The 59,608-nt window shown below is 32.2% G+C and overlaps 2 protein-coding genes across 2 annotated transcripts; one reads left to right on the forward strand and one right to left on the reverse strand.

Annotated features, from left to right (window-relative positions):
* Positions 1–21,859: 21,859 nt before the first annotated feature.
* Positions 21,860–50,205, forward strand: LOC148274129 (uncharacterized). Its single transcript, XM_088237584.1, is given in 9 exon segments — positions 21,860–21,865; positions 23,235–23,498; positions 34,786–34,918; positions 35,988–36,575; positions 37,099–37,389; positions 37,392–39,564; positions 39,982–40,123; positions 43,009–43,165; positions 44,209–50,205. Coding segments are annotated over 9 exon segments (4,113 nt in total). The 3' UTR covers positions 44,568–50,205.
* Positions 45,020–53,453, reverse strand: LOC148274130 (tetraspanin-6-like; the record flags this gene model as incomplete). The annotated part of the gene is made up of 4 exons (XM_088237585.1): positions 45,020–45,435; positions 50,153–50,211; positions 51,821–52,039; positions 53,280–53,453. Coding segments are annotated over 4 exons (462 nt in total), but the record flags the coding sequence as incomplete, so codon positions are not given.
* Between the last annotated feature and the right edge of the window lie 6,155 nt (positions 53,454–59,608).

Genomic DNA, 59,608 nt, shown 5'->3' on the forward strand with positions numbered 1-59,608 from the left:
TGTCTTGCAGCTACTAAGCGCATAGACGATTGGAATTCTAGACCCCATTTACAAAATTTAGGTATTTCAAAGTTGATATATGAAAGCTAGATAACCAATCATCGTGCAGCTACAAAGCGCACGGACGAGTGGAATTCCAGCAAAGTTAAAACAATATTAATAAATTTATAAAAAATAGAGCAGAGTAGTAAATTGGTCAAGTGTTCATGCCAAGAAGTAAGCAATAAAAAACTAAATAAATCAAACACTGTTTCGACTCCATTGTTAACAAAGGGAGATAGATGTCCGAAGAGAAGCTTTTGTAGACAGTAGGTAGATACCGTCGCCATGTGGCCCACTGGCTGCTAGATAATTTCTGGAAACGCACGTGTGTAGTACTATTATGCCTTTTGTTCCAACGACTTGGTGTCCATTTTGGTTCGTATTATTTCGTTTTATGAGACGCAACATTCCTGTTCAATTCACTGTTTTCAAGAATATTACACAAACGCGTGTATGAACGGTTTGATTTTCATAGCTAGTATTGTAAATTTTATTTCCACCGTTGATCTCGCAACAAGTATCTTTAAGCTGTGTTACATAGTTTTTAGTTCAGTTGCATGGTTTTTGGTTGACACATTGAGATATTACAGAAAATTCATAAATTTACACTCATCAAACTATTTTTTCAACTTTAGAATATCACTTTAAATCATGATTCTGACACGAACTCATTTTATTCAGTTTTATGGCTTAACACATTTTTACATAACACCAACCTTTTAGTTTACTAGTGGAGTGCCTGAGGCACCACTTTATACATATAAATTATGACTTATTTTGATTGAATAAACCTGTGATTATGTAAATGTTTATCATTTGATCTAATCAAATAATAACACCACTAATAAATGACTCCGTCCTGCTGTACTTACTTTGTACGTCTATTGAGGTAAGAATCCGTGACATCTGATGTTAGACAATTGAAATTTAGAATTGAGCGTTCGATAGATTTGGGTATTGAATATTGACTAGGGGTCGTCTGTTCTATCTCCTTTAGACAACCCTGGTTAAACCCGTAACTAAGCGACCTACGAGTATTGTACTAATTATTGTTGTGTGCCCACGACACACTCATTAGTGTACATCCACAACAACATTACCGAAATATAGTTGTTACTACGTTATATTATAAATTAAACAAAATTTTAATTATTAATTAATATTAAACTTTATGTATTGTGTCATTAAAAACTTCGAATAATATTTTAAAACATTTCACTTTTTTGTACTTGATAAATTCAGTCATTATTTAACTATCATCAAATCGAAATTCAATCAACTATCGCAAAGCGGAAAGCTATAGTTAGTGAAATCTTAATAATTCATTCACGTTTATAAGATAAAATCCTAATTTCAGTGCAATAAATTATTGTTTTTCAAACATAGTCGTACAAATTTCATTTCCCAAAAAGATCTGATTGTCTTTTAATTTGTTTAAAATCGCATTTAGTACTCTAAACGGGTTTCATTTTTAATCAATTGTTTTATGGATTTTAAATTTGATTTTCTGCAGCTCAACATATTATAAAAAATCTCTGAGTTTTATTTTATTTGCCTCCCCGAAAACCGTTAGAAAGACCGAGATCGTCTTTTCGGTTTCGCTTATGTTGAAAAACATTTTTTAGTCAAAAATCTAGTTGCTTTACTATTAAAAGTTTCAATTTCACGACCCGCGATTTCAATTTAATTGATCTCTACTCCTTTGATTGTCCCTTTCACTGGGTAAATTTGGTTGCAAATTAGACTAGAGACAGCATATTTATAATACCAATGTTTACTTCGTCATAAAGTATTGCAAACTTCCGCCAGTGATATTTAGAGAAATACTGTAGAATAAGTCCAGTACTAATAATCTCTGTCTGACATCTATCACTATGCACTCTGCACCCACCTGACTCAACATTCGCTTTAACTTTCGCTGTTTCGCTCTACGGTGACCGCAAACCCTTTCTCCTTCCCCTTTTCTGTCCCCCTTGCGACCCTCTGCCTCCCACCCTCGCCTACGTCTCCAACCCCTACAGAATTAACAATCAATTAATGTCTGCCGTTTCGCAGTGTACAGAACGGCGACGCGGCGCGGCGCGGCGCTACGCGACACTACACCTGTCGCTTCCGACTACCCAATTGGAATTTGCTCATATATAATATACCTTCTATTTCAACGTACGTACGTTAATCGTAGTATATATTGCATGTGTCGTGTACTCTATGTACAAACATATCATATAAATACATATGTACTTTTGTTTGTATTTGTACAAAGCGCGCACTTTACGCAAAACATTAATTATTCACCATACGAGAGAAAAGCTTATTGATTAAGTTTAGTGCTAATTATGTTAAACTCCATATTAATTTACGAAACTAGTCAGGTTCAATTTTAAACAGCTTTCGTTACCCTTTTTTTATTTATTATTTATTTATTAACGGACTTACTCCGTTCAAAAAATGGCAAACACAAATCTTTTATAGTTTTTTTTTCATTATGCATTCTCAACTAATGTTTGTTCGTTCGTTACTCTTTTACCTGACAGAAAAAAATACTTATTTCCCAGCATTTATATTTATTAAAATAATTTAATCAAACTTGTTTTCCTATATGAAATTAACCTTTTAATATCTACTTATCGGAATTGAATCTGAGTTCTTCGATTTGTGCATGCGTATGTGACAACAAAGTTTTTTTTTATTGTTTTTTTTGCAAATTAGCACACCCACATGAAAAAAAAACAAAAGAACGTCACATTTTTCAATGAATAATCCCTCATGTAGCACAATTTAGCTGATTTAGCTAAATTGTGCTTTTTTAAATACAGAAAATCATTTTTTCTCTCGTGGTGTCTCTCTGAGTTATTATGCCTCATGTTTTTTGCACTTCTTACCTGCGTTTCACGCAGCATTATATCTGAAAACCCGTAAAAAGTTTAGTTCTTTTTATTAATATTTGATAGCCCAATACCATAACTGCGGTATAATTTTCAATTAAATAACAATCAAGTATACCTGCTGTGAATATTGATTAATTTACTTTTCAAATAGTGCAATGAATACTTGTCTAAAACAGGTAACCACACACTCTGGAATTTCGTAATTTCATTTACTGGACCATTCATGCGAGATCGTATGATAACAATGATGAATAATCGGTAATAAAAACACCGGGGGACCATCACCTGGAAATATTAAAATTAAAATTGTGAACTTGCTTTTTGTACTGAACCCTTTATGTATCGAATATTATGGTATTTTAGATGCAGATAAAACAGAAGTAATCAATTGAAATAATCAAGAAGTAATCAAGATGAATCTCACCCACATGATAAAGGCTTCAGCTCTTTTACTTCACAAAAGTCAACAGATGAAAGAGTTGAGGAAATATGGATGTTCAAACATAGGAAGAATGTTACACAGTGTGTAAAGTGGCCACTTAAACCAGCCAATGACAGATCATAAGCCCTGTAAATACCTAGACTTCCATATTCCCTTCTCAATTTTTTTTTTCTATCTCTGTTGCAACAAATTTAAATTATATATCTTGGTATACAGAGAGAAATTAAATATACAAATGCTGTTTTAAACTGTGGGTTATATGCTGTTTTGAAATTTAATAATTTTCTCTCTGAATATTAAAAGGAGTTCTGCGTTGCTTTGGACATGTAGAGCGAATGGACAGCGAAAGTACGGCTAAAAGGATTTACGATGCGAATGTTAAAAGATGTAGAAAACGAGGAAGACTGAGAAAGACATGACACGACCAAATCCAACAAGTATTTGAAGATCAAGACGTCAAAATTTGGGATGATCGGCGTGCGTGCATGATAAAATAAATTAATGCAGATAAAGCGAGGTCTGTATTCAAGGACAGATAGATATCGCGTTCTATTCTCTCGGCCTACCCTTACGAGGAAACGGCATTATGGTTTGTTTTGTTTTTGTATGTGTATTCTCACATGCAAAAAGTGTCCTCGGCACAGGTTACCTCAGTGAGAATGCGTTATTTTTAATGTTTATATCTTAAATAATGCAAAAATTAATAAATATAGTTACTCAGAATATCCATCGGAAGATTATGGAGGGAGATACGTGAAATATCATGGCCGGTGTAATTTGTAGTAATAATATGGGGGATCACGTGACACTGTTTAGTATATTCAACCCCCTAGGCCCATTTTATTATATTTACCATTGACAAATATTTGAAGAAGCGTTTTATTTTAATACGACTGATAATATATCATTTTTTTGCGTTGTCAATATCACATGTTTTGTTATGAGTATGAGATACTTTGCGTTTTATTTTTGATGGCATGTAAGTAAATGTTTTAATAGACGTGTAGTTAGAATATAAAATGAATTATCTTTAACTAAGAGCCAGTTGCGACAAAAAAGTTTCAAATTAAATAATTGTTGTGTTTTCGTCCAAATTTACGAAATAGGTATATCTTACTTTTTTACGTATAAATTACTACTCATATCAAGAGTTTACCAAACAATATTTGATTTGTTGTACTGTCTTGTTGGTTTCCAGGTGGCTTTTAAATCTGCTGAGGGATTTTTAATTTACGTTTTTTACGAATGGATCATTAAACCTTTTCACTATAGTTTGTCAATAATCATGAACTAAAGAGATTTACTTTATATACAAAGTACTAACTTTGTAGTTATTCATTATAATTAAAATTGAAATAAAGACTCTGCGTTTTAAACCATTTATTTTTTATTTAATTACCAACCGGTTACGGAGCAACGCATACACGGTTGGTATTCAAATATAAAACAAACGGTTGAAAACAAAGTGTATTTATTCTAATATATTACAACAGAAAATAGGAAAATTTTATGGAAGGAAATATAGAAGTCTGGGCATTTGCAGGGCCTACGACTTGTCATTGGGTGGTTTAAGTGACCAATTTACACACTGTGTAACATTCACAATTATGCCTATGTTTGAACATCTATATTCCTTCAATTCTTCCATTTGTTGATTTTTGTGAAGTAAAAGAGCTAAAACTTTTATTGATGCGGGTGAGATTCTGACCGCAATGCCTGAAAATATTTTTTATTTGTTTGCCTCTCCTTGGACCAGCTGGTTTTCTCTACAATATTTTGAGTATTTATTTTAAATTTAAGATTTACTTTCATTTAAATATATGCATTTATATGTTAAATATATACATTTGTACGCTTTTTAAAATATATATATATATTTATTTACACATACTTCTCTACAATAAAAATATTTAGTAGCATTTTGTTTATTATAGCAATTATCCGCCATTCGTTTTAGTCAAGAATTGGCAGTCTGACCCAAATAGGAAGTTGCGTAACTTTTCCTTGCGGAAGGAAATGGGATGTTTTGATTTATGCGGCTGATTGGATAACCAGCCCTCTTTGCGAGGGAAACGACAAGGGTTGAAGGTTCGAGACTCGGGACTAACCATGGGCAGAACAGAAACACCCTTCGGGATCAAACTTGAAACACCCATCATCGGTTAATCCTGGAAAACTCCCGAGATGCGATTAAGTTCACTGGATTAAACCGTATTGCTTAACTGTTAATCCAAACTATTAATAAGTTTTGGTGCATCTACTTTATTTTACATCCTAACTCTAAGTGCAAGTTTGAATAAAATTTATCTTGAATCAATCAAATAAATATACAGAATTTACAATACGTGTATGTTAGAATAAATATGATTATTACGTCGGACAATTCATGTAATGCCATTTTCTTGATAAATCGCAAAGGAGCATTTTTTTTTTAATAATGTTTAAGCATTAAGATGTCAACGTCGTTAATGCTCATGCAACTTGATTCCTTGAGGAGTCAACCAAGATGTCTGAAAGGGAAAAAGCAGAAATTGTCACAAAAATTAATTCAATCAGAAAGCTAATGAATAAATTTACGTCAAGTCAAATTACAACTATACCGTATTTTATTTTATTTTTTTATTTTTTTTATTTAATTTTACTATACGCCCAAGGGGCATTTACAAAAAATATACAGGTAAGTACAAACATAGTAAGTAAAAATTTAAAAGATAAACAACGCTTTTTTTGTATACATGTAGAAACAATAAGAAGCATACTGCTATGTAAAATAAAAAGTGAAACTTTACAAAGTAAAAAAGAAAAAATAAATAAATGGATATAAGAAAAGTAATTAAATTAAAAATCAAATTGTAAATAACTTGTAAAGAAGGCATCTTTACAAGTAGAGCATACTTAGAGTACATGAATATTACCTACGATCGATTTAATCATTGTTCTCCCAATATAACATTTTTTATTTATGGAGAAACATATTGATGCTTCTACTTGTTTAGCAATCCAAGCAGAAATAAAATTAATTCAATTTATCCAAAACAAGGCGATTTGAATAATTTGACCGACATAGAAGAATAAAATTGACAATATGTTAGGTTAACTTTATTTACTAGGTGTAAAGAAAATAATTTTGTTTATGGACTTACGTTTTTACAAATTAAAAAGCGGACCACTCATAAATGACACGTTAAGGGGTATGCAAGAAGGACTTTCACAAGCACAAACGAGCAGTCGAGTCAATTTCAGACTTCCTAAGGTGAAACTGACTGAAACTCAAAACAATCTGTTTTTTTAAATTAATTTTTTTTTTAATTAATTTTTAAATTGGCCCTCCGCCCTTATGGGCGGAGGGCCAATTTCACCACAAAAAGAAAGAATGTTTAAAATCGTTTAAGGTTAAATAATTGTGGCGCTTTCAAAAAAATGATTAAACTGAGGTGCTTTATTTTATTTTTTCACTCAGGCAAGTTTGTTCACTTCGGCAAAAACGCAACAATTATTCAATTTTAAACTTTGTTTACCTTAAAAAAAATTTTGGCAACTGGCCCTTAAAAGTATTAAACGAGTTTCCTGAAAGTATCAGGGAAGCTAGAAACGTCACTACAAATAGAAATATTGCATATATTGGATTAAAAATAGATATGCATAGACTCAATGTAATATGTAATACTATTTTTTACTTTTTTCGACCAAATAACAATGCAATACAAATACAAATTCCGGCAGCAAATTACTTAAAATGTTTCATCATTCATCAAGTTATATTTGTTATTATTTCCCTCTTTATGTACGTTTTAATTATATTTTCGCGTGCCGCATCATTGTTAATACTGAATATTCCTAAAAATACTGCAAGATGCTCATATTTATTAGAGTTAAGAGATACTAAATGATTGATGACCTCAGAGTTATATCCCCCACTAAACACATAACAATATTTCTATAATTACGCCTACATTTTTCATCTCTTCAATCTCTATTAACACTCAGGACCATGCACTTTGCGCCTTGTCATTTATGGACGATTAATTTTCCACCCTCGAGAGAAAGGGTTGTTACATGGAATACATTGTACAGTATTGCGTGATCTTCTTAATTCCAGTTCGTATTCTTGCTTATCCGGTGTATTAAGAGGAAACCCTTACCACTAACTATAAAGTTTATAATCGCATATATTATAGGCTTCTCTCGGGCTTTGCAAAAGTAGATATGTAATTTGGTTACGGACATGGACACCTAATCAAATTCTTGATTTCGATAAGGCTATTTACTATCAAAATTACGTTTGTATTAAATTATCTTTTTGTTAGTTAGTTAGATTCAGTCGGGGGTCACTGTAGATAAGGTAAAAAGGTACTTCGTATGCGTGGGTTTAAAAATCAGTATTGCCAAACCACATGTTCTGCCTGACTTGAATCAATAAAAAAACGGACGCAGCAAGCTCCGGTGACAACTATCATCAAGCGAAAGTGATACGTTTGGCTGGGCTATATACTGCAGATACCTCCTGATGCCTAGTTTACTAAGCATCAGATTCTCGACGCGCAACATCCTGAACGTCCGCTGCTGACTGTTCGTCTGCAGTTGATGTCAGAACTACGGGACGAGTTGCACGGAGGCTCTTTGTGGACGCCATATGCTCCAACTAAGGAATGGACATGGAATTAATGAAATTAGTATACCTACATCTAATTATTGGAGCATAATTGGTTGTTCTCAACATACATTTTTTTCAATCAATTATTTTGGCAGTGACTGTGGGATTTTGTAATATATTATATTAAAAAACCTTCCAGTTTGTTCGTGAAAATTCTAAGTTTAAGTTCATTGTAGAGTAGAAAACGTTTTGGAAGACGCTTGACCGCAGCGCCAGAATCAAAATGGGAGATATTGCTATGGTCAGAATTTTATTTCCCCATTTTAAATGATTTTAGTAGAATTACTCGGTTGTTATTTTGGAAATACAAGCAGTTTTTATTTTTTGCGAGGATATGATTATTTAAAATAACACACTCGTATTTATTTATTTAATAGCGTATTCCCCTTTTTTAAATAAATCGTTGAGAAATAAAAAATTTACGATAATATCCTGTAAAGCGACGAAGTGGAAGTGTGAGAATCAGAGATATGTTATTTAACGAATGTTTTAACTTGAAATAAGTTAAAAAATCAAAATTTACTTTTTGAGTTTCTCACGCTTAATTTTCAAAATGCATCCATCAGCTTACTCAATCATCAAGAATGATACTCCATAAAAATAAGAAATGTAAAAAACTTCACGAGATCTTTCACAGATTCACACAAGATAACCTTTTGGAAGTTGAAACTAAACACGTTCGAATGATTTTCACTGAGTTTATTCTTAAATACAATAGGAAAATATCACGTACTATAAATACCGATATGAGTATATAAAATGGATTCAGAAAAATTAATTGTTTTTTTTTAATCAATATGGATATTGTGGCGAAATGTTTTCATATATAACTTTAAAAAAGCAATTATAAAAAAAATATTGCAGTAGAAAAACGCGACATGTTTGGCATCGTTAGTTGTGACGTCAAGATTCGTGACGATGTTCTATAAAAAAAATTGTGGTTTGGAACAAAGCTGAAAATGACCATAAATCGTGACGTATTAGGGGCGTGGCTAATGCAATGACCGTTTTTCCAAATTGAAAATTTAAAAATATTTTCATGCTACTAATAAGTAGCAAATTTTTTTTTTACGGGACAGTGTTTCATAGAACCTTACTTTAAAAATGTAAAAAAAGTGGTATTTCCTTATTACGTTTACATTCTTGATCTGCTTCTTTAAACTTATGTTAATGCAATTTCTCATATTTATTAAACACTAAATTATTAAAATAAGCTATTGTGATTTATGAGTGAGATAAATTATATATCATAAGCTAAAAATCGATGAGACTAGAATTTTATATTACTTAACACAAAATTAGATTTAACCCAATAAAATCGAGGAAAAAGCTGTCACGAGGTTTGATTATAATTATCATTTTATTATTGGGATATATTCCTCTCTTTCTGTTGAAATAAGTCACACAATATATCGATCGACGCAAGAAATTCCATTCAATCCATTTGTTTGTAGAATTTCCTTTGACTGCGTGGAGCTTTCAATTATAGAACTCCAGCAGGGCTGATCGTCATTCAATAATTAAATGTGCGGAAATTCAGATATCTTTTTAAAATGGGGTAAGAGAAATCTTCCCCATAAAGCTGAGTGCTGTATTATACATAATGATCATCCATGATGATCCATTATTTAAATAAAAAAAAGGTAATTAAAGTTATGGAATTATTAAATTTTGTGTATGGAACCCTGTTTGAAAATAAACAGGATAATGAGTTATCGCGTCAGATCTGAATTAACTTCGCAATATAAAAACTATTATACTTACGATTTCGGTTCCATTTTGATTTCATGGTAGTCTTTCCCACGTTCTATTACTCTCAGCGAAATCTCACACTCTTCCGTACACTCGCCATTTTTAATTTTGTTTGACGCGTCGCACAGTGTTTCGTTTCATACAAGCTAGAAACTAAAAATTCTGAATGTACTTTTAACTCACGTATGCGATTCATTTAATCCTAAAAAGAGGTTTTTTTTATTAAATATGTAATAATAATTCGTTTTATAAAAAATATGTCACATTTTGTTATTTAATAAACGAAATAATTTTTCTGGAAATTGATATCTGCATCCAATAATGTATTTAAGGGTCATAAATAATTGAAATTATTACTTTTATTCTATTGACTGATAAATCGGTCAACCTATAAAATAAATCATTGAAAATTATATTAGATACTTAGGCATAAAATAAAGATTTCACCCGAGAGAACTAATCTGCCTTCACTTGTTTTGTCAGAATAACCATTTTACAGCTGATTTTATTATGTTAAACATGAAAACTCAAAGGGTTTAAATAAACTTAAAAGTTTGACATTGTAAGGAACACAGAAGTGAGGCAACGGACACAGCAACCCTTGGTATCTACTGTCATCCAAGGCGTTTTGGCTGGCAAGGCCATGTACTACGTATGCCTTCCGAGAGCCTTAACCATGCTTGCCTATGTTACAAGGCATCAGGTTCTCGGCGTCCTGGTCGTCCACTGTTGACAATTTGTGGCCAGTTTGCGTCAGAGTTGCGGTACGTGGACTTAACTTGGGAGGATGTACGGGAGGTCGATCGCTTGGCCGGAGGCAGATTATGGAATCCATATGCTCCACATAGGGAGCGGATATGGTATGATGATGATAAAACTTAAAGATCTTTAAATAAAACATTTGTTATAAGTGATTTTCAAATAGATTTATTTTGAGAAATATAAAAAGAGCATGTAATGTAGATAAGCCAAAGGAATAAAACTCTTGTCAAGAAACTCTATTAATACTAATAGAGATCATTTCACTGGGTTTGGCGCCACAAATATAACAGGACATGGTTGACTTATTTTTAGCCAAAACGTTGCAAATTTTACCATCTACCATTGTTAAAAGCATTTTAAATTTTATGGACAATACTACACCTCCAATATTAACATTAAAATTTTCAAGTTTTTCAATTGCATCTTGAAGTTTTTCGATTTCAGACTTAGTAAGAATATCAGTTTCTTTGGCGAAAATAAATTTAATAGGACGACAATAAGAGGTTGAGGAAGGGCTTAAATTTTGCCAAATTACTATATTAGGGTCATCATTAAGCCTTAGTTGTATTGGAACGAATGACATAATAAATAAAAATTAATCTATTGCATGCTCTGTGTGAAATTTCTGCTTATAATTACTATGTCCCGAGCTTCCATCTCCACCGCACTTGCATATAAGAGTCAGTACAGAACTTGAAGGAACTCTTTCTTTTAAGACTTCTGATTCTACATTTAGCAATCGTTCCACCGTATGATTTAAAATCGCTTGTAGCTGGATTTCTGCACTAGTTTCCGTTATTTTGACAAATTCCTCGCTCAGGCAACATGCTTCTTTTGCTTTTCTTAAACTATAAAATGCCGGATATATGTTGTGGCCGGTTTTTCTGGCATTTTTACGCATAACTTTGTAGGAATGCGAAGATAATTTACAGTCAACGGATAAACTTAGCGCTTCCTCAATTGTCAATGCCCGCTGTTTGTTTACTTGTTGACGTTCCCTACGTATTTTTGCTACTTCATTGGGAGTAGCTTTCAAAATTTTCTTTAAGAGATCGGCAACTGTGCGTTTTTCTGATGCTCGAATAAATACCTGCGTGGCAAACGAAAGTTCTTCAGATGTCTTCGTACTCACTAAATTACGCACTTTTGTCCTTTTGCACTGATCACTGCATACCCCAAAATCCTTTGCGGGCCTTCCAGTAGACGTAGATGGTTCATTCATGTCTACTGAAGGACTTTGTCGAAAGTTTTCACATATCAAAATATTTTCACTACCGTCGAGCCACTCAAATTTTTTTTAACAAATCTATCTAGTTTACAGCCAGATTCGGTCCATTTTCTGCTTATATTTAAACAAATGAGCTTAATTTGATTTTTTGACAGTTTTTCACCACTTGCACCAAGTTCACCGACTTCAAATTTACTAACAATAATATTTAACACTTCTTGAAGCCTTTCTTTCTTCGTCAAACTCTTCCACATCACGTACAATTCTTGCCTGGAAATCTCGTATCTGGTACCTGTAAAATAACAAAATAAGATAGATGCAACTTCGTGCGGTAAAATATCGAAACTGTAATAAATTAACAATAAATTGGTCTATTGAAAAATAAAAATAATTTTTTGCTACTTTGATATACTCTCCGAGATAAATTCTCAAGAAGTTAGAAATTGATATTTTTTTAACTACTGAAAAATACATAAGTTAAATTATTGTTTTTTTAAATACCTAAATGAAATACATTAAAATATTAGAAAAAAAACTATACAACATACCTTCCTAAATAGCTTCCATTTTTTTAAAAATCGAAATAAAAAACTTTAAACTTGATAAACAACCTTTACACGTCAGACGCCAAAATGCAAATAAATGTAATTAGGCTTTCAAAAACCAATTATCCGACTTTCATATTCTGGTATGAATCACCCTAAGCATTAATCACACCAATTAGGCTTACAATCGTCACACTAACTATCTGGTAATGCCCCCATGACGTCATCGTTTAAGAATTCAAAAGTGACTTTTTATCTTGTAGCTTGTATGGGTCAAAACACTGTGCGTCGTCAGTTTCCGCTCGGCCCGTAATATTGCCAGGCATAAATTTACTTTACATGTTCAACAAAATTAGACAATGTACACAAAATAAATATGGCATGGCTTTGTTTAATACCATGACAATCCATAATACTGTTCTGAAAAATTTTAGTGTTTTTTGTTTTCCCCCATGACGTAGAAACATTATCAACCAACGGTAATTTACATATGGGTATACAATTATTGTTTTATATGCACAATAAAATATTTATATTTCTTTGTCATATTTCTGAATCTTCCGATGCATGAGATTTTTTTTATTTATTGAGAATATGTTTTATAATTTAATTTTCTATCTAATTAAATTGTGTGTACTAATTAGTGCGCCCACATATCTACGGAATACATAATACACGATAGTCGGTATTCCCATGTTGAAATTCTCGGTTGCTATAAACTGTATTAAACATTATCACGGTCGATTTATGCCTTTGTTCTGTAAAGTTATATACCACGAATTCAATGGTTCACATTTACATAATTCTATTCGTGTGTCTAAAATATACATTTTACTTCCTAAAATTTTATTGTTTGAAATTTCCGTGTCTTCCGTTTGAACGAACCCAAAATAATTTGCAAATAAATACACCTCTGCGTGGTGTTTGCATGTGTTGAAGGGAAAATTTTTAGTACACGCGTTTACGAAAATCGGCGACAGGTGTTATGGGCGGTACCCGAATCATCCAGGCATGGTAGGTAATATATTTTACAAAAGACAAGTGTATAACTGAATTTCATGACCCTCTTAGCGCACTCTGAATGAATTGTATACGCATTTTAAATACAGCCCAAACCCCCCACCCTTGTTAATCCATCCCAGTGGTAGCGCACTTAATAAATACACACAACCTCCGGTAAGCTGGCCCGATCGAAAAATAATTATGTTATTAAACGAAACCAAAAAAATACTGTCTTGTTCAATATTTTTATTTTATAAGCTTGTACATAAATAGCTACATTAATACCTACTGCATATTTTATAATTTATAGAGATGATTCATTCGAATGAAAATAATCGAATGCATTCAATTACTAAAATCATTCGAATGAATGTCCGAATGCAGTATTCGAAGGAATTAGTAATTGAATGAATGAATGGGCGATTGATTGAATGAATTTAGTGGAGTGATTATTTGAAAATATGAATGAGTTATCTTGGGGGAATGGGGTAATTCCCAAAGATTTTTTAAAATTTAAATTTAAAACATATTACACATAATTTTATATAATATTCCCAAGGAGTTTTGGTTAAAAACTCATTTAGGGACATGCAGATGACAACATTTATTTACAGACGTTTTTATATTTAAAACTATAACATTATTTACAAAAGCAAAATAAAATTTATGATACACTACAAATTAAAAGGGTATGAAAAAGTTTAAAAAAATTACAAAATAAACATAATACAAGGTATGGAAATAAATTCAAAATAATATATATAATACAATCTATGAAAGAAAAAAGAAAAATTTAAAAATATAAAAGGTTTTAAAATTACATGTATGTATATAAAAAGGGAAATGTTAAAAAATTATAAGAATGAAAAAGTTTTTTAAATTAACAAAATACATGTACCCAATATATGTTTAAAAAGTATCAAAAATCCTTACGGATTTCCAAATTTTGAAGAAGCTAACGTTTTGTATTCCAGAATTTTGTAGCCACCCCCCTCCACGGGGTTTTGAGTGACCATAAGCAAATGAATGAATCATTCGATAATTTTATTCATTGAATCACTAATCATTCGATTATTTTCATATCTAATTTTTACATTTCCATAGTTTTTTATGCGTTTACTCACTCATATTTATATTGGGAAATGCTGTTTAATTATTGATTTATTTTTTAACCACCACAGTCATAGTTATAAACAATACATACAGAATAACAACAGATAACCAGACCAATTTCGGCTTTCAAATAGGAACAAAAATATAAAAAAACCACACGTACTTTGCTATGCTTCCATTTTAATCCAAATATGATTATTTAGGCGCTCTGTGCTGTAATGCACCATCATAATTGAGTCTTCTGATGTGGATGTAAAAAATCATCATTATTTTAATTTAATTAAAACATTATCATTTTCAACTTTACTAGCCGCTTTATAATTAATTACAGACATTTAAGATTATTTGCTTTTGGTTTTGTACTACTTTAATATCATCATCAAACCTTTATCCGCTCCTATTAGTGCATAGGGCACTACATTAGTAAAGTACGTAGTGAATTCAGCGTACCTCGATCATAACTTACCAAAATACCTTATTATTGTAATGAGAAAAACTTTGGGTGATTGAATACACCAAAATCTTAGTTCTGGTCATGTAAAAAGTAGACACAATCATATAGCATATTAGACAAGACATATTAATGTGAAAGAAGCGAGTTCCATCCTCTTTGCTTTGTACTAGTAGATAATGTAAGTTCGATTTTATTCTGCGTAAGAATTCAACAATTTTATGAGCCTTTTTTGCCACCATCAAATTTTACAGTTTCAGATAACAGAGAGTTCGGAGTATAGACAGCTCCCTCCCTCCGCCTCGGGCCTTTTAGAACCCCAAACTCCCCAGTTGTTCGTGTTGCTTCGATGTATAAAATAAACATCTGCGGTGACAACGTTTGGACGTGTCTTTTTAGCAATTAAATCATTGCAATTAAAACCATAGCACACCGTCTGTCTGCGCTTATGGAGAACGGGAGACTTTAGAGGAGTGAGTAGCGCGTTAGCTTAGTTTGTCTCGCATCGGAAGTTCTGTGAAATAAACACTCAGTAATATGAAAAAAAGATGTTTCGTTGACGATTGGATGTTTTCACGATATTTTAGGGCTCTGACCCGAGAAAATTTAGGGAGGATGTTTATTGCAAGTTAAGTAATAAATCATATTTATTTTCTCATCAACTTTTGAATAGTCAATAATTGACATACCGTTATTTTTTAATAGATAATCTAAACATCCTGATCAAATCTGTTGAGGGTTGAAACTAATGGCTACTTTTTAAAAATTATATAGCTACATAATATTTTATAATAAGATACATATCGTCGCCGTTCAGGCAAAATTCACTAACCCTAAAAAATACCATTTTGAATTGAATATGCCATTCAAAGCGTAAAATCATGTTTTTTAAGAGACAAAAGTCACCAAGGTTACTTTGTTACAAAAAATTGCGTAAATCTAAATTATCCGTGTTAGTGAAAAACAGTGGTGTTTCTTTCCATAAAATCTCAACAAGCATAATTCACTAAAGGCAGACAAAATTTATTGACAGCTTAGGCAAATTTGTATCTTTTTTTAAGTATGACAGTTTTCCTCCTAAAAACAACATATTGTTTGTGTTTAGATATTTGTATTATAAAACATAAAATAATGAACATGTTAAAAATATTTCTTTGTATAAAATATATTTTAATCACAAAATTTAATAGTAATTTGTAATATTGTCTTCCTGTCACTAAATCTTGGGTTCCATTGTCCAGATTATAAACAAGCAAAAGTCACTAAACTAAATCATAGCCACCTTTCCACATTAAAAACCTTCCGGATATATGAAAATGTATTTGAAACAAAATGTTTCCAATGAAATTTATAAAAAAAGACTCGAAGGAATTGTGTTGTATACATAAAACTTCCAAAACATAAAAATCTGATTTTTCCTAGTTCTCCAAACTTTCCAATTTCTCAAAAGCGATTTTCCAAAATGGTTTTTTGTGTTAGTGAATTTCGCCTGAACGACGACAATATATTTTTGTGTATCAAAATTTTTTGATATTTCAACAAAATATAGAGAACCTTTTTGAGTAGATAAAATGAAAGTCTCGAATAAAATTATTCTGGCTATGTTTTACCATTTTGTTTACTATTAACCCTTCAATGTTGGTTTTCGTTGGGTAAATTATATAAAAATGTATTTAGTTAATTATTATTATTATTGTATTATTTTTTACGTACAAATTATCGTACTTTTTTTCTTAAAGTAATGTTCTTTTTAATGTTCAGGTTGTTACCCTAAAAGTCCGTTTAATTTATATAAATAACGATTAAATACAGTTCGTTTGGCTTATTAGCCTCTGTTAATGTAGTAGTGCCTGTTGGTGAACCAAGTTAACATAATTTTTGCTTGTGTAAATTTGCACACCTAAATGTTTTATATGAAAACATGTTAGACACATAAGCAAAGGCTTATCAAATATTTGAATTAACCATAAGTTTGTCATTATTATTTTTTCATTGATTTCACTTCAAATAATTATGATACAACAGATACATGTCAAGCTTTGAGTGTTTTTAAACCATTTGCTTAAAATGAGTAAGTAAATCTCAAGATTTGCGCAATCGGAAAACCCTGCATAGAAATAGGGTGGAGTTACTTTCCATAGGTGCGATTTATCGACTACATATAATGTAATTTATTAGTTTATGTTTTCTTCGAAGTCGTTCACCCAACCGTGAAAATTTTATGTCACTTTATTATTATGAGTTTGAGTTTATACATGTTTCTACCATAATAATGATTGTTTATTGTATGTATTGCCTTTTAAAAAAAATAAATAGCTACCTAACTACAACTGGACATCTATCGACAATATTGATTCAAATTTTTATTTCTATCTACTTAGGTATACCTCAATAAAACTATTTCACTCGGATAAACACAAATGTAATGCTTCAAATATTTATTTTATCATTCGGTTATACCAAGTTTATTAAACATATTTCGTTTATATTCGAATTTGATTAACATAAAATACCAGTACATGAACTCTTGCCTCTATAATAATATGTTTTTGTATAATATAGGCTAATACTTAACTGAGTCAAGAAAGTTTACTTTTCTGTTTAAAAACACATATTTTTTATGTTAGATGCATGCATATGTTTATCCATTAACTGCCATAATATGCACTCGAATTGTTATTTTTTTTCTTGATTCACAGTATATTACTCAATGGATTAAATAACTCTTAAACCAATGCTGACCACCCAATTTAATGTAACTTAAATAAATAAATATTTATGTTTATTTTTTTATTTCCTTCTTTTAAATTATTTGTAAATTACACTGAATTGAGTTAAAAATATTTTTTATACTTTTTTAACTCAATTCAGTGTAATCTTACAAATAATTAAAAAGAAGGCAAATAAAAAAATTCAAACTTAACTCTTAATTTCTCCATTTAAGTTAATTACATTGGGATGGTAGTTAAATAAAACCTATGTTGAGTCCGTATTGTGAGGGCTGTCGTACACATGTATCAGTGCAGCCATTTGGAGGGGTTTCCCATTTTAAATACACAATAACAGACCCCTTTTCGCAATAATTCAAGCCTCAGGCGTGGGGCAGGGGCGCAGTACTCAAGAGTTGTTAGCATGCGAATTTTCGTTCGAAAATAATTTGTGTAGAGCCGAAGACGAATTCAAATACGAATATCAACTGCAAAGCGTGTTTTTGATTCGCGAAGTTCAAACAATAAAATGCTACTTAAATGTATTTTGGTACTGCCGAATAGAGCTGTCAATATTGTGGGTTTTTTAAAGAAATCCTTGAGTTTTTCCGTCGGTCGTTAAAACTCATTTAATTTCATTTCTCTGTTTGTAAACTCACTTCTCGTGTTTCAATTGAAAACAAAAACTTCACAGTTTTTCTATTCTTTAACTAAATCTATTAAAAGTATGAAGGTATATACTCGTATCATGGATTCCGATTTTAATATTACCTCTTTAAACTTTACTTTGGCTAGATTCATTGCATCGAGGATACATTTGAGTTTTTTTGTAGCGTATTAGCACAAAATACGATTGTTCTTATTTCGTATTAACGATCGTAAAACCTTTCGTTCGGTTAAACTGGTTCTTAGTGGGCCCGGGCTCTACGCGGAGGCGCGCGCCCCATCCAAAACCCTTCCAACATGAAAGAGTCATTAATATATCCATGACGAGGGATTTAAAAAGGCTATCAAAACTATAAAAAGCTTTTCTGTTCTTGAAAACCTTACGAACGTATATTTGGCGACAATGCCATTATTTGGTAATGGCCGCCAATACTTGATGTAGGAGAGTTTGATCTAAAGACTTCTAACGAAACTTGGACTATCCAGTTTATTCCCAATTTTATTATTTCTTCTGCACATTAAGTTTTATTTCACAAAAAGTGCATTATTTATGGTAACACCATGCTCCATAATGTATGTATACAATAATTGTGTATACTCTTGATATACAAATTATTAATAAACGCATTTTCTTTTGTTTGTAGATAAAAAAGGTTTAAATGCCGATAGTCCTTGCATAACTCTCCGCACATGTCCTGCCCATCTCAGCCTATTTAGACTGATGTGTACAGAGAGCTTGGGAGCTTTATACTTGTATAATATAATATGTTGCACAGCGTGTCGTTAAAAATAATATCTAATTCAACTTCAAGTATTGTAAAATTTTGAGTTTTCGTCGACAGATACTCTAAAATTTTCATTTCCCTATCCGCACCTATTGGTGCATAGGGCACCGTGTTGGTACTCCAATGGCTTTTGGATCATTTTTGTTACATGGAAGGTAAGGTGATCAGTAACCACTTTTTATATCAATAATATTGATGTTTTTTGTTGATATTTCTTGATAAAACTTCATAGTTAATGATTTTTATAAAATTAGTTATCAATGAAACTTCTCAGTTTAGTTTTTTTTTTTTTTTTTTTGACCAACGAGCGCTTTCGCCTAAGTAGGCATCTTCAAGACTGGTGAATTGTTTACAACGTTTACAGCTTTTATTCTATTATATATAAATTTATATTTTCTGTCCCCTGTTAAAATACTTACTTAATCTTCTTGTCTCCAAAATATGTTAAGAATAGTATAAAAGCTGTAAACGTTGTAAACAATTCACCAGTCTTGAAGATGCTTACTTAGGCGAAAGCGCTCGTTGGTCAAAATAATAAAAAATTAAATCTAAACCAAGAAATTTCATTGATAACTTTATTTATAATTTTATCGAAATCATTACCCTTTAAATCAATATTCCAGGTCCACCTTACAAGGAATCGAACTTAGGACCTCAAGCATGGTAGGCAAATGCACCAACCACTATACTATGAGGCGATATAAATATTACAGTCATTTAAAATATTGTAGGATGGAACATTCGAGGTTAATCGACGAACTTCAATAAATCTATATGTTTATTTTTAAATTTTATAAAACTTTTTCATACCTTTTTAATTTATAGTGTATCTTAATCATGTTGGTTTTCACTTTACATTCAGATATATTTCTATTGTTTTCTTTATCATCAGGTCTCTTTAATCGGGGATTGTTTGGCGCCAGTTGTGTCAGTTCATTTAGCGTCATCCAGGGTACACCGCGAGGAAACAACATTATTTATTTATTTATTTACGGACATTGTCCATTTATCCAATTTACAGGGAAGAATATTATAAAATAAGAATAGTTGAAAACATTCTAAAAGAATAAAAGAAGCATTGACAAACATAAGGGACATCAATACAAGATCTGGACTATTTATTTAGTGCTCGTTATTATACCCAATACATTCAGAAAAAGTAATTCACTAAAAAAAACATAATTTACCCTTAATCACTAGAAGTAAAACATGTCCCGTGTGTATGTAGACGTCATTGATCTGCATAATTTGCTTTTTGCTGGTCGAATATTTACAAAATATGTAAATGCGGGTAATTTTTAGTAAGCAATGTCTTCGAACCATCTCATTCATTAGTAATGCTCATTTACTTCTCGTAGTCCGTAGGGTTGTATGAATATTAGACGGCGCATGCAAAACAGCCTCATAAATATGACGATTTCTCGGAAAACGTCCGCTGAGAGATATTTTTGTTGGCGGTTTTCTGACCGTGAACCATCGGAAGCTTTTAAATGGCCCCTTGTTTGTAGTAAACCACGCTAGGGAGGGTAGGACCCCCTCCTCCTAGCTAAGCCAGCCACCCCCTCCACACCCCTCACAACTTCCTCTCGGTCTTATCCTTGGCACTTGGCAACATTTATACTTTAGGGTATATCTGTCAAGGCTCTATTTTTTTATAGTGATTTCCATATACCTAAAAGTACTATTTACTTAATGAGAACAGCAGTTGTTGAAACATACATAAATACTTTGAACATTGATATTTTTTGTTACATTTAATTTACCTACAAAAAAGCCATTTAATAAACATTATCCGTTTAAAGTTTTATATACATACGTAAAAAATGTTTTCTTTTAATAAATGGAAAAATATGTGCTGGTGCTGCAGCCAGTTCAATAAATATGGCTGTCAATCTCGACTAAATAAAAGATATTTATTAAAGTGGACCGTATAAAATATTTATTTTAAAGCACAGTGCGCTCCGTGACGACCGAAGACTTCGAGAAAAAAAAATAGACAGAGATTATAGCCCTTGTGCTATCTATATATACTATGCTATTAGTGTTCACGAAAGCAACAATACTCTGGTGTGGCACTCACAAAAATCAATATGAATTTAAATTAAGAACTAAATTAAAGAAAAACTTAACAAAAAAAAAATTGATTTATTTCTTATGATTTACCCAAATATTTCAATTTTGGAGGACATTTTCAACGAGTTGTAAATAATTTATGATTAGAAAATGTGCGGTAAATTGGAACTCGATTTAAATATGAACATTTAAATTTTAATATGAACAACTCCCTAGGGAGAAAATCCAGCCAGTCTGCAAGCATTTGGACATACTCAAAACATTGCTGAATATTTATTTGTTTCAAACTTGTTTTCAATATCACATTATTGGTATTCCCTGTTGAAGAGAATCAATATTACTACTCCTATTTATGATCCGATAAAAATTTCACATTTGGTAATTTAATATTCATGTGTGTTATAAATTTAATCAATATAATGTCCACTGCGGGGGGTATCCACTTTAATCTCATGGCTATAATACTTACCGGACTATAAAAGGATGTATACCTACGTGTACATAGCACAGTTAGTATTAGTATAGCCCACACGTACATATTCGTGGTGGATATTCACCCTCTCTCCTTTATAATATCGTTTCCACCGAAGTTAGAATACTGCAAATAGGCGGTCGCGTAATGTCCTCCCCTAATTTAAATCATCTGTTTGAATTATGTACTTTACAAAAAAAGAACCGGAAAAAGCCACCCTCAAATATTTTTCAGAAATTTCGTAAGCTTAAAGCGTCTGCTGATGTCATTTGTCATATGCAGGTAAGATTATGTCACATTCAGCGAAGCATTTTACGCTCAAATCAAACTGAATGTACCAACGTAATTTTGAAAGCATATCTTCATCAAAATCAAATCTTTTTTTATGTATATGCTTATGATTTGTGACTTACCTTAATATTTCAGTTTAATGGCCATACTTCTTTAGTCGCACATAATCGTGTTAGAAAATGAGGATTGTAGGCGAAAAGTGAACCTCGGACAGATATAATATTTTCAAATTACACATGAGTTTCCCACGTTTTCTGACACTATTTTTTTACGCACAGTCCAACGAGCTGCGTCCTAAGAAAAGGATTATTATTTAAGAATAATATATCAAGATCCAAAAAATATATACTACAGTGTTTCTTGAAATTCAAGTAAATCAGTTTTACGTTTCTGATTGTAGACCAGGTCCCCGATTACAATGGTACTCATAAGTTAACAGATGTCTAGAATTAAAATCGAATTATCTGTAAGAAAATGCGTATATTTTTTTGAAAATTTGAAGTACTTTCCAACGTTTCCCAGTTGTTAAAGACGTCTGAGAAAAAAATATATACCGATATTTAATTTTTCCTACAGAAAAATCAATGTTACTTTATATGCGGATTCTATAAGATGGCTCTGTTAAATTCCCATTATATAACGGGCCCAGCATAAAATTTATAAGAGAACCTAGCGAATTAACATTTTGAATGAGCTTGTTATCATAAAATTATGAATATACATATCGCTAGCTGAAGATCATATTCTGAGATAATGGAATTTTGAGGTGAGCTCTGACTGAATAAAATTATTTGAAATAGATTATGAATACTATATTTTCACATAGGTTAACTATTTAACTTCAATATTGTATTCTTTGAAAACATCAGTTTTTTTTAGTTTTGTTATTTGTTTATTTTTTCAAGCATATATTATTTACATAAAAATAAATTACAAAAATACACTTTAGAAAAATACATCTTAAAATTAAGCTATAACATGAATTGGAAAAAATGCCCACTAAGACTTCAGCATCTTAGCGTGGGCCATTCCTTTTTTAATTATTAAAAAGTTTATAGAATATATTTTTACATATCTACTTGTGTATCTCAAAATCGAACATTTCAGGTTTATCTCACTGTTGCTTTGGGCTAGCGATATGCATTTAATAAATTAATAAGCCATATGTAGTAACAGTAGTTTTATAAATAATAAAAACCATTAAACATCCTAATTGAAGCTTATTTTATTTATCTAATTATTAACTTATTATCTTAGTAAAATTTGGATTCATCAGATATTTTTTGTGCAAAGAAAAAATATTCCGTGTAATCAATCCTCACAAAAGCTCATTAAATCATATAATTTTCTCTCTTTACAGGCACGCAGCATCCACTACCAAAATTCTCTCTCAAAATTAAGTGCGGAAAACGAATCTCTTCGAAACCAAGTTAGTACTCTCCAGGCATCCCAAGCGCCCGCCATCCAAGTAGTGACCACCAGCCTACCAACTTCTCGCCCTCAAGAGCACGGAGACCAGCTCTCCAGCCAGGACCAGAAGAGTCCTGACCCTCAAAAGAAGCAGTACGAACGCTGCCTGGACGACGTAGCCAGCCAAGTTGTCAGAGCACTACTATCACAAAAGGTAAAAGTATTTTAACTTTATGATGGACTACTACTACTACTACTGCCAGCACCCCATCCCCTTTAGCGGTAGGCAGAGAGGATGGAACGCCGTATGTTTCTATCTTGGCGTACGATTCTGGCTTTTCCACTAACCTCTTGTCATGCACAAGCCCTTTATTTTATACCCTTTTGATACGATCAAATTAAAGGTAGATTTGGGTACCTCATCACCACAAATTTAGTCATCTTCTTACATTCAATCTCGCTTCATTTATAAGTATGTATATCTGTTTAATCAGTTGATATGGAGGCCTCGTAATCTCATTTACGATATATAGGCTTTTCGTGTAGGAAAATTTCTTGTGAAAAATTATAGTTTACATGGACAAACACCGATAAATCTCCTGTCTTTATAAGCGAGGCCCAGATTGCGAAATATTCGACCCCGTTACGCTTCCAATAATGACGAGTTCTCCATCCGGTAAGCTAATAACCTAATGGATGTAGCGGTGCACTGGGCAGTCCTTTGTGGTAATAAATTCCGTAGATGGCAGCAGACCGAAGCATTAAGCCTACCGGAGGCAGTAACTAACGCCAGTAACCCCGACCTCACGATAATCCGGCCGTAAGCCGTGCGATAATGTCGGATTAGAAGTGGAACCGAAACTGCTACTGCCATCTAGTGATGGCTAATTATTAGCATTAGCATTAGCATCATGAATTAATTGCGGATTCACAATAGCCATCGCAACAATTACAACTGCAAAAAACAATTTGCTAGTTTTAATAATTCATTTTTAAGCTCTATAGTGTTAAGTAAATAACAGCATTTATCGATACTATTCCTGGCCAATTACCTTTCGTTCCCATCCTTCCTTTGACCCATCCTTATGGTACCTACCTAACATCAAGATAGAAGATATTCAAAATTAGATGATTCGGATTTAGAACAAAAACAAAACAACATTTTTGACTTGACATAAAATCGGAAAAAAGTGGTTGGAATCGTCGCGCGTCGTGGAAAACATTGTCTCATTTTATAGTTCATTTTGTCATCCAGTGCCAGAAATTGAAGAACATTCAGATTATATTGAAGGTAAGTATTCATTCTATGTTCCTCTCCTTTCTCAAATATTTCCCAGTTCACAAAACTGAATGAAATTCGATTTTCATTTACAGTCCGCCTTTTCGTTAACAATAGCTTGAAAATGTATGAAATGGACCTATGCTTATTTCATGCATCGCTGTGGCAAAAATCCACACGACACGAAAAAATCACATGCGGAGGATTAATTTTCATGGTTTTATTAATAATTTTATTATTATTTTATTTATTTAATGTCAGCCAAACGCATTAACAGTGAGTATACCATGAAGCCGACTAAACTTCAATAAATCTCTTTTGCAAGATTTTTACCTTAGAGTAGCTTTGGTTTATCCGATATTTTGGTAGGACGAATTCAAATAATGTATTTTTTTGCAATCCTTATTTAAATATAATTCTTTAAATATTGTTCAAACTAATCTCATCAGAAAGTGTCCCCATATTGTCTTTGGTAGATAAAATAACAGATGACATACTTTAAAGTTGACATATAAAAATATACACTTATTTCCCTCGTAAAACTGATTTATTCAGCTAGATGAATGAAACCCATAGAAAATATTCCTTACCGTGTATTCTTCTTTTTCTTCACGTGTCATGTCGGGTTCCCCCGACGTTGACGATTACTTGGGAGAAAGCTTCCCTATCCTTAACAGTGCGAAACAGCTCCTCCACAGTTATAATCCTGGTCCACGCTCGGATGTTTCGAAGCCAGGAAAGCTGTTTTCTTCCGACCCCTCTACGTCCCTCGATCTTCCCCCTCATGACGAGCTGAAGTATGGCATATTAATCACCTCTCAACACATGGCCAAAATATGAAATCTTACGGAGCTTAACAGTGGTGAATAGTTCCCTATTAGTATTGGCTCTACGTAATACTTCATTGTTGGTTATCATATCAGTCAAAGATATTTTTAACATTCTACGGTGGATCCACATTTCAAATGCTTCAAGGCGGTGCACCGCACAGTAAGAAAGACCATATATAACATTTGACCGTTCGTTGCCTCAGCTTAAGGTTTATATTATCGTCACAAAGAAGATTTTTCATTTTATTGAATCCTGTATAAGTGCTACGAATTTCAGAAAAAACAGTATAAAATAGTTTATTGCAAGTTATATAAATTAGGCATTTTCCACATTGGTCCTTTCACCACTGGTGGTGATGACGCTATATTATGTTCCCATGCCTAGTTACCTCAATAACGACATAATTCAACCCCGAAATACAGCTCCAGAGCCGAAGGGCCGGTTTCTAGTATTTTGTACGTACCTAAGTTAAAAACCACGGCGGAGAACCCCCTTGAACTGTGGAAGACAGTAATGCGTCTTAATTTAAAGCGAGCTAACGCCCTGCCCATTAATTAGTCTAATTAACTGTTAAACACAGCTTAACTACGAAGGCTGTATTATAAATATATTTTGTGCCAAATAGGTACCGCGATTCCTGACGGAATCTTATAAGAAAATAAGAAAACTGCATCTTTTATGGTTCAATAAATTAACCCTTACGCTGCTACGCAGTTTTTCAAGAATCTAATCAGAAATCCTCTTATTTATACATTTCAAAAATATTTTATCGAATACGTTGTTTTCCAAACACACTACTGTTTTATCAATTAATAGCAATTCCAAGAAAAATCTTCCATTTCATAAATATCTAATTCAAGCCTAATGGAGTGAGCAAGATGGACAACTCGTGCCGCAAATAGACAATTTTCGTACAGCGGTTGTAAACCCTTTCTTAATTGAATATAAAAACAAACAAACTGATCTCGTACTGCAATCTCAAGGCGCATTGTTATTATTGAAACGAAATAATTATTATAGTTTTTTTGTTAATTGCGGAGCAAAGTGCTCTGTTATAAATTATCAAACCTACCACTTCCATCAATGCATTTAAACAAAAATCGAGTAAAATGTATCTTGAAATTTGTTGCAACAGAGAGGAAAAACATTTTTGCCAAGGGAATATGGAAGTCTAGGCATTTACAGGACTTATGATCTGTCATTGGCTGGTTTAAATTACCACTTTACACACTGCGAGATATTCACTATTCTGGGTATGTCTACACATACATATTCATAATTATTTTTACATTACCTCAACTCTTCCATCTGTTGACTTTTGCAAACTAAAAGAGCTGAAACCTTTATTGATGTCGGTAAGTTTCATCTGGATAAATTATTTCACCTCCTAGGTAATGCCTAAAATTACTTTAATTTTTTTATGCAAGTTATTTTAATCAACAATATTTTGAGTATGTCTAAATGTTTGTAGGGAGTTATTTAGATTGAAACCTAAAGATAACCGGTTAATGTACAAAGAAGTGATATTATTTCTTGGTAGTTGTTATAATATAATTTAAATTTAAAAAAAATATGTTTTTGTACAACTGTCTCACAAATTGATATTTCTTCTAAGAAAAATATTCCGTTTCGATAATAGCTAGTTCACGCATAATGGACTGAGCGAGATAGACAACAGTTGTCGAAATTACAAACAGCTGAGGTAAATTACATATTTTTTACATTTATATATATTTTTAATCTTACTTTGTTACTCTAATTAACAATTTAACTCTGCAAAGCGTCCTTTTTATTATGAATAAATTTACAAAATATATAATTCAAAATGATAACGGATAGTGAAAGTGATAAAGAAATAATAGTACCTCGCCGAGAAACTCGGAGGCTTAGCAGCTCAACCTATTCCGAAAGTGAATATGACAATAACGATATTTTTTTAAGTGGTTGTGATAATAATTTAGATTATGACTCTTACGAAGAGCACGAAATCGAAGAAGCTTTTTCTGAAGTATTTTTGGATCAATATCGAGCTGATATACCTCATTTACGTTTTGTTTGTAGAATAGAGTTTGTATGGTAATAATTACGTTTTGTTAGTAGAGTAATAATTACTACCTAATGAACAGCTAAAACATTTAGATTTCTCATTACTGTGGGTACCCATTATAATAAATTAACAAATGATTTTTTTTATATTCAAACGTCCTAATTGACAATCATTAGGTTCCATGGTGAATTATTTTTATGTTTTATGGCTCTTTACTTATTTGTTTATATTCTTAATTATGGGATTTTCCGGTGATATAGGGACCTCACTAGATAAGAGTTATTGTATTAAAGGTAAAGTATTCAATTAGTTATTCATTATGGAAGTACATCAATATTTTCGTAATCACTGACTCGGGTTTAATAGCGGGGAAAACACCAAATATAATTATTTTCCTCAAATATCATAAAAGTGATTAAAAATCTAACTATTAACATTGATTTATTTTTTATTTCACTGTTTTTGGAATGTAAAAAAGTTCAGTTTCAGGTCCCGACTAGCTAGAAGTTTCCCGTGTTTAGTCGTTTCTCTTTTCTTAAAAGCACTGCGAATTTAAACAACATAAGTAAATTTATAATGAGGATGTTTAGAGGTTTTAAAAAAAAAAATGTTAATAGACAAAGCTTTTTTTTTCAATTTTTATGTATCGTATTATCAGCGCTACGATATTTTAAAGTTTTGTATTTCTGACATTAATCCGCGTGTGACGTCGCAAGTTCTCTTCCGCTTTTTCTCGGTTAGTTCTGTTGATTGGTCCATTGACGATTAGCAAACCGGAAATCTTACACAACCCTCTTATCATTGATTGATTCATATGAACAAGTGACGTCGTTCAAAGTTGTTCGTTTTCATTAAAATATTTTTAATGATTTTTTATTCATTTTCAAGAAACTTTGCCGTACAATTTAATGCTTAAATTTTTACAGCGCGTAAGAAAACATTTTTTGTATAAAATTTTCCGTAGGGCTGAAATAGGTACGAAAGTAAATAATAACCCGTCGAATAAGTCATTTTTATGTTTTGAAAATGTTTTATACCACTGACGGTTAAGTGCAACAAGCAGTTCCCGAATTCATTTACCCTTTTGGGGATTATGACGTCAGCATCAGTCTAGTTAGAACTTTATGATAGGGATTAACAACAACGATATATCGTTGTTTAGCAGTATAAGGGTTAAATCATTACTTTCTAGGCTAAAGACTTAGTTCTATTAACCCTTATACTGCTAAACAACGATATATCGTTGTTGTTAATCCCTATCATAAAGTTCTAACTAGACTGATGCTGACGTCATAATCCCCAAAAGGGTAAATGAATTCGGGAACTGCTTGTTGCACTTAACCGTCAGTGGTATAAAACATTTTCAAAACATAAAAATGACTTATTCGACGGGTTATTATTTACTTTCGTACCTATTTCAGCCCTACGGAAAATTTTATACAAAAAATGTTTTCTTACGCGCTGTAAAAATTTAAGCATTAAATTGTACGGCAAAGTTTCTTGAAAATGAATAAAAAATCATTAAAAATATTTTAATGAAAACGAACAACTTTGAACGACGTCACTTGTTCATATGAATCAATCAATGATAAGAGGGTTGTGTAAGATTTCCGGTTTGCTAATCGTCAATGGACCAATCAACAGAACTAACCGAGAAAAAGCGGAAGAGAACTTGCGACGTCACACGCGGATTAATGTCAGAAATACAAAACTTTAAAATATCGTAGCGCTGATAATACGATACATAAAAATTGAAAAAAAAAGCTTTGTCTATTAACATTTTTTTTTTTAAAACCTCTAAACATCCTCATTATAAATTTACTTATGTTGTTTAAATTCGCAGTGCTTTTAAGAAAAGAGAAACGACTAAACACGGGAAACTTCTAGCTAGTCGGGACCTGAAACTGAACTTTTTTACATTCCAAAAACAGTGAAATAAAAAATAAATCAATGTTAATAGTTAGATTTTTAATCACTTTTATGATATTTGAGGAAAATAATTATATTTGGTGTTTTCCCCGCTATTAAACCCGAGTCAGTGATTACGAAAATATTGATGTACTTCCATAATGAATAACTAATTGAATACTTTACCTTTAATACAATAACTCTTATCTAGTGAGGTCCCTATATCACCGGAAAATCCCATAATTAAGAATATAAACAAATAAGTAAAGAGCCATAAAACATAAAAATAATTCACCATGGAACCTAATGATTGTCAATTAGGACGTTTGAATATAAAAAAAATCATTTGTTAATTTATTATAATGGGTACCCACAGTAATGAGAAATCTAAATGTTTTAGCTGTTCATTAGGTAGTAATTATTACTCTACTAACAAAACGTAATTATTACCATACAAACTCTATTCTACAAACAAAACGTAAATGAGGTATATCAGCTCGATATTGATCCAAAAATACTTCAGAAAAAGCTTCTTCGATTTCGTGCTCTTCGTAAGAGTCATAATCTAAATTATTATCACAACCACTTAAAAAAATATCGTTATTGTCATATTCACTTTCGGAATAGGTTGAGCTGCTAAGCCTCCGAGTTTCTCGGCGAGGTACTATTATTTCTTTATCACTTTCACTATCCGTTATCATTTTGAATTATATATTTTGTAAATTTATTCATAATAAAAAGGACGCTTTGCAGAGTTAAATTGTTAATTAGAGTAACAAAGTAAGATTAAAAATATATATAAATGTAAAAAATATGTAATTTACCTCAGCTGTTTGTAATTTCGACAACTGTTGTCTATCTCGCTCAGTCCATTATGCGTGAACTAGCTATTATCGAAACGGAATATTTTTCTTAGAAGAAATATCAATTTGTGAGACAGTTGTACAAAAACATATTTTTTTTAAATTTAAATTATATTATAACAACTACCAAGAAATAATATCACTTCTTTGTACATTAACCGGTTATCTTTAGGTTTCAATCTAAATAACTCCCTACAAACATTTAGACATACTCAAAATATTGTTGATTAAAATAACTTGCATAAAAAAATTAAAGTAATTTTAGGCATTACCTAGGAGGTGAAATAATTTATCCAGATGAAACTTACCGACATCAATAAAGGTTTCAGCTCTTTTAGTTTGCAAAAGTCAACAGATGGAAGAGTTGAGGTAATGTAAAAATAATTATGAATATGTATGTGTAGACATACCCAGAATAGTGAATATCTCGCAGTGTGTAAAGTGGTAATTTAAACCAGCCAATGACAGATCATAAGTCCTGTAAATGCCTAGACTTCCATATTCCCTTGGCAAAAATGTTTTTCCTCTCTGTTGCAACAAATTTCAAGATACATTTTACTCGATTTTTGTTTAAATGCATTGATGGAAGTGGTAGGTTTGATAATTTATAACAGAGCACTTTGCTCCGCAATTAACAAAAAAACTATAATAATTATTTCGTTTCAATAATAACAATGCGCCTTGAGATTGCAGTACGAGATCAGTTTGTTTGTTTTTATATTCAATTAAGAAAGGGTTTACAACCGCTGTACGAAAATTGTCTATTTGCGGCACGAGTTGTCCATCTTGCTCACTCCATTAGGCTTGAATTAGATATTTATGAAATGGAAGATTTTTCTTGGAATTGCTATTAATTGATAAAACAGTAGTGTGTTTGGAAAACAACGTATTCGATAAAATATTTTTGAAATGTATAAATAAGAGGATTTCTGATTAGATTCTTGAAAAACTGCGTAGCAGCGTAAGGGTTAAAACAGAAAAATTAGTAAGTTTAAAAAATCATTGAGTTTGTCACTTAAGTGCTTTTGCAGCAACATGACCTATCTCATTTTTTTCGCATTTTACAAGAAAGACCAAAAACTGAATCAAATATGTCATATTGTCAAGGAAATTTCCATATGTATTTTTTAATAAAATCTTTTATTTAACATCAAAATATACGTAAAGGAAAAAATAGAGTCAGACTCTTGTGTTTCGCAGTGTTCGAAACAATATAAAATTCAACAAAATATTTTACTTTTTTTTCCTTTTTGTTTCTGTTTAAAAACTAAAATGCATAACAAACATACAAAATTTGAAAAACATACAATTTGAAAAAAATTCAAATTGTTTTTTTTTTTTTTAACATTCTAAATTAATTCATATTCACGGGCATATGCATATATTTATTTATACATACCTATTTATACAATACCTACATTTACATATTGTATAATAATAATAATACATTTTATGTTAACTATGGAAGGACGCTTTTCTTTAAATTTTTGTCTGTCATGTTAGTAAAAATCTATTTGTGGCGCCTCTAGTGGGAGTTTGCCAAAACTGAGTATACAGGTCGATTCAGAAGGATTCTAAGAAACTTTTTACATGCTTATCTCAATTTGATAAAAAAAAATAGGATAGGCCATGTTGCCGATTAAGAGAAGATTTGTGTTTTGCATAGTTAGTACTTAGGTAGGTACTTTCTCGTGGCAACTATAATAAATTTTTGAATTTGGAACTTCTTCAAATGTGTCGGTTGTCGGCTATTATTTTCAACAACAAAAAATTCCGTCAACATTGATCTGTCTGTAATTATCCGGAACATAAAAGCTAATGCTCCGCATAATTTCAGGGTTGTCAATAATACCGCGCAACAATCAAAAGAAGTGCGTTGTTAAATACACATTCCTTCTAGTCTTCAAACTGCTGTACCAAGCATACCCTGGAGGAACTCCGTGGGATAAAGCCATAGATAATATCCGCACTCCCTCATGTAGAGAAACCGAAGAAATTTCTTCTGAACTCTCTCCACCATAAGAGAGTACTACAACTCACACGGTCCCCAAATCTCGAGCCAACTTCGCACCAACGAGTTATAAAGAATTCTCAGTACTCGTGTACTACCAAAAACCCTGGCAGTACGCAAGACGAATCCTAACATCTTTTACGATTTGACCCATTAGTTTCTTTGTAAACGTCGCTCAGTACGCAACTCCTGATTTGAATTCAACTATGCCGTGTTATGTCCTTTTAAAGTGTAGAAATACTGCTAGGATCTTAAATAAACAGGACGGGATCACATTTCGTGTGTAAGTAGCAAATGCAAGTGTAAGTAGCAAATGCATTACTAAAAATAATTATTATTTTTCCATCTGTCAGATTGTCAAAAGAAAACAAAATGTACATTTTGTTAGTGTTGCCAGGGTAGTCAATTTTTTTACGCTAATTTGCTCATCATATATTATTTAACGTGACATAAAAATATCCGCTTTATGCAAAATAAAATTTGTTACATTTTTAAAGTTCAAAGTTCATTAATTAAATGACTCTTATTAAATGACCCTTTATTTATCTACTATGTTGTGTCAATCAATGTTTACGCGTGTACAATAAAGTTTTAGAGAACTTTTAAAAAAATATATAATTATCTTACATTTGTATTATAATTATGTAAATTTTTCGAGATCTGGCAATATTACGCGGCGACTTCACGCATGAGCGCGGCAAAAGTGGAGCAAAGTGGGGGGTTTTTTGGACACAGTCCGATGTATTCAAATATGATTCTACGCTCCTTCTGGACTCTTCTTAATTATATGTACCTAGGTATTATCAATAGGTGGTTTGACTTCATAACAAACAAGTCCAAGAACGGTCTGAAAGGTGCGAGGGTGGATCTGTCTTGGATGCTGCGAATGGCTGAGACCCTTAACCTGAACTGCCTCTTCTTCACATCGTACCTCTGAGCTCCGGATATAATATTCCGGTTGAACTGAGGAGATGCGGGATTGACATGGGAGAAGGCGAGAGTGCTTGTTGGCGATGGGTCTCTTAGAGGCATATGTTTCACATTTCACGGCCTCCGTGGTGTAGTGGTCAAGACGCTTGACTCACACACGAAAGGTTCCGGGTTCGATTCCCGGTGAGAACACAAAAAATTAAAATGTGTATTTTCTCAAGCCTGGGTGTTCTGTGTTGTAAATCACCACTGTAATTGGGCCTCCTGGCCTGTTGTGGTGCAAAAATAAATATTAAAAAAAAAATTATCCCCTTAGGAGCGAATGTAGAAAGGGACATTGATACTTTAATACACATAGAGATGCCCTGGGCCCTCAAAAATCATGACACTTTACTTCGTTCTACGACCGCCAGCCGGGTGTGACGTTTACAATCGAAACCAATAGTACTTGTGTCATGAAAGCGTGTAAAAACCTTTCGGATAAACAATGTAAAAAGTAACTTTTCATTGGTAAAATTTGCTCATGAGTGATTAACAAAACTTAAAACAATTAATATTCAAATATAAATATTATTTTTTGTAAACGTCAAACTACGGCTTGCGGCGCAATTGCGAAACTCTTCTTAGTTTTAGGGCTGCACTAATATAGGGTTGCCATACGTCCCGATATATCGGGACTGTCACCGTTATTGAGCCCTCTGTCCCGACGTCCCGATGAAACTTATAATGTCCCGATTTAGACTTACACAGTACAACGCTGTTAATCAACATAAATTTTCTACGGCCGTACTGACTATGAAGGTGTAAATATGGTTGCAAATGCTTCCAGCAATTGACGTATCTTAAAAAATTAATTGAAGCTCATCTTGCCTCGATCGAGTGGAAGTTGATGGGTCGTGTAAAATATTTTTTTTTCAATTTTTAAAATTTAGCGAGTATTTAATTTCCATTCCTACTCATAAAACCACATTGAAAAAAGTTATGTAATTGATGTTGGCCTAGTAAAAAGCAACGATAAAAAATGTCGTCTGCTGCCAGAACTGTAGAATCAATATTGCAGTATTACGTCAATATCAAGTTAGAAAAAATATATAAATGTAAACATAAATTGAAGCACCACATAAATAGTAAGAAAAACATATATATTATTTTTCTGAAAAACAATTAAAAAATTGTTTTTTTTGTTGCTACATATCCCCATTCCAGAACGTCCCGACGAGACCCTAGCAAAATATGGCAACCCTACACTAATAGGAATACGTTTTTATTGATAAAAAAATCATTCCTCAAAATACAGTGAGAATAAATAAATGGGTCGGAATTATCAGGAATTTAAGGAAAAAATCTTATTGGGATCCATCAAAAACTAATGTTGATTGTTAACAAACAAAATACAAACTTTTTATTTACCAAAAATGAATATCCTCCAATTTTTGTAGTATGCATGCTCGTTGAATGCAGCCCCGGTGTAAATTGAAAAACTCTGTAACTATGGGTACGTTTTGGTGTCACTACTTATTAAAATATTTTACCGTATAGGGCACGTCTATGTATAATTATGTCAATAAGAAACGAAGGCAAATAATTAATTGGTATTCTGTCATTGTAAACATTTTTTACCGTTGATTTCAGGGTTTGCGAGAAGAGCTGTCTCGGCTGAGCTCACGCGCCCGGGAGCTGGAGGCGCAGAACCGGAGCCTGGGGACGCTACTGCTGCGGCAGCTGCGTCCCCGGGCCGCGCCCTCCCCTGCCTCGCCAGACCCTGGTTAGTATCATCATCCCCCTTTCCACACCCATTGGTGCATAGGGCGCTGCATTGGTAAACCAAATTCAGAGTAGTTTCATCAACTGTTACATGAAGATAAGGTGATCAGTCTTACGCTTTAGATACCAGCCCAGGAGCAATGAGATATTGTAGTTTAAAAAACCTTTTAAAATCAATATTTTAAATCCACCCTCCCAGGAATAGAATCTAGGACCTCGAGAATGGTAGTATGCATACTAAAATACATACTACGCTAGAGATTTATCTTGTGCATAGATCAGTGATGGTGAACCTTTTTGAAAAGTGGGTCAATGTTTGTTCATAGTTGTTTTTAGTACTAGCTCGTTGGTCACTAAATACTTGGATTTTTTCAAAATAATTTAAAAAGCCTGCGTGGGTCAGTGTCTGACCCGCGAATCATAGGTTCGCCATCACTTGCATAGGTTTTCAAACTTATTTTGACCACTTTAGAATCAAAAAATTTCCAGAGCCCATAAAAACTTTTAAACTTACCATCTGTTGCGCATCTTAAAAACAGTTTATAGTTCACTCATATTTAGAAGTACTAAAATTAAAACAAAGCATTTGTCGCGGTACATGAGAAAATACCATACCGGCCGGGACCAATTTGTAAAATCGGGACGTAAGCCTAAATCTGTCTTGATTGCACTTTAACGAGTTTGTTAAGATCAGGTCATCGTCTTATGCTGCAGGTGCCAGGCAAGGACCAATGGAATATTACAACGTATACCACCTTGTAATTAAATATTTCATATCGACCCTCCCTGGAATCAAACCCAGGACCTCAAATATGAAAGGCGAGTGCGCCAACCACTACACTACGAGGAGGACGTTTCTCTACACAATTTCTTTAATCAGGATTAGAAAATAACGGGAATTTTTAAATTTCGCGGGTTTGGAGAGTCCGATTGTCATTTTTTTATTATTATTATTTTGGTATACATGCCCCTGAAGTATATTAAAATTTTCAAATTTTATCAAACATCATTAAAATCTGCAAACATCAATCGAATCACTCAAAATTAAAATCTTATGTTTTTCGTTTCAGCTCAAGAATTACAAATTGGATTGAACAATTGCTGTAGTGGTGCCGCAATATCTAGTCTAAACTCATCCGAGTTTACCTCATCTCCAGCTGATAATATACTCCTGAACAAAGTGAATTATCAAACTGGAATCTCTCCGAGAGAGAGGCTAGTCCAAAAGAATAATAGACTTTACAAAAGTAACGACGATATAAACTCTACCATTGATTCTGCCGGGAAGCAATACAGTAATGACAATAAGAGATTTTCAGCGGGGAACATTATAATTCCATCATGTGGAAATAGACTGTGTAGTGCCAACTCCATAATATCTTTTAAAGATGAACCATTAGGTGATTTAATGAGTGTGTGTGTTACTCATCATTCGTACCAACTATCGGCTGAGGACAAAAGAAGACATCAGATCTTGAGCGAGCTGTGGACTGAATTGAAGGGAATCGAAGTGACTCCGCACAGTTTACTGCAGGCTCTGAGGGCTGTGGATCCCTCCCTCTGGGCGCCCCCTGAGCGGCCACTCACCCTAAACCTCAAAGTGCCCCCTCCCACTATGCTCTCCCACTGCTTGCATCGACTATCTCAAACTCTTCCTGGTAAGTATACTGTTTCAATAAAGTTATAATTTTAATTATATTAAATAGATGATTATTGTTTCTGAATACCTGAGAATACTGTACGTACTTTTACTTATTTTAAATATTAACTAAATTTTCAAGGTTGCTTACTAAATAAGTAATAAAAAACCCAATATTTTAGTATAAACTTGCTGCATATTTTTTTCTACGTGTATGTAATTGACAAAATACATTTTTTTTTTTTTAATTTCTTGAATTTTTAAAGTTTTAAACTAAAATAAGAAATAAAAATATCCAATATTTCAGTTCTAACTTGCTGAAAAAAAAATATTTCGATATATTTATTTATGCAGGTGTAATTGACAAGTAAATACATTTAAAAAAATAGAAATTACATGAAAAGAAAACACAAATTTAAAATCTACGTAAATATTTTTAATGTCTCTTAAAACAGTGTGTTTATTAAAAGTGTAAAATCTTGAGCATTCACAACTTTTTTACACCAAATTATTTTTATTTAATTTATAATTATTTATTTCAGATAATCTACCGCACCAATCAACAGAGGAGGAAGTGACCGTTGAATCACCAGAAAGCGGAAATAGAGATGAAGGCTATTCCACAATGTCAAGTGATGTCCAAGCAGACCCATGTCGGCAAGGAGAGCCTAATAGAGAGCTGGAAGACTTGAAAGAAGCCTCTGATGAAACGGAGAATCAAGTTTTATTAAATATGAATAATTCAATCATTGTAGAAGACAAAATGGATCAAGAAATATTGTATATTCCCATAAACATTGCGTTAAGCTTTAATCCGAGAAACAGTTATCCACCAACAAAAATATAAACCCCTTCCAACATATTATGCGTAGTTTCTCGGATTCAAATTTGTGTCTCAAATTAACTACAAGTGCTACACAATGCGGTGAAAACTGTTTCACCTTTTCAAGTCCAAGTTCACCTAGCATGATTCTATTAGATGTACTTCCAATTTTACAAAGGGAAAAGAAAAACCACCCCTTGCGAAGAACTAGAGGAACAGCGAGTCTTATATCACCTCCCTCCATACCTACTGATAATTTAGAAACTATCCCGCCTAGTCGCAATTCTTGGGTCAGTAATATTGATGAACAAGTAGAAGGCTGCCAATATGATGCGGAATATGTTCAACAGTGGCTTCAGTTAGATGACACACGGTCAGCTCTACAGCAACAACATAGAGATCTGTTAGACTTGGAATATGATCAAGCGGAAATGGAAGATTGGAGTCTCAACCTTTCGTGTGAAGATCTGCAAGAAAATAATTGGAAAAGAAATTCTATTCAAAGTGATGCTTTAACTCCTGGCCAAATATCATTATCTACATTACCGAGTATTCAAGAAAATAACACTTTAGAATTAGAGGAAGATGTGAGCGAATGTTTATGGAATAATTCAAGTTATATGTTAGATACTGCGAGTGATAAATTTGCGCCTTTATCATTAGAAAATGATTCGGAAAATCCTAAAGGGGATGAAGCTCACTGGCCGTATCCACCTGTGGAAACTTCAGGACTTCCTTCCCCGGGAGGAAGCTGGTCTAGCATAGAAAACTCGGAGGACTGTTGTATTAATAATGAGTGTTTTTACAATAACGACAACTTAGTGGATAATGAGGCATCCAAAAGATCGAGTGCAGCAATGAGTGGCTATAGTGATGAACCAGAATCTTCAGCAGTTGGTACAGATTTTACAAGAGACTTTTATAGACTTGTTAAATTTGAAAGCACTAAAAGTTTAGCATCGAACTCTTCTAGAGGTCTCGGAGCTGGTGGAGGAGGTGGACAGGAACTTTCTGGCCAAATGCTGAAATTGCCCGACCTTCAGTTTACTTTAAAACAAGAAAGAGAACAAGCTCTACAAAATGTTCTAAATTTTATAGCTGAACAGCAAAAATACTGCCACAACAGAGAAGAACTTGATTCTTTACCTTCTAGACCAATATCTGAAATTCGTGAACTGCCTCCTCCTTATATTGACTGTCAAGATTTCAACTCTGATGAGAGTGTTAAACATTTAAATGAAATCAAGTATACTGAAGGTAGTTGTCGTGATTCCTTAGCGAGTGAAATAATTTATTCTGAAAATGAGTCCTGTGATATAATTTTAAGTAATGATTTTAATTCAATGTATAGTGATATGTCTCCTGATTTAACTAAAGTACCGCGAATTATAGACAACCAAAATGAAGATTTCTTTTCAGATTCGGAAGGTTTTACAAATCGAGACTTTCATGATACTGAAAATGAAATAGATGAACAGCATTTATTAAAAGTCCATCAAAAGAATGAAATCAACAAAAGTAATGACATTAATATGGCAATAAATTTGATCTCTACTTCAGAAGAAGTTGGAACTTCAAAATCGAAATCTCAAAATATTCAGTTAAATGGTGCAGTTCAATCAGTTAATGGATCAAAAGATCTTCCTTCAAGTTCACAAGGCTCTTACTTTAGCGGTACAGAGCCGAGTTCGAGTGATAAAAGCTCCCCTTTAAACGACTTTGTATCGAACAATGACACAGAATGCTCTTTATTAGAAGAAGTGTTGAATGCTTGTAAAAGAGGGAATGGACCCTTGGTAACTGTCCTCGAAGAAGAAGAAGCCGGGATGGAAAATTCTCTCACTCAAACAAGTGACTCCATGACTACTAGTGTATCAACATCAGACACTGTGGCTACGGAAATTTGTAAATCCAAGAAAAAAACACTTTCAGATAAAAGTAAAATTCCCATCCCGGCAAGTTCGGCAATTAAGAAATCTCAAATACCTATTAAAGCTAAATCTAAAATTCCAATTTGTGAATCTACAAAAAGTCTTATGAAACCAGACAGCAATGGGGAATGTTCAGTAAAGGAATGTAAAATTTCCCCTGGAAGTATTATTGTTAGTCAAGGTCCGTCCCATTCAAGAATTGTTAGCTTTCATGAAGCAGCTACATCCAAAGATGTTATTGATGAATTGAATCGGTATGTATTTTACATAATATTACTGCATTTGTTATTATTAATTCATTTTTAATATTTATTAGATGTTGACGCCTTGAATCCTTAACCAGAATATTCCACATGCACTTTTTTTTAATACGCACATTTTTTTTTCAAGTAAGATAGTATTGTCCTTTTTATATAGACAGTATTTTATAATTATTTTTCATCTACCATTATTTAACTGCAGAATGAATGAATTCTTCGGATGCACAAAAAATATAAGATTCATGTTTATTAATCAAAATTTCATTGTTATTTATTATAGAAATAAAACCATTTTTGGTTTTGTTCATTCTTTTTTAATTAAAGTGGTTTTAAATATGTTTTTGCTGTGTTTGAGAAATTTCTGTTTGAAGGGGCTTAGATACGTATTAAATATGAATTATAATTTTTCAGAATGATCCGTAAAGGGGAAGATGGAGTAGGAAACAGTGAAAATGAAGCACCAACCGGACAAACGAGCAATTTGGATAAAGCGTTATGGTGTCCGACTGGTTGGGTGCATGTTGAACGAGAAATTGACTTTAGTGATCCAAAAGTAAGAAAAACATTTTTTGTTTGTTTTACATAAATCCAATAAAATTTACGGCTACAAATAATCTTAAAGTGAAAAAATGATTTTCATATACACTAGTACTAGTGGAATTAATTCTGGACACTTTTAGAAATTCTTCAAAATTTCACATTTTTTCACCATTCTAACTATTTTTTCACTTATATTTTGTATTCTAATGCAATTGCAAAAAAATGCAATGACAACCACAGTCATTTTTATAATAATCGTTGCCATATCATTTTAATGGATCATTTATCAATAAAATAATTTAAACATAAATTTTATGGCCAAACTTTTAATACATGAAAAAAAGTTACAATTGCTGAATTTACGAATACACCGAAAGGAAGTACAAAAAAAAATAGTTTTTCATTGGATATCCTTTGTTTTTTAGAACCGATTCGAGTTGTCAAAGCATTAAGTGAACAAGTGCAATGCCTTGTTCACTTAATCTTTAGGTGTAATCATATGGAACCAGGCTTCGATCAGCTCTTTCCTGTTGCTTAGATTTTTTTTTAAAGATTTAAATCTGGATATTGCCTAGCTAAGGCAGGACAGTTCTGTGGTGGTCACCGAATCACTTTGATGTGCAACTCCTGGCTGTGTGGTATAACACTGCGTCCTGCTGAAAGACTAACACTGCTTCTTGGTACTTTTTTCATTGATGTTGCTCAATAAAAGCCAGCCCCCTAGCCACGCTGCCCCACACTGAATAAGTGCCTCATAGTAACCGGGGTACACTCAGACAAAAAATCATCTTCAAGCCGACAGTGAACAAACTTCACCCCACCACAGCTAAAGATCCTAATTTTGTTCTCGTGGCTCCAAATAACCTTCCCCTAATCTTATTCCGTCCTCTCCTTGTGTGTCAGAGCCTAATCAATGTGTTTCCATATATGTTTCTGATTCAGACGCAGCTTTTTCCTTGGGGTTCTGCTCGCAAACCATTTTTACAAATTTTGATAGACAGTTTGTGACAACAAACTTTTACACCAGGTGTTGTCTGATGATGTAGATAGTAAATCTATTTATTTTGTAGATCTCCGATAATCCTGCACTCATCTTGTTCTGCCGTTGCGGCTGATTTCATCAATCTAGTGTTCGTAACCCATATGCCGAGTTTCCTTACACCCGACTTTATTGCTACACCACTTAAAATATTCGCAATTTCCTCATAGGTGTGTATCCTTCCTCACAATAGGAAATGGTTTTTCTGCTCTTCCCAGGTGGCCAAACAACATGTTTCGAAGTATTCAGGGCCATTTTAGTTGTTTCACAATTTTCTTCACTTTCCTCACGAGTCCTCACTTGTTAAAACACAATACCTCACTAAAACAATAATGAAACCGTTTCTAAAGATTGCCAATGTCTTCCTGATTAATTATTATAACGAACCCGCATGTCCTGTGATTGATTGATTTAAATCACGCGGCTTTTCGTGTTTGGTAGGAACAAAAATGTCAACCCGAAAATTGGTTGGTTTGTTTAGCATGCAGTTTGTTATTTTTTTAAATATATATTTTCAATACAAAAAATACATTAACCGAATTGAATCTATACAATCAAAATTTTTATCGTATTGCAATTTTAGACGGTTGACTCAGAATACAGGTCCAGATGAATCTATAAACTTACCTAAACTCCAAACTCTCCAAACTCGAAGGAACATGGCTGATGCCATTTTTATGTTTAAAACTTTGAATAACATGATAGATTGCCCTAAGATTCTGTCACTTATTAATTTTAGAGTCCCAATAACGCAGACCAGAAACCAATCTCTTTTTAAAATTTCTAAATGTTCAACTAAATCTTTTCAAAATTCATTTGTAAATAGAACCTGCCATATGTGTAATCAGAAATTAAATTGTATTGATATTAATAACATATCTTTAACTTCCTTTAAAAGTGAAATTTCCAAAAATAACTCAAGTTATGATGTTGCGCCTGGAATCCGCAGCCTATATTATGCAGGTTATGAGCAGTGCAGTTCTTGCAGTTATGTGCAGTTATGTGCAGTTCTGTTTTTTACAATAACAATATTATGTGGAAGCCTCTAATTGGACTTTATGATATGTATTTATGGTATAATTGATTCTTATAAATGTATAAATGTCTGTTGGCTTTCCAATGAAATAAAATAAAATAAAATAAAAATAAAACCTTTAAAAAACAAATCATGTCAAAAGATTATGTTTAAATATTCTAGGTAACAATAAAAATATTAAGGTATGAATTTGGACTAGAATAATATTATTATATTCTAGACAAAATATCAAATAAAGCTTTATTAAAAGTGTCCAGAATTAAATCCACATTACTGTACATAGTATGTAAAACAAAATTTTCAAATTCAGGAGTTATTTAACTAATTTACTTTCAATAAATGTTAAGCTTTTTGTATGAAGATGTAGGTTTAAATAAGTCAGTATTAAAAAAAAATGTATTCACTCTGTTCCGGAGAAAGGATAAAATTCTGGCCAAATCCATTTGTTATTTTTTATGTGATTTTAGACAATTATGTGGTCCTGTATCTTTTGTAGCTCAAACCCTTTTGCTGTAATATGCCCCATTTAATATGTACAAAACTCAGGTAATTACTTAAATATATGATTAAAATAATTAAACTACTTTTTCCTAAATAGTAGTTCGAAGCCAGTTAAACACAATTAATTCAATATAAAGAAGCTTGTGTAGCTTTGAAAAACAGTCTGTAGAAAAAAAAAAGTGGTTAAAACAAAGTTACAATTAATTGCGTTGATCACATATTGCATGATCTTCAAGATTTTCATTATTTTGTTTGATTCAAAACGATGTTACATAATATAAATTTAAATTACTGAGCTTTTATGTTTTTGTGTATATTTTAGGCCCGTGCCAACTTACTGGATGTCATGTTGGCATCTAGCGACAGTTCGCCATCTCCCACCTCCTCGTGTGCTGGATCTTTCAGTAGTGACTCTGGAGATGAGAGAGCCAACTACTCCAGATTACATCGTTTACACAGATACAGGAGGCAGAAGAAAGGTATTATAACAATAATAAAATACTGGTTATAAATTATTTGTGAAGTGTGAAAGGATTAGAAGTTTTATGTTATTTGTCCCTCAATCAACCCACCAAATTTTGTTTTTTAAATCAGCTATATGGATTTGTATTGGGAGCTTTTATTTACCACAATAATTTTGTTTATTGCCTAATTATATTATCATTATAATATTTAACAAATCTTCCATTTGTAATATCATGTTATTTACTGCTCTGCGTAAATAAACTTATAGCAAATATGAATTTACAACATGTCCACTCCGATGTAATGTATTCGTTACCAATTCTTCTGCAATATATTCATCTCAGTTAAAGGACACATACAATTATTTAATCAAACATAATGTAAATAAATATATCTCTTCTTAATCTTTTGAATTTCTGTGTTAATATGCTCAATTTCAAAGACACTCCTTGTATATTTTGTGATCTCACACCCGCTTTTGCTTTTCACTCACATTTCACAATATTGCTAATCATTCACAGAAAGGAAGTTACGATTTAATAAATACCATAACAACATCTACAAATTTACAGAAGTTCTTAGGGTAAAAATAACTTAATAAAATATTACTTTACTTTTTTGGGAATATCATTATTTAATTTAAAAACAGATCCTTTATAATTTTAAACTTATTTTTGAGTACATATGATTTAAAAAGATTTACTTTGTGTACATGCATGATGCGTACTCGAAATGTGAATGTTTTGAAGAACTTTAAGACATTAGATGTATTGTATCACACAGACTCCACCAGCAGCCCCACTGGCACCTAGAAGTCATCGCTTGATGCGGAACCGGCAAGCTTCTTTACATCAATCTCAAAGAGATCCTAACACGCTTTGTGTGTCACTGGACATTGCATGTCACGTATATGTATCACCCTTTCGGGAATTCATCTCATAAGTCTCTGCTTCACGTCACCGCTACTTCTTTGTGTCGCATTTGTGCATGTCATTGGAAGTAGCATACCTTTGGCAAGATGGTAACACTAACAGCCGACTGGTGTTCCCTCCCGCAGCTGCGGCCCTGAGGGAGCGTGGCCTCGCCGTGCTGCGCTTCTCTTGCTTCCATAGACCAACTATCATCGGCAGAAATGATTTCTTTGTGAGATACGGCAAAGAAGAGCGCGAAGCCGTCGCCTGTTTCGACTTCCTGGAGGACATGTCGGCCACCATTAATTTAGTCACCTCCGTGGAGGACTCTGTCTCGGGTACTCTGGAGAACCAAATATCTCGAGACTCTGGTAAAGCCTCGCGATCCATAGACTGTAGCCGTAAGAATGGTACTGACAGTGATAATACCAGTCGAGAAACATTTAGTGATTCTTACGCAGTTAGTCTTTCTGGTTCTGAGGCCAGTCTCAGAGATACTCCGTAATCATATTTATATTATGTTAAAATATTTTTTTAAATACTGTATTTTAAATGGTAACTACTAGAGTTTTCCAGTGTTGTTTCTTTTTATTCCAGTATACGAACATGATTTATTTTTAAAATATAATTTTTGCAGTTTATCAAACCAAATGGCTTCCAAATGGTTAACACAAAACATGTTATATAGATTTGTTCTGGAAAATGAGCTTAGATTTGAAGACTGGAAAACTGATTAATTTATTGGATTGATTGATTCCTTGATATTATTTAGTAATTGGGGTCAAGGATACGTAGCTATGATGTGACAGTAGAGTTCCCGACACGGTGCCTTCCATGAAGTGAAGGATGATAATGAACTCACCGAGGTTAACTTGTCGTACACTCACCTTTGAAGGCGAAGAGTTGCCAATTTGTGATATTTGTGTAATGTTGTTTCCACTGAGAATTAAGAAGACATTTTGTTCATTTTTTACATAGTTATTTATTAGATGAAAAATATGTAAATCGCAATAATGTATGAATTGTAAGTAGTTCTTGAACCACAAATTAATTATAAGTAAGATGATATGCCCTTATCTTGTCATGAAATGTATGGGATTGTATATTTACACAAATATAATGTACATAATATTTAGAGATCACACCAAAATTTTATATTTATAATATTAATCGGTTTAAGTTATCTTTATAATATATTTTTAGACTGCCCTCGTTGAAATATTTTTGTGGGATTAAAAAATTCGCATTTCTGTTAAAATTTTACTTAATTCTATGCTCTATAGAAATGTTTGAATGACAATATAAAATTATATATTGTAAATAACAAATCACTTTTAGCACCATGCTCTTCTCCGTGTCTCGATTAAGCATATCTGAAAAAATATAACATTTTTATAAATGATTTGTTCATTTAATTTAATATACTTACAAAATAAAATATTTTTGACAAAATCTCATGCAGTAAAAACACTGTATTTATAGAAAATATATTTTAATTGATTTTTATGTTACCAACATATTATGTGGACAAATTTTATATTATCTTGTATGTATTAATTATTAACTGTTTATTTAGAAAATTCATTTTTTAGGATTCATCTGGTAACTGTGATTTTGATTTTATTACTAGCAAAATACTTATTTTATCTCTCCCGTTATCAATCTCATAATTATTTTAATTTAAATGAATTATTATCAAAAATATTTAACATGGAATGATTTACTTTTTAATATAAAACTTCTGTATAAATTTATTGATTTCATTTTCTTCAGAATAATATTGTTTTCAAATAAATGAAATATGTGTTATTATTTTTGTATGAAAAAGAATATTTATATTTATTATTTATGTAATTTTATGAATTTTAGATTCAAATCATAAAACCTCATACCCTATAATGTACTTGGTTTTGTAATAATTGTGGTATAGTTATGTATTTTTGTATAGGGCTAAAATATACTTATCAAACCTATATAGGTACTTTATAGTACAAAATATGTAGAAAGTTATTTACTCTCTTTCTCCATTTATTATATAATTATGCCTAATATTAACAATAATTATTCCATAATGTATGAAATAAAAAGTATTCTGTTCCTGATAGTGTGTTTTATTTTTAATATTTTGAAAGGGAAACGAATATTAATCTGACAAGTGCACCCAGCAACCATTTCATATTTAGTGAGAAATCATTATGCTGCTAATTTTAATGAACTCGGTTGAGTTTAGATAGTTCAGGTAGAGTAATAAATAATGAACAATGCATACAAGTGGGCTTATGTCTTTTATGAATAATCCCTTGAATTGGGACATTAAAAAAAATGCTTAATTTCCTACCTCATTTAATGAGTTGTATTAATTACACAGAAATTTAAAAGGTTAAATGCCTCCCCTACTAAAACAGAAAAAAATACTCTTATCATTGGGTTATGAAGTTTGTAAACAAACTCCCTTCCTTTAAGATTTAAGGTATTTACTATATTTATTTGCACCTTGCTTTGTGTTAGAGGGGTGAAGGCATGTAATGGGCAATAAAAGTGTGGAATCTGTAAACACATTACCTCCAGTTTAGGTATTGTAAACATTTAACTTTACCATGGATATAGATATCGAGTATTTGTTTACCTAATGTGTACCTTTCAATTTTTCTTTTTGCAATTTATTTCTGAAAGTACCTTTAACATTTTTACCAAATTTTGCACTCTATAATCAAAAAGACTTTTCACATACCTTGAAAAATTACTACCTTAAAACGATTTGTGTATCTAGAAAGTGTTTTTCTTCTTTAGAAACAGTAAGAACTGCAGAAAAGAAAATTGGAATGTGATCAATAAAATAAAAGGTTTCTCTAAATGAAGTAATATATAAATATAAATACGTATCCAGCGAAAAAATATTAATAGAGAGTTACATGGTTTTGACACTAATGAAGAAAGTAAAACGTGGAACTGGCAGAGAAAGGATGAAAGCAGAGTGAATGGGATTAAGATAAAATCTCTCAGACTATCAATGAAATCTAAAGATAATACAAATTTGTAATAGATATAATAGAAAATATTAAGAAAGGGTCATCATCTAAGATATTATTGGATTGTGGTCCCGAGGCTAGTGTTGCGGACTCACCGATCAGAGATCCGAGGTTCTAACCCCACATTACCCCAACTTGATTCCCATTTTTAATAGCGAGTTAACAACATGTTTGAAATAGCCCCAAAATTGAAATATTTGGGTAAATCATAAGAATGCAAATATTTATTTTTTTACTATAAAAAAAAATTGTGGAAACGTTTATCTGACAATTTTGAAACATATTGTGCTCTTGGCAAAAGAATAATCAAGCAGGACGAGGATAGTCAAGACTTGACACAGTGAACCAAATCTTAAATATTGTCATGTCAAAGTAATATTATATAGAAAGGCATAAATAACTAGGTGTATGAAAGTGGAAGAATCTACAATTTGTCTAAACCTATAAATAGCTTTTTTTTTAAATGGTAATTGCGCAGACTTTTATCCACAATGATAAGGAGAGGGGTAACTAGATTATTTTATTGGTGTAACTTACACCTAAACCAAAATAAAAATGCTTTTTACACCTAAAAAAATTTAAACACACTCAATATTAAAATAAAATTCAACCGTCAATATGAAAACACAAAAAAAGGAAAAATTTGGCAAGTAATTTTATATGAATCATGAACAAAGCAGATTCAACCCCATCAATAAATATATTTATATTTTATGTACGCCAAAAATATTTACAACAATAATTTTAAAACAGAAAATCAGGAAAACCAAATATATTTACATTAATATTTACCAAAATAACCACTTACCAGAAACCCATCTAAAGCAAACAATTCCACAACCAATCATTTATCGAAATAAATACTTATATATACATATTGCAATGGCAACCATCTGTAAAGCATGTATGAAGGCGATATTAGTTAATTCCACAGTTATCCATATAAAGCTAGTCAAGCATTTTATTATTCTTTCTGATGCAATGAAATGTTGTTATTAATGATTGGCCTTTGTCCTTTTTATATGTAGTCGTAAACATGATTTGATTACTAAGCACCTAAAAAAAACCATAACCAATAAACTTGAGGCTATTATTTAAATGTTGGTATATACACAGATACAAGCAAAGCGTCAAAAAGAATAAGCAAAAAATACATACATAAATAATTGAGTACCTTTTTTTAAATGTGGCAATGAAATTACAGACACTATTTGATTCTTTGCTCGGAATACACGAAATTCATTTCTACCGAGAAATCTTTTTACCATATCTTATCTTTCAGATAAAGCTTCTCTTAGAAGTATAATGTGTATTTGTAGATATAAGAATTAAATGGTTTCAGAAATCTCTGGTTGGCAGATTACATATTATGTTTAATTCATATAAACATTATGACACTGTTTTTTGTCTATGAACAGTAATTTCTTCTTATTTCCACACCATCTATGGAGTTCGTATTTCCTGTTAGGTAATATTTTTTGTTTATCTTTACGTTTCTATTGATTAAACATTTTTTCAACATTTTTTCAACCTTTTTTCAAGTTTCTGATCAAAACTCGATCAGCTGTTCGGTTTATTAGAAGGAAAAAATTCACTCGGTTCTTGAGAATTCAATTCATCAACACGACCCATTTTTCTATGGTGTATAAATTTGTGATAAGGAAAATCAAATGATAATATTATGCTGATAGTGAAATTTGGGAAGTAATGGATGCATTGGTCTAATCAGACAGGAAAATATTTGTCAATCAAATACAAAATCTATTTTTTCAGTTTATTTGAAAGTGCTAAGTATACATTTGTTATACATCTTTTCAATACACAAAAATACATTTTTGAACTTGATTAAGCAAAGGCACGTTACCTTATTTCTGTTTATAACTTGAGTTTCATAAAATATATTTTTAATCGACAAATATATCAATGAAACTATTAGGTAGGTACTATATTTAAAATGCAAAAGCTATCTGAAATAACACATCCAAAAATATAACTACATACTTTATATATTTTGTATATGAATCTTGTAACACAAGTATTTTATGTTTATATATTCATAATGTAATATTATAATACATATTAGCTTTTGTAGATGTCTGCAAAATAATAACTTGTAAATTTATTTTATTGAGAAATGCCACAACACATAATACATTTTTGAAAGATTAATAATATAAGGACGAAATATTGTATTTTTTATTGGCGCACTTTATATCATTAGTAGTGTTAGTAATATTCTCCGATATACTTTATATTCACAATACAACACCATACATTATTACTCGAGTTATAAAGAAACATTTAAGTGAATATGAAATACATATTTAGGTGTTAGATGAATAAAATAGTATTGGATGTGATTACATTACATAGGAATTTGCAGAATCAATAGCATAATCAAGATCTTTTCATAATGTCATTTTGCAGAATTGTAAATCATGATAATAATACAATTTCAAATTTAAATATTAAAATACACACTTGCAGATCATTGTTAAAAATTTTAATATAATTAATTGGCCACATAGATTTTTATAATGTTTTTTACTTTTAAAATTAAATAAATGTGCAATTCTCGCATAGATGAATAACATAAGAAATTAAGAGAGAGACAGAAAGGAGAAAGTTACATGGCCCCTGCCCAAAAATATTAAGATACATTGTTTGATTGGTCATAATAAATAATAACAGTACATTTAGAATAATAAAAGAATTTCCTTTGTAATCCGAAATGAAAATCGGCGAACCTCCCTGATTATGCTACGGAATGAAGAGTCAACACTAAGCCAGATCCTTAATTAATATGTAGAGTAACAACATTGTGCATGTGACACACTTTCACCAAAAGATTCACCCCGAGAATATGAAAGAGCTTCTATATTCTTTAACATTTATTCAAAGTTTAAAAAATAACAATAGACATTTGATACATCAATATAATATTTATGGTTAATAAACATATAAAAATCCCTCCAGTAGGCTTTGTACAAATGAGGTGTGGTATGTAAAGGTGAAATAAAATATTATAAAAAAAGTCCTTTGAAAAATTTAGTAGTTTGACCTTCTATCTGCATTCCTGATCGAGTTTGCGAGGCAGAGAGCAAAGATGGCACCGATGACCTGAAATCAGAAATAAGATTGTTTTTACTATCGCGATAAGTATTTACATGCACTATCTTTACACTTTTAAAAGTATGTTCGGTAGCCCCCTTGGTGCAAAAAAGTGAAGGACACGCACACTTCACAGCAAAATCAAAATATTTGTATTTTCTCAAGCCTTGGTGTTTTGTACTGTAATTCATCACTGTGATTTGATTTTATAACTTGTTTGGCAAAACACAAAAAAACTATGGGAATTTATTGGTATGATCCTGAAATCCATAATTGATTTAGTGATGGCAACCAATCTCCATAATCGAAACTTATATTAACATATGCAATAATTACCACATACTATCACATATTAAAACTATGTGAAACAAACTCCCCTCCCTTAACACTAGCGGTCTGCTCACTTAGAAAGGTAGTAACATGTTAAATAATATGTGAAATTATGTATCGTTAATAGGGTATTTTCACAAGTCGGGAATAACGTTAAAAATATAATACACATATATTTAGAATGGATTTTTGTGATTCTAATGATATAATATCAATATATTCAAAATGAGTTTTTATTTATAATTCTGGGGTTTAAAAATGAGCATATACAAAACGGCTCTCAGTTGACATCACGCGTTACGATCGGCGATTGGGCTTCTAATAAACATCGCAAACAAGTTTGGCGCCAAAACGTCATACGTGTCGTTTGTCCCTTGGGGCGCATAACATCCTTTTTTCGGGTAGTTCAAAATATGCATATTTTAAACCTTTGTAGAAAATTTATCAGAGACGTCTGAGTCTAAGTGAGACGTCACAAAAAAAAACTTATACATGGTAATTTTTTAATTATTTAAAAATAAAAAGAATAAAAAAAAGTGAAAAGACCCTATTGAGGATCTTTTTTTTAAAACTTGATATTCGCCCCACATGGAGTTTTTTTTTGTATTGAGATGTATTATTAACTTAAAAAACTCACTTAAACACGCTTAAAACCAGCTTAAAACATATCAAAGTCTTACACGATAAAATATTGTCTTTTAAAAAAAATATATTTTACCGTGCATATTTTTTATTTTTTCATTATAATAATTTTTTGTTTTTTTTACAATATAGATAAAGGGTAAAACAGAGTATTAAAAAAATAATAATAATTACATAGCAATGAAATACATATTCACAGTAAGAATAGTAAACAAAAGACTAATTTTTAATTTCAATCATTTATATTGGGTGCTAAAGAAATATCAAAGAAAATTATAAACTCACAATTATATTACCTACAGGTTTAGTTGTAAGGTGTATTGTTTAAACATCTTTTTACGCGATTTGACACAAATCACAAAAAACCCTCTTCCGAAAAATTATATTTCGTTTGAATGTTGTGTTTTGAAAAAACGGTCCTCAACTATGATTTTTTGTTTTTATTTTATAATTTATGTTTATTCAAATAAATAAAAAAATCTATGTCGTTAGTGAATGAATAGTTAGAATACAAATTGAGGGAAACTAAAGATTCTATAAAGGCTACAATTTTTTTTTAATTTGAGTCCATAGACAACAGACAAAAGTTATTAAAAAACAGAATTAACATAGAAAAAATATCGCTTAAAAAATTCAAAGAAATTACCTCAGCCACAGCTACACCGATGGCTACTCCAGCAATGGTCTTTCCGGCAGTCTTGGTGAAAGCAGTTAGGGCGGAGATGCAGCCGGTCTTGTAAGCGGAGACAGCCTGGCAGGATCCCAGCACCTGACGGACCACATCACCATCGCCTCCAGAGCAGCATGAGGCTGGTACTCCAGTAATCGGGTAGTCGAATGGACCTTGTACGCCGCAGCAATGAAGCTAAGGAAAGATTTAAAATGACTTAATATGAAAAATGTTGTTTGGGCAAATGTATTTCTTTATATTAAAATTATTACACAGATAAAACGCTTACCAAAACCATGAAAATTATGCCCTCAATGAAGAGGGTAGGTATCAATATATCCTCAAGATACACAGCAGCTTTTTTTATATAGATTCAAACACATTTTAGCAAACTACAGTAGGTAATTGAAAATGTGGAAGTTATATTTACAATTATCATAATAAAACTATGTACGTATTTTTATTATTATAATTAAAATGCAGTTCCACCAAAAAATGTTAGTAGAAAAACTCAATCTATTATATTTACAAGTTGCATATTGAACCTTTGATTAAATTGAGTCAACTAAAAAAAAAAAACAAAATTTTCAGGAGAGCCTAACAACTAATATATTTAACAGTAAGTGATTAATAATGTAAAAATCAGTATAGACGTAAATATAAAATAAAATATAAATAATAAAAACAAAATATTTTTTAAAAAAACATCCTTTTTTAAAATATGTTTTTCTTTTCTTTTCACTCTTTAAAGCAATGTCGATGTATCATATTGTCGCGTCGTTTGGCGTTCATTACCGCCAATCTACTAAATTAACTTTTTCCAGGAGACAGTAAAAACTGTTTTTAAAATCAAATCTAACGCATTATTTACGCCTGCATAACTTCCTGCTCACTTGCTGATAAACCTTTCATATAGAGGCTTAGCAGATTATTCCTTTTTTTTTTTTTAATTCGGGACGATGAAATATTGCAGTGTAAAACCACTTGAAAATTATTATTATTATTATTTTATTTATTTTTTATTTGTTTATTTTTCTATACATATATTTACACAGAATTTTAATTACAAAAACCGCCGATGATGCCGACCTTGCCAGGAATTGAAACTGGGACGTCAAGCATGGCAGGCAAAAAGGTCAAACAGTACACTACAAGGCGAACTTATCCCCACTCAATTTTCCACAACTTGTTTAGGGTTTTCGCCTAAAAGCAGCCATCGATTCGAAAACACTTAGTTCACATGCAAAACTGTATTCGTCATCTGCCTGGAAAAAGATAATGGTAGAACCATAACGTCCACTAAAAAGGAAGCTTTTTACTAATTTAAACCTTTGACTGGATAAATTCCTAAGCGAAGCAAAGAAAATCTTTGTAAATAAATTGTGACACTGATTTTCTCGGGTATTGGGTACTCTGTGCTCATTTCTCAAATTACCTGAGATTGAAGAGAGTTGAATGCTTCAATTGCTGGTTCAGAGCCGTTCTTCACTTCGTCGAATGCCTTCTTGAGAGAATCAGAGATAGCCTTCTCAATGTCTCCAATGTATACGAAAACGAGGATGGCAATCACAACCTGGATGATTATGATAATGAGCAGGAACACCGCATACTGAAAATGTAAAAACAACAAGTCAATATTGATATTGAAATTCGATTTGCTTATAATTTTGAGGAGATAAATATACATCGCTGGAGAATTAAATTTTGTTTTTATTTTTGCATCCATGAGTGCATTATTTACATGATTTTAAAATTGTTTTATTAATTACTAAGAGAAATATAAGTTCATAGATTCTGGATAAGGTCTTTGTTTTGTCAGTTCTATTACATAGCATTTGTTTAATTACAAATATGTAAATATGTAGGTTTGTAATGAATTATAAAACTATCGAAACTATAAAATGGTAAATACGAGGTAAATAATTTTTATGAACATGCATACAGTGATTTTTATTATATTGTTTTCTTTTTGATATAAGAAATATTATGCAATTCATAAATATATTAGTAGTATCAATTAAACATGACATTGAAATAATAACTGCTAAAAAGTTTGAACAATCAATGTGAAAGCAAATTACATTCACGTGGAAGAGTGCAAAATCTCCATAGGTGACTTTCTATAATTTTGTTTACCCCTAAGGAAAATATTGTGACGTTAAATTAGTTTGTAAAAATACTTAATTCAACAACTTAACTTAATTCAACAACAACTCTGCTTATGTTTAAACAGCCATATTTCTGCCGAAACAGACTTACTGAAAATTCAGTGCTTGTCTACAATGATTTAAACACACTCAAAATATTGTTCTTTTATTCAAAGTTAAATGGTAAAGTAAATGTAGGTATTTAGATCAGATACCTAGTACATATCACATCAGTACATTCTACATTGCATTAATCTTGTTAAAAGTGTTTAATAAATAAATAATAAATTATTGGTTATATGTTTGTTATAGATGACCTTGCTGAACTAAGTGTGATTGTATTAAATGTATTTTGATTAGATCATGTAAATATTTTTATATGTGGTTTCAAGTTGCCTCTTTAAATAATAATATAATGAATTATGTGAAAAGTATACAGAAAAACGAATGATAACAACAATATTGAAAAAAGTTAAAAGTTTGATTTTCACATTTTTTCTTAAAATTATGACTTGAAGTAAATGTATTGGAAAACAAAATAATATGCATAAATGTAATGTTGTTCTTCATTAAATATACAAAAAGTTTTTATAGTACCTACCTAGGTTAGTTATTTAATAAAAATTGATAGTATTTTATAAAAAAAATCTTTCATAGAAATACATATCTTGTCAAAATGATATAACTCCACGTAAGTCAGTTGCATACTCAAATAAAAGAAACAAGTTTAATTTTTTTTTTTAAATACTATTACTAATGAGGAAGTTCAGTGCTACGCGAAATTGGTTTCAAATTTTTTTTTCTTACACGAGGTAAAAATAAGATATCTATCTCGAAAATTTATGAAAAAATAAAAACGATTTTAATAAAAATGAACTACGGAACTACGTCACAAATTGCAGTGAAGTCATTGTAAAAAAAAAAAAAAATACATTTAATTATTTTCCAGTTGAATTGTAAGCATACTTGTCAGCAGATTCTTATTCTAATTTTCGTATCAAATAAAAATACATTACAAATTTATAATAATTCATACATTTTTTTTCATTATTCCCTAACCGCACCTAATGGTGGATAGGGCACTGCATTGGTACACCAATCTCAGCGTATCTTGACCTTTTTTGTTACATGAAGGTAAGCTGATCAGTCTTACGCTTACGCAGATACCAGTCCAGGGACTATGAAATATGCTATTGTAAAAACACCCTTTTCAATAAATATTTCACATCTACCGTGTCGGGAATCGAACCCGAGACCTCTTGCATAGTAGAAAACGCGCTGACCATTACACCACGATACCGAAAACAAAACCCCTAAAATTAGACGTCTTACGAGTTCATTGAAAAAAGATTTTCAAAAAATACATTTTACTATTAAATTTGTTTTTTATTAGCGCTCGGTTTGTTTTTATTTTATACATACAACTTAAGGACCACAAGACCCAATTATAGTGGTGAATTACAGCACAGAACACCCAGGCTTGAGAAAAAAAACATTACTTTTTTGTGTTCTCACTGGGAATCGAACCTGGAACCTTCCGTGCGTGAGTCAAGTGACTCAATCACTACACCACGGAGGCCGCCTTGATGATCATAATAGATTAAATTTTTTGTTTTTTTTTTTTTATTTCTGCGTTTATCGGCCTCACATTGTCACATTGGCGTTGCACTGGTTGTTGTCATTTTTCATATTCAAAGTATGTAATTATTTTTATTTAATTAGCGGGAATCAAATCTGCTGCGCATATTGTGGACGCGCGCTTGTGAAAATTATGTAAACGGTTTTCGTTTTGGAAAATGAAATAAAAATATCGCGCGAGATATTATGATGTTTGGGTACATTTTAACATCTTAATAACAGTCTATTGTTGGACAGTTTGTCGTTTTAATTACAAAACTGCCAGGCGCCATGAAATAATAGTGATGACGTTATTCCAATTTAAAGTGCTAGTGACAGTGGGAACAAAACAGACATCAAACCTATTATTATCGTGGAGGTAGGTACTCCCTTTTGGTAACTGGTATTATGGTAAGCTGTAGTCTTACTCCACCATAACCTGTTACACGGTAATGACGTAACAGTCCTCGAGACACCACCAAGTAGCGGTGGCGTTCTTCCAAGGGCAGCGCCCTTAAATCAGCGAAGCGGAGAATCCCGCGCCATCGCCCACCGCGTGACGCGGGCAGCTCCAAATAAATAAATACGGGACTATTTTAATTTCATTAAAATGCGAATTTATCAGCTTAGCATGTGAAATGCTATTCCGGTGCTAAAATTATATTTCGCATTGTGATGAAATCCTTCGGGGTGTTTTAGATATTTTTCGGGTTCGACTCTTCTGGTTTCTTCCTCCCATTTTTACTTGTTGAATTCAATATTTTTTTAACTGTCTTTTTTAAAGATTTTTCAGAAATTTAAAGAGATTTTCAACGCAAGTTAATTAATCGCTATTCTAAATTCAGTATTAATTTACAATGTTAATATGCTAATGACATTAACACTACTGAATAAATACTACAGGCACTCGACAGTCGACCCAATAAAACTTCATGGAAACCAATCAAAATGAACCATAATACAGTAGAACTACGTTTATCCTAACTCCAGTCATCCGGATTGCCAAATATCAGGAAATAAAATAGAAGGTATATTAACAAATAAAAAACGGCGCTGGCGGCCGGCGCGATTCTCAGTCAAAGCAATCAACTTCGCTGGACATATTTAAGTAAGCGTTTATGTTATAACGTTTGGCACTCATTAATCCGCATAATTATTGGAGTTTTACTGTATTTAAGAGTGCTGAAATAACCTTGCTAAACGCCGCGCGCGCCGCCACTTGCTAAATACCTTGCGAAATTCATTTGTCGAAGCACGATTCATTCGACAGTTGTATTTCTTACATTTTTATACTATATCTGATACATATTAATGGAATCCGTTTAGATTTGCTAATAACTCTAGAAATTCACCAGTAGAATAAGTAAACACTGCCCAACCAACCAAAACACTTGTACTTAATTTACGAAACCCACTCGCATGATTATTTTCATTGTCGCCAATTGAGGGCAAATTTCAAAATGTCCACCGTCCTTAGTAATACAATGTTTCCCGACTTAATAGCCAGTATAGCCACACACAATTATTATATTATTTCATTCGAAATAAAACGAACAGATGCAGTCGGTAGCCGGTACGCACACTAGTTTATTGGGTAATAAAAATATTCCTAACTATCAACACGTATTCGTGTTAGCGAGTAGAATGTGAATATGTTATCGGGGCCCAGAATATAGAGGGAACCTACATAAATGGATGGCTCCATACCTTAACACAGTGGGGACTCCCATTATAGAATATCATGTTGTGCATGATGACTAAAAATATAAATGACACGAACACTCGGACGTGGCATCATCGACAGACTTCGCGACTCCCGTGTGCACGTGCATGATGACAGGCAATGTTGTATCGATGATTTTATTAAAAACATCAATAAAATTCCTTGGTAAAGTTTTATCATTTTTAAACTGGTAAATCGTTAACAACATAATATGTGTAGGTACTATGTTTTTACACTTTTTTGAGAGATAAGAACATCAGGAAAGTATTTTCATTTTTTAATACAATATTCTTAGATAAAATGTGAGGAAAGAACATATGGAGATTACAACTAAGTCGGCAATACGGATTGTAACAAACGAAGTTAGCAATACCTTCCATTTTGTGACAGGGAAGATTTCCTATTCCCCATCAACCTACAGTGCTACAATGCATACAACGGAAATATGTATTAGAATGAAGAGTTTTATATGGCGCTTGATAGCTAATAGTACATTCTACTAGTTCATTATCCATCAATTCTCTATCCGAACCTAACGGTGCATAGGGTACTGTACTGGTACATTAATGGGGGGAGTCTAATATTTTACTCGAAGGTGAGATTATCAGCCCTAAGCTTCAGACGCCAGTCCGGAGACAATAAAATATAGCATGGGGAAAAACGCATTTTAAATAGCTATATATTTCATGTCAGCCTTACCAGAAATTAAACTCGGGACCTCATACATGGTCAATGCAAGCTTTAAACAATATACATTATTTATCCAAATTTATTCCGACAGATTACAACTAGGTCTTCCATTTGAGAATATTGAAATTTCGAGACCCGCAGTACGATTCTGAACGCGTTGCTAGCACGTAATATACCTACTGATTAAAAAAAAAACGATGACGATATATTATTATATAATATAATAATGAAAGTGAACGTAGATTTTTTTATCTCAAGCAAAAAACAAACTCACCAAGCCAGAACTGCCCTGAAAATGAGATAAAACGTAAGGATATATACATGTTTTGCTAGCTCCATTGATCACGACGATGATAATATAGCAGATTACCTAAAACACACACACCAAAATAGTATAGGATGTCGGAAGCCAGTATTCTAATATACCATATCCATACAACCCCATCAGTATAGGATTTATCATTACGATCAAGGTATATTTGAAAGACCACGTTATGTAATGTACGTTCTTTACGTGAATTTCTTTCAACACTTTACAACCGCGCAACCAAGATACTATTCCGGTCAAACACCCCCTGTAGTTTTTCCTCTTAGACAACTCCTCTATAACCTCATGTAAGAGACCCCGTGACGCACTATGTGTCCAATCTATCTAGCACATCTGTCGGAGATGGACTTTAGCAGGTGCCTTCTTTCTTCGACTCTACTAAGAACCTCGCCATTCGGAATGCCTACAATTATTCTATAGGACGACATTTCGAAAGCTTTTGTCTCTTTCAGATAGGCACCATGTCTCGCACCCGTACATTGAAGCACTCCTCACACAGGTCTTACCGGGGAGCTTGCGTAGTTTCAGGTCTACATTATTTGCTGCTCGGAACAAGTGAGCATCTTTGGGTGTGTGTGTTTTTTGATTGACATATTTACTATTTTAGTGCACTTTTTAATTATACTGGGGCTGGGTCATTGCGGCACTGCTCGAATGTACGCTAAAGCTGCACATGTTTTCCCTTAGATCTGAAGCATGATGGCTGCTGGCAAGCTGCCTTCGCCCTTAACTAGCTGTTGATTTAATCATATTTTTATATCATCTTATTTAAGTTAGGCTATTATATAATTAGTTGGTGTGTTTTGTATTCATTTGAATAAAAAACAAATTAATAGTATGATATGATGTGATTTATTTACTACTTGCACTATTTTTTTATACCATTTATCGTTAGTAGCGAATAGTATTAAAGTCTCAAAATTTCGAGACTCGGTCTCCGATTCTCATCTCAGTCTCAAAACTCAAATTTGCGTCGAGACTGGAAGCCTTAATTACAACCATCAGACAGATAACCGACTTCAATGAATATACATATACTTTTATGTTTGTATTTGTAAGGCTTCTGAATATGAAGTAAGTGTAAAATCTCACCCTAAAGTAAAGAGAATCATAGCTCTCAACTAACGCAATTCGTAAGTATTCTCAGGTCGATAATCTATGAATCTAAAAATGTCACCGTTCGATTATTCGTCACCGAAGCATGTGTCTACGCTCCACACTTCCGTACCTGACAACTCCAATACTGAGCCGATAACACA

Source organism: Micrasema longulum, unplaced genomic scaffold (genome assembly GCF_059751315.1).
Source record: "Micrasema longulum isolate JH-2025_06_02 unplaced genomic scaffold, ASM5975131v1 h1tg001746l, whole genome shotgun sequence".
Lineage (NCBI taxonomy): Eukaryota > Metazoa > Arthropoda > Insecta > Trichoptera > Brachycentridae > Micrasema > Micrasema longulum.